Source organism: Macaca thibetana, chromosome 14 (genome assembly GCF_024542745.1).
Source record: "Macaca thibetana thibetana isolate TM-01 chromosome 14, ASM2454274v1, whole genome shotgun sequence".
In the NCBI taxonomy this organism is placed as follows: Eukaryota; Metazoa; Chordata; class Mammalia; order Primates; family Cercopithecidae; genus Macaca; species Macaca thibetana.
This window is the reverse complement of record NC_065591.1, coordinates 30,776,465-30,833,967: the sequence shown is the minus strand read 5'-3', so window position 1 is coordinate 30,833,967 and position 57,503 is coordinate 30,776,465. Positions and strand designations below refer to the sequence as shown.

Here is a 57,503-nt window from a genome sequence, read left to right as displayed (position 1 = left end):
ATAAGATTCCCTTTTCTTGCCAGAAATGTGAGCTCTGTGGTTAGCCAATCTAGTTTACTTATGGTGTATTTACAGGAGGGTATACTTTGTTCATTGACAAATGTGGCCATGTCTAAAAAGGGCTTTGGGGAAAAAGCTATCATGGGGGCTGTAACAATTACAAGTCTGCTTCATATTTCCTTGGTTTAGGAGTCTATGGATTGCCTTAATGGACAAGTAATCATGGGTTCTTATAGTTTGCCAAGCATGAGTTTCTCTAGAAATATACATTTCTTAAAACAAAATAAATTTCAACCTATTTCTGTTTACTGAACTCCAATACCAAATAACCAATGACTAGTCAATCACTGACTCTATAATCCAACCTGAACATTTCTCTCTCCTAAAAGTAGGATAGAGCTTTGTCCATTGTCCAGCCCTCAGCTGAACTTGGATTCTGCCTCCATGTTCTATTACATGCTGAAAAGGGTGAGCTTTCTGAGGCAAAGATGTATCTTCTTCAGTCTCTACTTTCACAAGGACCAGTTCCAACTTAAACTTTTCTATTTCTTACTGAAATTTTACCAAACGTTGGATGATACATTCTAACATCCTGCATGTTTACTATCAAAAATAGTAGTGTTGTAGTTTAGGTGGGTTTAATGTATTCCATATCACCTCAGTTCTGCTAATTCTACATCTTAGAACCTGTCATTTGAAAATGCCCTACTTCTGGGCATTTCTGTATTACCTGAGACTTTTACAGTTGCAAGTGACCAGAAGTCCCAGCTCAAATTAGCTTAAAGAAGAAAATGCAGTGGATAATATAAATAATAAATCCAGGCTGAATACCTAGGTAGATAGGATGAAACTAGACTGAGGACCTTCAAACACATCATCAGCATGTCTTGGTTTCTTCCCAGCTCTTGGCTTTATTTTGCATTTCCCCATGTGTTAGTTTTATTCTCAGATTCTATGTGGCAATAAGATAGCTACAGCTGTTCTGGCCTTGCATCCTCTCAGATTCAAGTCTGCTGAGAAAGAAAGTGGGTTTTCCTTTTTTCTTGTTTTCTTTCTTGCTTGCCTTCCTGTCTTTCTTTCTTTCTTTCTTTCTTTCTTTCTTTCTCTCTCTCTCTCTCTCTCTTTCTTTCTTTCTTTCTTTCTTTCTTTCTTTCTTTCTTTCTCTCTCTCTCTCTTCTTTCTTTCTTTCCTTTCTTGCTTTCTTTTTCTTTCTGTCTTTCTTTTTCTCCTTCCTTCCTTCCTTCTCTTTTTCTCTTTTTTTTTTTTGAGATGGAGTCTGTCTCACTCTGTCGCCCTGCCTGGAGTGCAGTGGTGCAATCTTGACTCACTGCAACCTCCACCTCCCCGGTTCAAGCGATTCTCCCACCTCAGCCTCCCAAGTAGCTGGGATTACAGGTGCCCGCCACTATGCCCAGCTAATTTTTGTATTTTTAGTAGAGATGGAGTTTCACCATGTTAGCCATGCTGCTTTCGAACTCCTGATCTCAGGTGATCCGCCTGCCTCAGCCTCCCAAAGTGCTGAGATTACAGGGTTGAGCCACCGCGCCCAGCCAGAAAGTCTATTTTCTCATGAAAAGTTACACAAAAGTCCTGTAATTGAGCCTCTTCGTTTCTGATTGGACTGGGTTAGATCACGTGTCTATCTGTAAATGTATTGCTATGGCAGGAGCAACAGAATGCACCCACTGGCTTAGGTTTCATTCCGACTTGGTGCAGATAGACTTCAAGTGTAAATAAAAGGTAGAGTAGAGGAGGGAATAACTCCTACAAAGCAAAATTAGGATGATATTACAAAATGTAGAGTGCATAGAGTTGCAAAACCAGCAACTGTCTATTGCATCACTGGAAAGAGAGAACCTTAATGCCGGAACCAGTAAAGGGAATACATGTGGACATAAAAAATACCATTCTGTCTCAGATCAATCGTATTACCACTCAGTTTCTCCAAGAGGCACTTATAAGGGGAGGGAGCATATGGTAGTTGTTCTTTTTCTTGTCAGTCTCTGTTTATGTATAATAACCAAGAAATTCTTAATATCTTCCTTATAGTTCCTTGTTGGAGCTATCCTTCTTAAATATGTCTAAATCTTTCTGTATATACTTACATTTTGCCAGTATAAATGTTATGACTTTGTAGACTGTGAATCTGAACTCCTCTTATCTTCTATCCTTTTATCTGTCTATAGAGGGGATCTGAATTCCAACAGAAACAAATAAATGCCAATTCGTCTCTAGGGGGCTCTTTCTATGGCCAGTATGCTGTTTTTCTAGTAATTAGAGAAAACTGGTGCTAGGAATATTAAAAACTTAATCCCTAAATCTAGAGCAAACAACTTCAACATTCTCTTCCATTGTAATTTAAAATCAGCTAATTAGAAAACAAAAATAAAGAAGTCACCAACATTGTATCAGAGCAAATAAAATGTTGGGACAGTTAGCCACATGTGAGCAAGCTGAGGAAGAAAATACCATAGCAATGATGCAAAAATATGGCAACTGATTATTAGAAATAAATGCAAAAAACAGACCAAGAATCCAACTCAGAAATAAAATACCATTCTGTCTTTTGGTTCCTTCCTTATCCCGGGGAGGAGGTGCATTAGTAAAAGATTGTTTGATGACTTACCTGGAGAAAGTGGTCTAGGCTAAGACTATGACGCTTTTATCAAACAGTGAAAGAATCATGGGCTTTGGCATCGGGGTGACCTGCTTTAGAATCCTGAGACTCATTCAACAGCAGGCAAGGCACCTAATCATCGCTGAGCCTCAGTTACATCACCTACTCCTTCCCAGGAGTGTTTTGAGGATTAAATGAGGTATGGTGTCTATGGTGAATACCTGGTACCAGTCCATCTGTTTCTCCTGGTGAAAACACCAGGAACAAGTTGCTCAATTTAAAAAATTTATCACTTAGAAAAGATAATCTACCAAAACATCTAGAAATTCCTCCTTCTACCCAGTACTCAGCATTTGAAGCAATGAGGCAAAGAATCAAAACAGAGCTAATGGGGACTATATGAAGCCATTTAGTTTACTTTATGGTCTAAAGCTACCCATTTCATTGTCTATTATTTCTCAGTAGCCTATTTCTCGGATCATTGTTTTGAAAGCTGGTTCTATGTTTATGGCACCAATTCTTGCTTCTTTTTGCTCAGCCAGATCCCCTGCACATAAAACTAGTAGACTGTGAAACAAGCTGCCTCAAGCAGGACCAGCTAGTGGCAGCATGCTGAAGAAAGTAAGAGGTGGAGGGTGAGTGGGGAGAGAACTACTGGATGCCTGACATTTAAGGCTGGGACAATTGACATTTGGCCAGTATGGGATCCTGTGGATTAATCAGAATGGTGTCTTGTTCACAAGGGAGGAGAGTTTTGCAATTCAATTTCTAGGAATTTGTCTTACAGGAAGACTTACAGCAGTATACAAAGTTGTCCCTGCAAAGATGTTCAGGGAAGTATTGTTTGTAAAAGTGAAAACTGGAGAAAACCTAAATGTCTGTTAATAATGGAAAGGTTAAGTAAATAGGATGTGTTCACAGTGTAGTATGTTATGTGGAAACTCAAAAGAACAAGGTGGAGCTATATATATTAATAATAAACAGGCTGGGCATGGTGGCCCACACCTGTAATCTCAGCACTTTGGGAGGCTGAGGTGGGTGGCTTACAAGGTCAGGATATCGAGACCATCCTGGCCAACATGGTGAAACCCCGTCTCTACTAAAATTACAGAAATTAGCCAGGCATGGTGGTGGGTGCCTGTAGTCCCAGCTACTAGGGAGGCTGAGGAAGGAGAATTGCTTGAACCCGGGAGGTGGAAGTTGCAGCGAGCTGAGATCGTGCCACTGCACTCCAACCTGGGCGACAGAGTGAGACTCTGTCTCAAAAACAAAAACAAAAACAAACAAAAAAAAAAAAAAAAGAGAGAGAGAAGGAGAGAGAAAGAGAAAGGAGTTTGGGGGTGACAGTGGGTACTAAGAAGGAAGTTTTTGCACATTTGTATTTTGTTGTATTCTATTTTACAAGAAGCATATTTACCTATAAAAATAAAAGTAAATAAAAAGACCCTTAAAAGACACATTTATTTATAACTCTTAAAGCTCAAAGAAATTAGAAGAATTCCTTCTCCTCCAGTTTGTTACATAGCGGGTCTTCTCACCACGTCATAATCCTGGGACACAGGTTACAGGGATGCTGCCCAGCCAATGGGCATCAGCTATTCTGTTAATCTTTGGGAATGGCTTTCCAACAGGAGAGATGTACCCCTTGAATGGTGTAATTATTCAGTTTATTGGAGAGACTCCTTCCTTCATCTCCTTTTGGAATCACTTAATTGAAGAATGATTTATTCAATTGATGTATAAATCCCTTTTCTCTGAACTAGGGAAACTGTCATCTCGAAACAGAGCCAGTGGTCATCTTTCAGGAAGGTCTGAGGCTTGCCCTCACTCTCAGCCTATTCACAGGGCCCTAGGTCTAACAGCCAGTATATAAAACAATCTCATAGCCTATAATATCGTGAAATCCACAGTTCTTACCCCGAGATGTCTCATAAACGTGTAATTAGGGACCTATTTCAACTCCCACTCCAATCCCCAACACATAGAATCTGGAGAAATGACACTTGAGGTCCGACTTCCCAGATTCTTTAGAACAAGACGCCTGTATAGTTTTCAGATTTCTCTTCATATGACCAGTGTAGCAATCTGAAGGTCTGGAAAATGCCATATTTTCACCTCTCTTTTAAGGACATTTTTTTTTCCTTTTAAATAAATAAAAAGAAAAAAAAGTAGGACATATATAAAGAAAGTGTTTCTCTTTTAGGGCTTTCATACTCAAGTTATGACAACACTGAAGAATTTAATAGGTTCAGATTTTCCAGGTGTCATTATGGATTCAATTTCAATTGCATAAAATTGCAGAAAGTTTAATATATATTAGCATGTCACAGCATATCATTATTTGGAAACTTTTTTTTCATTGTGAATGAAATCAGTTATTTGCTCTTTATTTTTAAAAAATAATTTCAACTTTTATTTAAGATTCAGGGGGTACATGTGTAGGTTTGTTACATGGGTATATTATGTGATTGCAAACATTATTTAGTGATGTGTCTGATGTAATGCCAAGTCCTCATCAATTCTACTTCACAGTTGCTCTTGAATCAATTCCATAGCCACTGCCTTTATTTTGGCTGACCTGGACTCTTTTAGAGGTGGTTGAACTTGTTTTCTGATCTTCATTTGCTCTCTCCATTTTATGATCTTTTTTGATCTTGCTGGAAAATTAATCTTCCTAAAACACAGTTTTGAGCATGCCATTGTATGTTAAAACATTTTCAGCACTTCTCCTTTTCCTATTGAATAAGTCTTAAAAGTCCATACCCCTTAGCCTGGCCTTCCAGGTTGGTTGCATAACACCTTGAAGGAACCTATCTTTCATGCCAATAACTTCTCTAATAACTTCCATAGATCCTAAGTTTCAGGCAAACTGAATTAGCCCTGTTTTCCCCAAACAGCGCATTACTTTTTCTCTAGGTTACATTCTGACATATTATTGTTGTAACTTGAAATTTCCTCAGACCTCACCAGCCTCAAACCACATTGACATCAATACCCAAATTTCACTTCATCAGACACAGAAGTCCAAACCTCTAGCAAGTCTCCTCCCAGATATTCATGAGAATTCCAGCAAGGAAAGGTATTAAAGTGGTATCTAAACTGGCCAGGACTACTGCTACTTTGTTCTTCTGGGTCCCAGGGAGTCTCCCATTGTTTCTGGTCAGTGCCACTGGGCACCCTGTGCACCCCAGCTCCAACTGGTGCCATCATGGGCAGAGTGTGGAAGAATGGCTCTCTCCCTTTTATGTTGCTATCTGTTATGATGGCGTGTCATAGCAGTGTTGCCTGGGCTGCAGTGTGTTACAGAACATAGGAGAAGTCTTCCATCTTTTATTTTATAGCACCGTCTCTCCCTTGGAATTAAACTTGCACCCAACGGTTGCACAGCACAGAATCACCACTTCTCCTTCCTAACTCAGGCTTTATTCCTGGCTCCAGCAATTCATGCTCTTTCTAGAATGAGTCGTTTCATAAAAGGATTCTCAGGGCCCTACAAAGAGATTTGTGTTAAACCTTTCTACCAGTTTACTAGACATGCACAGATACATATATATTCAACTCCCAACAGGGCGCCCAGTTTATGTGGTTAATAGGAGACATCTTAGCCTTCAGGCAAGGGAACTTTCCTTTTGCCTCCCCCACCACTTATGACACATACTCAGACATTCTAAATCTTAAAGATGGACTCTGTTCAGGCAGGTTTCCTGTTTACAAAAGAACACATAACATTTATATACATTTATATAAAGTTTAAAAATAGGTCAACTCCCCCCCCATATATTATCTATAGAACACATTTTTTTTTAAATTATACTTTAAGCTCTAGGGTACATGTGCACAACCTGCAGGTTTGTTACATATGTACACATGTGCCATGTTGGTGTGCTGCACCCATTAACTCATCATTTACATTAGGTATATCTCCTAATGCTATCCCTCCCCCATCCCCCCTCCCCACAATAGGCCCTGACATGTGATGATCCCCTTCCTATGTCCAAGTGATCTCATTGTTCAATTCCCACCTATGAGTGAGAACATGCGGTGTTTGGTTTTCTGTTCTTGTGATAGTTTGCTCAGAATGATGGTTTCCAGTTGCATCCATGTCCCTACAAAGGACATGAACTCATCCTTTTTTATGGCTGCATAGTATTCCGTGGTGTATATTTGCCACATTTTCTTAATCCAGTCTGTCACTGATGAACATTTGGGTTGATTCCAAGTCTTTGCTATTGTGAATAGTGCCGCAATAAACATATGTGTGCATGTAGAACACATATGTTTGACTAAACCATAACGAAAGCAAGAGAGAGGAAGGGGAGTATCAGGGAAGGATATGTAAAAGGTTTTACCCATGTTGTTAAGGTTCTATTTAGGCTGAGTGGTGAATCACAGATGTTTGATTTTATTATTCTCTATAATATGTGTATGTATTGCATATATAAAAATTATATCATATTCACATTTTTAGTATGAAATATTTAACAACTAAAAGCCTTGACCGAAAAAGACATTTAAGTATTAGTCTGCACTCCTGCATTTGTTTCCTATACCTTTGTTTCTCTTTTTTCATGCATCTGCTTTGTATTTTTTTTTTGTTTTTTTGAGATGAAATCTCACTCTGTCACCCAGGCTGGAGTGCAGTGACGTGATCTCGGCTCACTGCAACCTCTGCCTCCCAAGTTCAAATGATTCTCCTGCCTCAGCCTTCTGAGTAGCTGGGATTACAGGCATGTGCCACCATGCCCGGCTAATTTTTGTATTTTTAGTAGAGATGGGTTTTCACCATGTTGCCCAGGCGGGTCTTGAACTCCTGACCTCAGGTAATCTGCCCACCTTGGCCTCCCAAAGTGCTGGGATTACAGGCATGAGTCACTGTGCTGGGCTGTGCTTCTGCTATTATCTACAGTGATTTCCAAGTTCTGAAGAACCCTTCTCATGTTTGCCTCGCTTTTCTTATCTCAAGGGCTGCTCTTCTGCTTTCTCTTGTGGTTTCCCCTGTGCTTCCTTCCTGATTGCTAATTTATTTATTCAGCTCTTGTGCATTTGCTTTTCACCTCTTTGGATTGCACTGCCAGTGTTTGGCAGTTCAGTTACTTTCCCGTCTTTGATTTTGTTTTCTGGAATAGTCTACTTACAAGAATCATGGCTATTAGACCAGAGTGCTTCTGGGTTTTCTATTTCCTCTTTTTGGTGATGTTTGATAAAGATGCTATTTCAGATATCTTATTTTATGGGCTACTCTGTAAACAACTGTGGGAATTGGAGTTATGGCAGGCTTTCAAGAGATGTCAACACTGCAGTGAAGTGGAGGCAGCCCTTAAGAAAAATGCTTTCTTAAAAGCTTCTCCTTGGGGAATTTCTGCTGCTATCTACCCCAACTAAGAAGGCCTAGAATAAACATCCATGGAATACTGTGGAATACATGGGATATCATGTAGCCATTAAAAATGATCACAGAGATTTTTATCAACATGGAAAGATGTTTATGACATATTAAGTGAGAAGCACAAGTTATATAGTATGTATATATGTCATATTTGTAAATAATATATATGATCTCATTTTATTTAAAGCCTTCTATATTTAAGTGCATAAACATTCATAGATAAAACTAGAAGAGTATACATCAAATTGTGAAAAAATATTAACAATGGTTATCTTGGGATGGTAAAATTTGTGAGCGATTTTGGGAGGTTAAATTTATACGGTTTTCTCTATTTTCTAAAGCACCTGAAGTGAATATATATGGCTTTATAAAAAACAGCATATTAATATCATTTCAATTTTTTTAAAAAGAGGGTTTTGGTGAGATTAAGAAATTTCTCTTTTAAAGATTTCATTTCTTTCTTTTGAAAAAAACTATCTGAAAGTATTATTTCTCCATCCTTTAGCATTTAGCATAACACTTGGGCAGATTTTACGGTTAAAAATAGCGAGTATTCTATGGATTGTATTGGTGCACACATATAAACAATTGCAGTAAGTTCTAAGTCCAGTTTGCCTTCCTCAGATTGTGTGGTGAAGGTCCTCCTCAGAGATAAGGGGGCGGGAGAGATGGGCAGATTCAGCCTGTAGCCAACATCACTGGGGTGACAGTGGGGTGGACACAGAGCTGTCACCGAGAAATGGCCTGAGGGAAGGCAGTGCAGCCTCCTAGGGTTGCATGATTCCATCCAAGGAAATGGAGATGTGTGAATTTCCCCTGAGGGCCTGGCAGGGCACTCAAGCTGGAAGTAAAAGTTGCCCTAGCACTTTTTCATAGGACAGAAGTATGCTCCACTGTTCCCACCTCGACTTCAAAGACACAGTCAGTGGCAGTGGCAGTTGTGGCAACTATGGTGGTAAGGTGACCAACTATCCTGATTTGCTGGGGACTTTTCCCGTTTTAACACTGAAAGTCCCACATCCTAGGAAACCCCTCTGTCCCAGATAAACCAGGATGGTTGGTCTCCCTGTACTGTGGGCACATCAACAGTGATTGGGAAAGGTACCTCACTGGGGCAGCGAAAGCTTGTGGAGGTGATGGCAAGTAAACAAGAGGAGGCAACAGTTGCCATGGCGACGATGGTGTGGCACTAGGAGAGATGCCAGGATGTGGTGGTGCCCCTGGTAGTAGAAACCTGGACTCCAAGTGAAGAGTCGAGCCAACAGCTCTTGCAAGAGTGACTTTTCAGGCCAACCATGCCTGTAATCCTAGCACTTTGGGAGGCCAAGGTGGGCAGATTACCTGAGGTCAGGAGTTGGAGACCAGCCTGGCTAACATGGTGAAGCCCTGTCTCCACTAAAAATACAAAAATTAGCTGGGCGTGGTGGAGGATGCCTGTAATCCCAGCTACATGGGACGCTGAGGCATGAAAATCGCTTGAATCTGGAGGTGGAGGTTGCAGTGAGCCAAGATGGTGTCACTGTATTCCAGCCTGGGCGACACAGCAAGACTCCATCTCAAAAAAAAAAAAAAAAAGAATGAATTTTCAGTTTTCCCACTGCTATTGTAACCAGGAAATCCAAAGCACTGGGACGGAGGTGGGGGCCAATAGTGGTGGCTGGGACTCCAGGAATTACATGCAAAGAGGCTCCATATCTCTTCGTGATCCCTTTCTACTCACATCCCTTCCATTGTCCTTGCCTCATGCCTGGGATGGGGAAGCATTAGCTGGCACTTTCCAAACTCTACCCTTCTTTATACAGCTTTTAGGGGCTAGAGTCACCTTTAGCTTTTTACACACAATATCCTTTATCTTTCTTGTTCACTTTCCTCTTTTTTTAAAAAAGATCTTTGATTAAGATCTTTAAATCTAAGACCTGAAACCATAAAAATTCTAGAAGAAAACCTTGAAAAAACATTGGTCTACATAAACATTGGTCTACATAAAACATTTATGACTATGACCCCAAAAGCAAATGCAACAAAAATGAAAATGCTTCTGTACAGCAATAATAATAATAACAATAATAGAGTAAACATACAATCCACAGAATGGGAGAAAATAGTTGCAAACTATGCATCCAACAAAGGATTTATATCCAGAATTGACAAGGAATTCAAACAAATCAGCAAGAAAAAAGCAAATAATCCCATCAAAAAGTGGACAAAGGACACGAATAGACATTTCTCAAAAGAAGATATACAAATGGTCAACAAACGTATTTTAAAAAAGCTCAACATTAGTAATCATCAGGGGAATGCAAATTAAAACCACAATGAGATATCACCTACCCCAGCCAAAATGTCTATTATTAAAAAGTCAAAAAACAGTAGATGTTGGTATGGATGTGGTGAAAAGGGAATGCTTAGATGCTACTGGTGGGAATGTAAATTAGTACAACCTCTATGGAAAACAGTATGGAAGTTTCTTGAAGAACTAAAAGTAGATCTACCATTCAATCTGGCAATCCCACTACTGGCTATTTACTCAAAGGAAAAAAAAAAGTCATTATATCAAAAAGATACGTGCATGTATATGTTTACCACAGCACAATTCACAATTGCAAAGATACGGAATCAACCTAAATGCTCGTCAATTGATGAATGGATAAAGAAAATGTGGTCTATATACACCGTTGGAATGCTACTCAGTCATAAAAAAGAAGAAAAGAAAGTCTTCTGCAGCAAACTGGATGAAACTGGAGGCCATTATTCTAAGTGAAGTAACTCAGGAATGGAAAACTAAACAGCACATGTTCTCATTCATAAGTAGAAGCTAAGCTATGTGTGTGCAAGGACATACAGAGTGGTATAATGAACACTTGAGACTTAGAAAGGGGAGGGTGGAAGTGAAGTGAGGGATGAAAAACTGCTTATTGGGTACAAAGAACACTACTTGGGTGATTGGTGCACTAAAAATTCAGACTTCACCACTGTACAATTCATCCATGAAACCACAAACCATTTGTACCCCTAAAGTTATTGAAAAAAAATATATTAAAATATATACATAAATATATATAAATATAAATATATATATATAAAGATCTTCAGTGCTTAAAAAAATTAAGTGTTTTTTTTAAAGTTGCTAGACAATGGAACATATTTTAGAGAAAAAAGTCGATTGAGTAGTTTTGCTGAGGGAGTACAAATCAGGGGTTGTTAAAGGCTACAAATTAAGGATGGAAAATTAGCACTGTGGATAGGGAGGAAAGAGTCCACAGGCCTGTATGTTGGTTAAAACAAGTCCTGTGGTTCATTGGTCAATAAACAGTTTTCAGTTAGATTCTTTGAGGGTCTGGCATACCTGAATCACTCAAAATGTATGGTCCTAAACAGCCACAGCAGGTTAGATCCAGTTATGATGAAACACAATGTTCAGTTTTACTGTTTCCTGAGTAAGTGTTGCTCTAAAAATACTTCCTTTTATACTTTACAATCAAAAGCTGAATTTGCCAGTTGAGCATGAAGGTTTCTTGTAGCCAGGACTTCCTCCCTCCACCTCTGGATAAATGTGCTTCTACTGAAGCTGCTATTTTTTGTTTATTTGTTGTTTTTGAGACACAGTCTCACTCTGTCACCCAGGCTGGAGTATAGTGGCACAATCACAGCTCACAGCAGGCTCAGCCTCGCAGGTTCAAGCAATCCTCCCACCTTAGCCTCTGGAGTAACTAGGACTACAGGCCTGTGCAATGATGCCTAGCTAATTTTTAATTTTTTTATGGAGAAGGGGTCTCACTATGTTGCCCAGGCTGGTCTCAAACTCCTGGGCTCAAGCGATCCTCTGGCTTCAGCCTCCCAAAGCGTTGGGACTATAGGAGCAAGCCACCGTGCCTGGCCTGAAGCTATTTTAATCCATGCCTTATCCACTGTTCTTTGGATTTTGCAAATTCCCTCCTTTCATTCTAGACAAATAGTACTTTCCTCAGAATTTCAGAGCTGAGATCTAGTCTTGATTAATATGAGTTTCCTCTAATACCTTTGTTTCTTCTTTTTTAAACTGATGAAGGCGGACTCTATCTCAATGCACCCTTATCTCTTTAGTTTCCTTCTAGGCCTTCCTTCGCAGCCAGGTCCCCACAGTGAGATCTGTCCTTAGCCTGACTGTGCCATTTGGGTCTCTCTCAGGGGGACACTGGTTTTGTGCTCCAGGTCATTGTTTCTTTTAGGTGCATAATAGTATAAAATGATAGCACATCTGCATTTAATTATGATTCCGTCTTCCTGGCTCCACGTTCACAAATTTCTAAGCCTTTGGAGAGAAGGAATATTTGCTACAAACATTGGCTGCAGTGATGATGTTGTCATCTGCTTTCAATTTCCTGGATGTAGCCGTAAACAGATGTAAAGTGTGGCTAAATGGTTGGGAGTGGAGTGTTTGGACCATCTGACAGGGTGTAGATAGGACTCTCCACATGTCTGCAGTCATAATTTTGTCCACTTTTTTTTGTTTTTATCTTTAAAAATATGCCTCCTCACTTCTTTTTCTTCCTACACTGAACTGGCACAGAACATTCACAACGTATGTGGTGGATTTCATAGACTTTTGTGTTTCATAATACATAAATTTTTGACCTTTACAAATGATTTCTTTTCATCTTTAGGTCACAGAGCTTTCGTGTTGATATGTTTGAGACAGGCAGAGAGTAATAACACAGGGGAATATGATGTATGGAGGACAAGTGCCTTTTCTGTTACAAACCACACACCTCCTCTGCCCCCAGCCAATGCAATGCTTTTGACCACAAATTTACGTTGAATCTGTCCATGTAGCCTAGGGTCAGCCACTGCTGAATCATTCTCCCAACTATAATGCTCCTTGGAGGGTTCATTACAGCACTGAAGAGTTTTGATGACTGGCACTTTTGGCGTCTTTTTCTTTTGTCGTGGGCTTCAGCTGCCCCAGCTCCTTTCCAACACCCTACTTTCCCTTGCTCAAAAGTTACTTTAGGGTTGATGATTACTGAGGACACTCAAATAACAGAAGCTCAGATGTTTGAGGAATGCAAGTTGTTATAAGATAGGGTGCTTCCTTGCACTTAATTAACTTCAGACATCAAAACTTGTGTTGTTAGGGTTCCTGCTAACAGAACAATACACAGAATAATCTGTAAACTTAACAGCACAAGAGACGGCGTGTTCCAGACATCACCAAAGGCAGTCATAAATCAGGGCCTATTTTGAAAATTGTGACCGGTATTTATTAAACTAATATCAACCAATTATACTGTCATAAAAAAGTCAGAAACGATGTTCATTGTCAAGTAATTCCTTATCTCAGGATAATAAAAGACAAGCTTAGAGTACTTTTTGTCAGATGATCTCAGGGTTTTATAAGTATTAACACATTAAATCTCATAATGTATAAGGGTTAAGAAAATAATTTGGTCATTTCTCTGTGTAGCCTGTCTGGTTAACTGTTTATATATTCCTACTTTTTAACTTATTTATTTATTGAGACAGGATCTTGCTGTCTTGCCCAGGTTGGAGTGCAGTGAGCTATCATTAGTGGACTGATCAACCTCCACCTCCTGGGCTCAACTGATCCTCCCATCTCAGCCTCCCGAGTAGCTGGCACTGTAGGTGTGTGTTGGGGTCCGTGCCGGGGGTGGTGGAGAATGAAAGAACACACAAAAGACAAAGACACACAGAGAACATGGCGGCCGCACTCAGAGCCTCCGCCTCACTTTATTTATACTCCATAAACCCCACGTCAGCAGAAAGAATGCAATGCAAAACAAACTTTCTTTTCCCACATGTAACCTTCTACTCACTTCCTTGTTTCTATGCTCCTCCTTATCTGCCCGCCTTCTTGGCGCCTATGGGAGTTCATTAAAAGTTCAATTGGAGATACTGTCCTTGAGCCCTATCTATTCTCAGCATACTGTTTTCAAAGGCCCCTGCAGGTGTGCACCACCAGGGCAGCTAATTTTTATTTTTTTTGGTAACGATGAGGTCTCACTATGTTGCCCAGGCTGGTCTTGAACTCCTGGGCTCAAGAGATGCTCCTGCTTCAATCTTCCAGAAGTCTGGACTTACAGGCATGAGTCACCACTCCAAGCTGTCTTTCTTTTCTTTTCTTCTCTGTTCTTTTCTTTTTTCTATTTGTTTTCTTCTTTCTTTCTTTCTTTCTTTCTCTTTCCTTCCTTCCTTCCTTCCTTCCTTCCTTCCTTCCTTCCTTCCTTCCTTCCTTCCTTCCTTCCTTCCTTCTTTCTTTCTTTTTTTTCTTTCTTTCTTTTTCTTTCTCTCTTTCTCTCTTTCTTTCTTTTTTTTGACAGAGTCTTGCTCTGTCACCCAAGCTGGAGTGCAGTGGCATGATCTTGGCTCACTGCAACCTCCGCCTCTCAGGTTCAAGAGATTCTCCTGCCTCAGCCTCCTGAGTAGCTGGGGTTACAGGTATGCACCACCATGCATGACTAATATTTTGTACTTTTAGTAGAGACGGGTTTCACCATGTTGCCCAGGCTGGTCTCGAACTCCTGAGCTCAGGCAATCCACCTGCCTTGGCCTCCCAAAATGCTAGGATTACACGTGTGAGCCACCGTGCCTGGCCTTAAGCCACATTTCTATCTTTTAATCTGTTTAACTTCTCTGTGTCTCAATTTGTTTCTGTAAAAGTCACTGGGTCCAAGGCAAAACGGTGATGTAGGTGAAGTTTGAATTTAATGTCTTCCACCTCTTCCTTATCTTCATATGGGGGTCCTCAGGTTGGGGTGAAGAAGTAACAAAAGCAAGAGTGCCCAATTCTTGCTCTCAGCTACTGAATAACTTGTAATGAAGGTATTACCTGAGATGCTTATGTATGACTCCTCCTAGGAATCTATGTATATTTATTTGTAAATTTTTATTTTGATATAATACTAATTTGCAGAAAGTTACAAAAATAGTATAATTAACTCCAGTTTACTGTTTACACAGATTCTGCTCTATTTATTTTGTCAGGTGCTTGCTATCTTTATTTACATGTGTATATGAATATACATGATGTATATTTTTTCTGGCCCATTTGAGAGTAAGTTGCAGACATCATTCCTCTTTACCACTAAATACTTCAATATGTATTTTCTAAGACACAAAAGAAATCTCTGATGTAAGAGATTACATAACTGTAGTCTAATGATTAAAACAAGGAAGTTTAACATTGATACAATATTCTTATTCATATTAAGTTTATGGCCCATATGAAATTTCGTAAATTGTCTCCGCAATATTTCTCAAGCCTTTTCTGTCTGTTCCAAGACCCAATCCAGGAACACTCTTTTTTTTTTTTTTTTTTGAGACGGAGTCTCGCTGTGTCCCCCAGGCTGGAGTGCAGTGGCGCGATCGCGGCTCACTGCAAGCTCCGCCTCCCGGATTCACGCCATTCTCCTGCCTCAGCCTCCTGAGTAGCTGGGACTACAGGCGCCCACTACCGCGCCCGGCTAATTTTTTGTAGTTTTAGTAGAGACGGTGTTTCACCGTGGTCTCAATCTCCTGACCTTGTGATCCGCCGGCCTCGGCCTCCCAAAGTGCTAGGATTACAGGCGTGAGCCACCGCGCCCGGCCTTGGCATGTCTCCTTAGTCTTCTTTAAACTGGAACAGTTCTTTTGTCCTTAACTTTCATGATCTTGGTATTTTGAAAAGGCCAGTTACAGACTGTTCCTCAGTTGGAGTTTGTCTCATGTTTCCTCAAGATTAGATTCAAGGTGGGAATACCACAGAAGCGACGTTGAGTCCTTCCTGGTGTACCATGTCAGAAGGTTCATAATGGGGTTAATAGATCTGTTTTTTTTTTTTTTTTTTTTTTTTTTTTTTTTTTTTTTTTTTGAGACAGAGTTTCACTTTTGTTGCCCAGGCTGGAATGCAATGGTGCGATCTTGGCTCACTGCAACCACTACCTCCCTGGTTCAAGCGATTCTCCTGCCTCAGTCTCCTGAGTAGCAGGGATTACAGGTGCATGTCACCATGCCTGGCTAATTTCGTACTTTTAGTAGAGACGAGGTTTCACCATGTTGCCCAGGCTGGTCTCGAACTCCTGAGCTCAGGCAATCCACCCGCCTCGGCCTCCCAAAGTGCTGGGGTTACAGGTGTGAACCACGGCATCTGGCAATATATCTATTTTTTAAAAGAGAACTCTTTTTGAGAATATGGGAAAGTACTCAAGTCCTAAAGGAAAATATATTTAAAAATGAAATGGGAGGGTATCTGTATTGGAGCCAGGGATCTGATCAAATTCTCTCTCAAATCCCTCAAGGCAAATCATCACTTACTCTGTTTATTTGTAATATGGTTTATCTTGGTGTTACCTCATCTATTAATTCACTTGCTTGTTCACTCATTTAGTCAAATATTGGTTTAACACCTCCTGGATGCCAGAAAACTGTTGCAGGTGCTAAGAATAAGCAGAAAATACAAAACCAGAAACAAAACCCACCAATCCTCATGGGCTTCTATTCTAGTAGGAGAAATACATAATAAACAAATTAAATCAGTTATATAGTATGTTAAAAGGGGGAAGGCTCATGGAGAAAACATAAAGCAGGGAAGGCATGACAGGAAGTGCCAGAGGAAGCTATCAGGTTAAAAGAGGTGGTCAAGGAAGGTCTTCCTGAGAAGACAACATGATAAACTACAGGCCCCCAAGCTGAGCCATGTGGCTTCTGGCTTCTTTTGAGGATGCAGTGTTTATTGCCTATTTGTCTATGTCCACCTCCTTTGCTGCTGTACTCCCAGAGCCCAATAGGCAGGGAGCCCAGGACGCAGCAGACATTCAGTGTATTGGATGACTCCCATGGGGTAGTGGTTATGGCTGAACATAACACGAGAGGCCTTCTCCCTCAGAAGAATGTGATGAAATACGCAATTGATGAACATCCAGAATCCAGATATTCACCTACTTGAAAATTGCACTTCCAATCCACACTCTCAGTGCCAGTGAGGGTATAAACTAGCTCGAGCATTGCAGAAAACAATCAACAACATGTCACAAGAACCTTAAAATGTTCAAATGACTTGAACCAAAAATGACCTCTGAAAATAGGTCCTAAGAAAATAAATACAAATGTAGAGGAAGGATGTCACTGTACTGTTATAGAAGAAAACAATTTAAATGTTCTCAGTAAAGGAGTATGTAAATAAATGAATAGTCCTTTGATTGTAAATTGTGTAGCCATAGGAGAAAAATATCATATTTTGGAAGATATAATGACTTGCAAAAAGTTTTGTCTGATAATGTTAGGTGGAAAAAGCAGGATGTAAGATTATGTATTCTGTAGGATCCATTGTAAAACTCTCTTCTCTCTCTCTCACACGCACACACACACACACACACTCCTTTACATACATATAAGAGATAAAATATTGGTAAAAATGTTACCTATTTATCATCATCTTTGAATGATTGTTTTTCTGATATTTTATCCTGCATTTTCCAAGCCTCCATTAGTAAGTATAAAAAAATAAGGTAAAAACAAATTCCCAATTCTTATTTCTATGTTTCCTGTTTTTTGTTTTGTTTTGTTTTTGAGATAGAGTCTTGCTCTGTCACCCGCGCTGGAGTGTAGTGGCATGACCCCGGCTCACTGCAACCTCTGCCTCCTGGGTCCAGCGATTCTCCTGCCTCAGCCTCATGAGTAGCTGGGACTATAGGCAAGCGTCACCACACCCAGCTAATTTTTGTATTTTTAGTAGAGACAGGGTTTCGCCATGTTGACTAGGCTGGTCTTGAACTCCTGACCTCAAGTGATCCACCCACTTTGGCCTCCCAAAGTGCTGGGATTACAGGCGTGAGCCACCAGGCCTGGCCTATGTTTCCTCTTTTTGTAAACACCAGATCAGTAGCATGGCACGTAAGGCCAAGGCGGAAAAAGTCACATCCATGTTCTTCCCCTCAGGATAGCTCATGCTATGGACATCACCAGACACCAGGGGACATCTGGGTTGCCTCCTCCCAAGTAGGTAATTATTCATATTAAAGCAGGAAAGATACGTGCAGCCAAATAGGCAGAGCAAAAGGTATGTGCTGCTACTGCATATACACCACTGCTACTTTTCAAAGCAAATCCCACCTTCTTCTCTTGCTTGCTCAAGCCTGTTCCACAGTGAATAGGAGTCATGGAGCTGTGGTGATGGTTACTCTCTTCTCTTAAAGCCAATAGCCAATACTGAATTGTAACTGTTTTTTTCTTGTTGTGTTCTTTTTCCTTCCTTTTTGCCTAACTCTGAATTTACCTCATGAGGCCACTGTGAAGAGAATGAAACTGAAATATGTAGAACATTCTCGGCCTCTCTGAGGATGGGTGGAATCAGAACAGAATAATTACCCCTAGTGCTGTTTTGTACGCCTGTCACCCAACAAAACATAATGTTCATTCTCTCCATTCTTTTCTTGCAATACTGATGAAATAAAATTTGTCTATAAAGATTCCTAGCTGAGTACTTAAACATTTTTCTTGAACATTTGTTATATGGTCTACTTTGTAAGCTTGTTTCAAATTTGGTGATATCAGGATTAATAACAGTATGTCTTGTGCCAGTACATTTTATTTTCATTGAGTTCTGAAAATCAGAGAACAGCATTTTTTAAACAACATTTTTATTCATACCAATAAAAATACCCATGAATTCAAATGACTGAAATATTAAAACCTAGAACCCAATTTGTTCACCTAACCAATCACTTGCAATTATCTTTAGGAGTCAAACAGGTTTGGTTTCAAGTATTTTTAAACTAGGGCTGATTTTTAGAAGTGTTTTTATTTAAACTGTAATTAAAATATAGTCGATAGAACTTCCACCTAATATGTGACTTTTTTTAATTTTTAATTTTTTTGAGATGGGGTCTCACTCTGTCACCCAGGCTCGAGTGCAGTGACACGATCTTGGCTCACTGCAACACTTGGCTCACTGCAACCTCCGCCTCTCGCGTTCAAGCGATTCTCTCGCCTCAGCCTCCTGAGTAGCTGAGATTCAAGATTTTCTACCTGCCCGATCCGTACTGCCAAGACTAAACTCCATGTGGGTCGGAATCCTCCCATCCATAATTTATTGAGCACTTACTATATACCAGGGACTATTCTAAGCTGTTTGTGTATTTGCTTAGTTAACCCTTTCAACAACCCTATGAGTTAGATACTAATATTATCTTCATTTTACAGATTAGGAAACAGAAGTATAGGGAGGTTAAATAACTTGCCCAAAGTTACACAGTTATTAAGGGATAGAGTATCTGGGATTACAGGTGCGTGCCACTACGCCCAGCTAATTTTTGTATTTTTAGTACAGGTGGGGTTTTGCCAGATTGGTCTCAAACTCCTGGCCACAAGTGATCTGCCTGCCTTGGCCTCCCAAAGAGATGGGATTACAGGCATGAGCCACCGCACCCAGCCTCCTATGTAACATTATAAATTTATTGTCATTACTTGTAAGCCTGCCCTTTATTTTAAAAAACAAGATATGACAAGATCAGAAACCAGTCTTGTTTCTCCAATTCTTTCTCTAGAAATACTTCTTTAGCAATCCAAACCCAGAGTAACAAAAACAAAGGGAAAAAAGCCACATATGCTGGATAGTGTTTATATAATGAACAAAGGTTAACATATGACTCCAGGTCTCTTCTTATTTATTTTGTTGATATTTGTGTTGGTTAGTTAAGAAGATGACTTGTCTGATTATCTCAACATTTATTTATTCAACAAACTGTGGACTTTGGAGACTTTGGAGCTGAAGCTAGAATCCTGACTCTATCCCTTAATAACTGTGTAACTTTGGGCAAGTTATTTAACCTCCCTATACTTCTGTTTCCTAATCTGTAGAAAAAGACATCAAATTACACAGCCAACAGCATCTTTACAATTGTTTTTAATACAGGAAAAGTATAGGGTGCTAAAGATCAATTTGTGGCTTTCTTTTCCAATGAACTGCTAAAGTTCCACTTTTATGCCCAAGATTCTTATCATACTTTTGTAAGATCAAGAACAACGTGAAGTTTCCACTATTATATATCCACCCATTACATCTAGTTGTACTGGAAAAAATCAAAAGCTGATAACTTTTAATTTGAAGAGGATGGTATATACTATTTATATATATTAAGGTGCTTAAAGATAAATCCTAGCACCTGAGGTGTAGAAATCATTCAAACTCTTTGATTACAATGACAAACTAGTCAGTAACTTACTAAATATTGTACTAAATGGGACTATTTTACTGTTCAACATAGCTTTTGAAAGACACAGAGCTTTTCTAAATTTCTGCCTACCTGGGAGTAAAATTTGGGGAAGCAGATTTCTCCGTGTTTAAAGAAGCCAATTTGGCAATGTACCGGAGTGGAATACATTTTTCCCATCACAAGGGAGTACATTTTTCCCATCTAAGTTAAGTTGTTATTCTCTGGTAAAGGAAGAAATCAACACCCATCTGTGCGGAGATAAACGTTTCAGAGTGTTTTTATATTAAATAATTAGTATACTAGTCTAGTAAGTGATAATCCACGAATAAGTTAAGAAAAGCTAAGAGAGAAAAAGAAAAGCATCCATCCATCCTTTGGTTGCAAATAATACTTACATTAGCGGATGGCAAAATTTAATTTCGTACAGAGTAATTTGACCCAAGATTGCTGACTTTTTAAGAGCAGAAAAAGCACAGTTAGAGTGCAAGGCCCCACTCAGCAGGGTCTAGTATTCCCTCTGCAAAACTGGCAGGCCACCAACGGCCGCGTCCTGGGGTGGCCTGAGGGATGCTGATACCGGCCTGAGGGATGCTGATACCTGGGTTCGGCTATTGCGGGCACCCGGGGCCGGCGGGGCGAGGCTCTCCAATCGCTGGACTAGCGCGGGACCCCTCCTTTCCGCACCCTCCCGGGTATCTCCGGGTTCTGGGGCACCGCCTCCCTCGGGGAGCCCTGCTCCACGCCCATTGGGCTTCCAATCTCGGCCTGCCTAGCGAGCAGCCAATCAGAAGGCAGTCCTCCCGAGGGGGCGGGACGAGGGGGGGCGGGACGAGGGGGCGGTGCTGATTGGCTGAGCCTGAAGTCGCCGCGGCCGCGGGGCAACAGGCACTTTTGCCTACTGAGGGTGGAAACCCACAAGCGGAGGCTTCCTGCAGTGTTGCGCACCGCCAACCGAACGCCATGGCTGACAGCCGGGATCCCGCCAGCGACCAGATGAAGCACTGGAAGGAGCAGCGGGCCGCGCAGGTACACCCTGTGCTCCCCGAACGGGCCCGAGGGTCCGTTTAGAAAGTAGGGGGGTCGGCGAGTAACGGCCCGGCTTCCCCTGGGACGGCGCTCGGAGGGACTGTACGGCGGCTCACTGGGCGGGGTGGGGGATCCCCTTCGGTGCAAACGGACTCTTACATTCGCCGGAGCAGAGGAGGGGGGTCTGGGTAGTGGGGCGCGGGCCTGCAGGCTTTGTTGTCCGCGACGGGCTCGGGTGGTTGCTTCAGAATTTTGCACTTTTGCCAACTGGGACAGAGGTCGCAGCTTGAGGACAGAATGAGGGCTCATGGGGAAAGAGGCAGAGAGCTGCAGCTGCAAGGAAGTCAGAGAGGGAAGTGGAACCAGGCTCTAACGCTGCCCTTCTTGAAATAGTGTTTACACGCTTTCATAGTTGTGGGGTCCCAGCGGGGCAGGGATTGTGTTTTATCATCTTGATGTCTCCAGCACCAATCACAGTGACTGGTACGTACTATGCACATTATTAAACGACTAAATAAAAGAATTTTTACATCCATTGTCTCATTTGCACTTCAAAATATCAGGCCTAGCGTTTTAGAGCTGGGGTGGGGGGACATTAGGGATTGGTTAATGCATTTATTCTATTCTTTGAGCGCCTGCAGGTGCTAGACACTGTTCGGGGCAAGGTGTATAAATTCCAATGAGGCAAGAACAACACCCTTGAGAAGCTAAGAGTCTAGTCTGGGAGACAAGACACTTAAACAGATGATTACACTCCAGCGTGGTGAGGGCTCTAATATAGGTATTCTGTAGAATGCAGAGGGAGTGACCAGGTGGGCTGGACAAAGCAGGTGACATTTGAACAGGAATTTTTTTAAATGAGTAGGATTTTAACTTGGTGGTGGGAGAGGCATTCCTGGCCTGTGCCCACGGGTGCAGAGGGCATCTATGAGGAGGTTGGATTAGATGAGACCGCATCTGGTCTGAGTCTTCTGTTGGCAGATTGGCCCAGGGAGTCTAAAGGTCTTGCCCTGTTCCCTGGCTGCTGGTTAATGGTAGAGAGAGGACTGCAGCCCTGTTTTCCCCATTCTGCCTAGTGCTGTTGCTCAAAACTCAGGTTCATGAACTGGGGTATTAATGCTAAGTGCTCATGGATTGCTTTAATGGTTCCCTGTTTGGGACAAGGCTGCCATTTTCCTCCAAGGGCCTGGAAAATCTCCCCTCTTGGCCCTGTTCTTTGTTATATACCATTAGGACGGTTCATGAGCTCTTAAAGTGAACCAGAGACACGTGGAGTCTTAGTAAAGGATGTGCCACTACTTAGTGGCAGAGACAAGGTTAGAATCCAGCTTCTTGGACCCAAGACTCTTTCCTTACCCAGTGGGTGCAAATCCTGGTTCACACTGAAGTTTTAATGAATACTTGGTGAATTGAGAAAAGTGTGGACAAAGTAGTGAGATTTTTACAAAACAAAATATTTTCTTTTCTTTTCTTTCTTTTTTTTTTTTTGAGATGAAGTCTCGCTCTGTTGCCCAGGCTGGAGTGCAGTGGTAAGATCTCCACTGACTGTGAACTCTGCCTCCCGGGTTCGAGCAATTCTCCTGCCTCAGCCTCCCAAGTAGCTGGGATTACAGGTCCCCGCCACTACACCCAGCTAATTTTTGTATTTTTAGTAGAGATGGGGTTTCTCCATGTTGGCCAGGCTGGTCTGGAACTCCTGACCTCAGGTGACCCACCCGCCTTGGCCGCTGAAAGTACTGAGATACAGGTGTGAGCTCCCGGGCATGGCCAATATTTTCATTTTTAAAGGACTCCCCTTTATTCTGAGATTAGCTGCCTTCTTCCTTGTTTGGGAGAATCATGAACTGTTGAAGTCCCTGCTGTTGATTTACCTTAACGTAGTTGCCCATGTGAGAAATGGCTGACTCAAAAAGCTCATCCATAGTTGGGAGGCTCTTAATTGAAATACGGCAGTCCCCTTTGTCCATGGCATCTTAGTGCACTGTGTACATCGTCCTGATTAGCAGTCACATTGATGTCTTATTGTTTGTTGATTTTAGCTGCTCTGAGTAAAAACCGCTTACTTCTTTGAGGCACTTCTCCCTCCCCCCAGGGCCCTCCAAAAGGAATTATGCATATGTCTTATAGCCTATATAATTTTCAAACACTTCTTTAAATGAAAAATTTCAAACATTCAGAAAAGTTGAAAAAAATTTGCAGTGTATACCTATATATCTGCCATCTAGATTCTACAAGGAACATTTTGCCTTGTGTCTTTTATTACGTTACTCTGTCTGTCCATCCTTTCATTCATTCAAGTTGTTTCATGTATTAGCAGTTTATTCTTTTCATTGCTGAGTAAGATTCCATTATATGAATGTAGCACCGTTTGAATATCCTGTTGCTGGACACCTGGGCTATTTAATTTTTTTTCTATTGTAAGTAAAGCTGCTGTGGCTGGGCATAAAGGCTCATGCCTGTAATCCTACCACTTTTGGAGGCTAAGTTGGGAGGATTGTTTGAGCTCAGGAGTTTGAGACCAGCCTGGGCAACATGGTGAAACCCCATCTCTACAACAAAAGAAGTAGCCAGACATGGTGACACATGCCTGTAGTCCCAGCTATTGGGGAAGTTGAGGTGGGAGGGTTGCTTGAGCTTGGGGTGTGGAGGCTGCAGTGAGCCATGATTAACACCACTGCACTCTAGCCTGGGCGACAGAGGGAGACTCTGTCTTAAAAATGAAAAATAAATAAAGCTGCTATAAAAATTCTTATATAAGTCTTTTTGTGCACAGATGCTTTTATTTCTCTTAGGAAATACCTAAGAGTAGGTCTAGGAGTAGGTTTATTGGGTCATAAGGTCAGTGAATGTGTTATGAGAAACTGCTGAACCTTTTTCCAAAATGGTTGTACCATTTTATACTTCATCAGCAGTGTATGGGAGTTCCAGTTGCTCCACATCCTATCAACTTTTGGTGCTGTCAGTCTTTTGCTTTTAGCTGTTGGACATGCAGTGGTATCTCACTATGGTTTTAATTTGCATTACTCTGATGACTAATGATGAAAAGCATCTTTTTACATGCTTATTGGCCATTGGTATATATTCCTTTGAAGTATATGTTCAAATTTTCTGTCCTTTTAAAAATTGAATTTCTTTTAAATTATTGATTCATAGCCCATATTTTAAGTTAAATCATGTGAAATCATGTATAGGCTAAGAGTTATAAAAATAAATCTCAACATGTATCATGGTATAAACATATTAGAAATTTATGGCCGGGTGCGGTGACTCACGCCTATAATCCAGCACTTTGGGAGGCTGAGGCGGGTGGATTACCTGAGGTCAGGAGTTCGAGACCAGCCTGACCAGTATGGAGAAACCCTGTCTCTACTAAAAATACAAAATTAGCTGGGCGTGGTGGTGCATGCCTGTAATCCCAACTACTGAGGAGGCTGAGGCAGGAGAATCGCTTGAACCCGGGAGGCGGAGGTGACCTGGGAGGCGGAGGTGGCAGTGAGCTGAGATCATGCCATTGCACTACAGCCTGGGCAACAAGAGTGAAACTCCATCTCAAAAAGAAAAAAAAGAAATGTATTCCTTTCCTACATGAATGGCCCAAAGTGGTTTGAAGTTGAAGAAGGCGGGTGGGTGCTCTGCTTCCCACAGTTATTGAGGGTACCAGGCTGAAGGAAGCTCCCCCTTGGTCAACACATGGCTTTTAAGGTTGCCCTGGGCATCACTGTCCAGCACAGAAGGCTCAAGAGCATGGAGAAGGGTATATGAGTGTGGTAAGGTTTGGGGTCCAGGGTTACTGCCACTTACATTCTATTGGCTAGAACTCTGTTACAGGCCACACCTGGGGTAGTGTACCCGTGTCCAGGAAGCTGACTCTACTACATTATCCAAAGCTTACGTTTCGTATTTGGTGAAAATCTGTCCATCCATTTTCTTGTGATGTGGCAATGGACACACAACATAATCTCTTTTTAAAGAATATGTCATTTTTACTTTCTGACATTAAGATATTCTGTTAGAAAATTAAGACAGTAACAGATGGCATTAAAAAAAAAAGTCTCCCTTTGCTTGGTAAATGCCTTTATCTAAGTGGGCAGCTTTGTGCTAATATGCTCTCTTCCACTTCCCAATTAGTTTTGACGCTTTATTCATCTGGGAGAGCTTTACGGTTTGGGACTACTATAGGAGAGCACTCTGTTGCCTCCTCTCTCAAGAATCAGAGTATCCTTTTTTGGAAACACAGTCAACCAATGTGAAAGCAATTTATTGGGCGTATCTTCTGTGGTCAGATTTGGTTTGCTGACAGCTGAATTGGGAGTTTTGTAAACTTTAATAAGTGAGCACTGAGTCAGATGTGTTCATGAGTATGACCTCGATCCACTTAAAAATTCTTATTTCTTTTTCTGTCTTGGCAGGAGGGAGGTGGTTCTGCAGGTATTCCCAGTGACTTTGAAGGGAACTTAAATGGGAACTTTATTGCTGGCTGCTCAGAAAGCCATGGGCTCTTCTTTTGGGATACTTACCTTAACCCATTTCCTGTTTTTTGTTGTTGTTGTTGTTATTGTTTTTCTTTCTTTTTTTTTCTTTTTTAAGTGCAGCTTGCTGCCAGTGCTCTTGGAGGTAAATGGGAAGTATTAATAAGTAACCTCTGATCCCTTTAAAATGGGAGAATTTAAACATTTCAAACCTTACCTTTTTATACAGTTCTCTTATTACCTGGCAGAGGTCTTAGACTGTCCATTTATGTCAGTGAGTTGCCTATGCATTATAGGCTGTGAGGGTCTATGTTTTTTAGGGTAACCCTGGTAATAACTGCATTGCTGTTATACTGCCAACATTTGGGATGGAGAAAGGGTGACTGAGTGACTTAACCCTTGGTTCACATGTGCTTTCATTTCTCCTGAAATACACCTAGGCATGGGATCGCTAAGTCTTAATGTGCAATGGGAGAGACTATGGGAGATGGGATAAAAGTTTTTAAGGTTTCGTTTCTTTTTCTTAGCTTTTCCATGGAGGGTAGGTCTATGCAAACTTACTCCCAAAGTCTGAGGAAGCTGAGAGGCCAAACAAAGAGGCTGACAAATCAAGTTTCTCAGAAAGAAATGTTTAATACACACTTATGACCAGAAACTATGTCAGTGTCTTGCATGTTGCTGAGACAAGATGGTGGATCCCACACCATTACCCCTCAGACCCAGGGCTTAATAAATACCATAGGGAAGGGTGATTCAGAAGGGAGGTATGGGATGACTGAAGTATGATAATGTCAAGGTTGTTTGACCTCAGGGCAGGATTTATAGTAAATAGGGGCTCTTTCACAAGGAATAATGGATAAACTGGAAATCTTAAAACTGGAGTTAATCAGAAGTCAGCATGGTGGATTAGTGTCTAAGATGGAGTTGCTTTAGCTTCCACAGCCGCCAATATCTAGACCGCCCTTATTATTTTCCCACAGAGTAAGAAATTTGAGGGTCAGGACAGTCTTTGGTTTCCTGTATTTGGGTATACACGTTGTAGGCACTTGAATCTTTGTTGAATAAATGGAGAATGTTAGGCAGTTACTCGCTAGAAAATGCTAGGCACATTCTTTATCATAGAATGAGAAGACATCATTATGACTCCTCTGGGACTGACAGGGGCAATTTGCATTACCAATCTTTTAATTAAAAGTGGAAGAACATGTTAAGTTCTTGAGACTTTTGTGAGTGAAGGGAACTAAGTGGAAAGTGTAATATACTGATAAAATATTTCACCAGATGAAGCCAACCTTACTCTTCCCAGGAAAATTTCCTCATTTATGTATTAGCTCTGGCCAAAAGAAGTCTATAAAAGCAGCAAAGTCAAAATGGAATTTTACTTTAAGTCCCTACCTCTAATAATTGTGCCAGTTTTTAGCCAAGCTAATTTCTGCGGCAGTTTTCATAACAAGTTTGTCTAAAGGTATTTGATCAGAATTTATAAATTAAAATATTTCTCTCATTTTTTGGAGGGGAGATGCAGGGAAAGGGATAGGCTGTTGCTGCTTCCTCCTTCTCCTTAGAAAGGCTCTTGGCCATATCATATTGGTCCATGGTTTAGTTTATTTGCATGCTGAATCCACACACATTTGTTTTGTGTTTGTTAGTATATTGAGCAGTGTATTAGGATCAGGGATATAGATGTAAAAGGAGTACACAGTCTAGAGAGGAAAAACAGTGACAGACTGGGCGCGGTGGCTCATGCCTGTAATCCCAGCACTTTGGGAGGCCAAGGCGGGCGGATCGCTTGAGGTCAGGAGTTCGAGACCAGCCTGGCCAAGATGATGGGACTCCGTCTCTACTAAAAATACAAAAATTAGCCGGGCATGGTGGCGGGTGCCTGTAATCCCAACTACTGAGTTGGGAGAATCACTTGAACCCAGGAGGCGGAGGGTACAGTGAGATGAAACCGCGCCACTGTACTCCAGCCTGGGCAACAGAGCGAGACTCCATCTCAGAAAGAAAAATAGTGATGTGAACAGGCAATTACAGTATTTTGTTATAAGGGGCACAAGAAGGTGCTTCCCTTGGCCCTGCTTCATGGGTGGTGTGGGGCAGGATAGAGAGAGCACTTCAGGAGAGAGACATGTGGATGTCATGGGAGCTAGCAGCCAGGAAGATGGAAACATGTTAACAAGAACCAATGCTACTTTCCCAGAGAGAGGTCTTGAAATTGTCCAGCCATAGAAAAGCTTTTCTGTCTTTAAAAATATTCTGGCTCTAAAGTCATTCATTGAGTTAAAAACAAGAATTGCAAGTTGGAGGAAATCTCTTTGCCTGTCCTTACTTGTTACATGTAACAAGTAAACCTGTGCCACAACACTGACATTTCTGCAAAGTTACTTAAGTTTTCTGAGTTTATAGTTGGGATTAATAACATCCATCTCTGGATTATTGGGAAGCTTAAGTGAGATAACTTGTGTGGTCCATTTTCTAGCCCCACCCTCTCATTTCATCTAGTAAATCTTCATTGCATGAATTATTTTCATCTTAAATACACTGCATCCTACTCCTCACCTTCTAATATTAATAAATGCTCTATCTTTCAGTTTAGATCAGTTCCTCTTACCCAATGTTGCTCTAAACATCCCCTGAAGTTGGGGGATCTTTTCCTTTCTAGTTTTTGCTCCCTGGCTTCCCTTTTCTATTGCTGACTGTTGAAGCTTTCCTGCCCCACTGGCTTTGAAGGTAAATTGTATATACAAGAGCTTGTGCAAGGAAAGCTGTTATATAAATGAGGACAATTGATCTAACTATTAGAGTGGGGAAATGGAAGAGATTCTGAAGCCTCCATTTGTAACTTAAAAACTCAGGTTTCATTTCTTAACAGGATTGATGTTAAGGAGGGGATTCCTTTGTTGGGCAGGAGGGAGGACTGCCATAATTCCAGCATTCTGACCCTTATTAGTCAGTGTCATCAGGAAAGACCACCTCAAGCTTTAGTACTTTATTCGTTTATCCAACTCTGCACCTGCTGCCTTTGGGTGTGGTATTTATTCTTGACTATATCACCCTAATTCAGTAACCAGAAGGGAACATGTGATGTGCTCTCATCTCTCCCTTAGGGGCAGCTCCCTCTCCACTTTAAGGATGCTGGCATGTAAATAACACTCTTGCCTGTTTAGCATTCCTTTTACTGAGCTTCTTGGTATCTTTTCTCATACTTTTATCTTTTATTATGGGATGTCCTTTTTTTTTTTTTTTTTTTGAGACGGAGTTTCTCTCCTGTTGCCCAGGCTGCAGTGCAATGGCATGATCTCGGCTCACTGCAACCTCCACCTCCTGGGTTCAAGCAATTCTCCTGCCTCAGCCTCCCGAGTAGCTGGGACTACAGGCACCCCCCACTGTACCTGGCTAATTTTGTATTTTTAGTAGAGACAGGGTTGCTCCATGTTGGTCAGGCTGGTCTCAAACTCCCGATCTCAGGTGATCCACTCACCTCAGCCTCCCAAAGTGTTGGGATTACAGGTGTGAGCCACCGCGCCCAGCCTGGATGTCCCTTTATTTTTTAAAGGCTTCCTTAAATACCTTGTTTATATGTTGAAAAGAGCATTTAAAGGACAGATTTGGTTTGCTCTGGCTCTCTAATTATTTTAATTTTGTTATCACTCAGTAGTTCTAGGTCAGTGGTTTTCAATCCTAGCTTCAACAGGAATCATTTAAAAATAGCCCAGGCCTCAGCCAGGGTACTTCTATCAGACATATCTAGTGGGAATGACCCGCGCATCAGGAGGCTTTAAAAAGCTCCCCAGGTGATTTCAGTGCATTGCCAAGGTTGAAAACCAAGGCTTTAGGTTTAAACTAAAGGTGAAGTTGCTCTTTTTCTGGTTCATTTTCTACTTTAGAAAGTAGAATTTTTTTTTTTTTTCCTGGTTCATTTTCTACTTTAAAAATAAACCTGCAGAGGGTCACACGTATTAGCAACATACGTATCTTCAAAAGAGTGGTGTGATTGGGTGGTAAGTGTTGATTGGACCCTTAAACTGTGACAGTTTAGAAGGGGCTTTGCTAGATGGGTTTAGGGACAGAGATGGTAGAGTGAGAGAGTGTGGATGGAGGAGTAGGCATCTGTCATGATTACTAGAAAAATAAAACTTCAGATGCTTTGCTCCTTCTGCTGTGAGGTCATGTTCTCACAGTCAGTGAAGTGACAGCATGTATGTGCTGAATGTATGGCTTGCATTTTACATTTAACTCTTTTAATTCATGTGTTAACCCTAGGAGGTGGTTATTATTCTGTTTTGCAGATGAAAATGGAGACTCATAAATAAGTAACTTGCCAGCAGCTCCATAGGTGGTAATTGGCAGAACTGGAAGTTGGACCCAGGCTCTAATGCTGGCACTCTTGGTTTCTCCCTGGTGCCATGTTGGCCTCTTCCCACTTGGATGAAGATAGAACTCTAGTGGCAAGGGCATTTCCTAGTGTGTGAGACAGTCTGGTTTATTAGTTTTGCAAATTGCATGGTCTCCTTTATTCAGTGTCTTTTTTCAGACAGCTCACAGATCTTTTGTGGTTTTTTAAGTGCCTACTCCCCACCCTATTGCCTTCTAGAGAAGAGGCAGGAATTTGTTTTAATATGCAGGACAGACATGCATGGGGAGTAAAACTACATACTCCAGGTGTGTGGAAATACTAAAAATAGTGCTTTTCTCTGTGTGTGAAGTTGGTCTTTGGGGTTTGTCATAGACACCGTTGAGTTCCTCTCCCAGGTGGGGGTGGCGTAGCTTTGCATCACCTCCATGTCTCTCCTGATTTCCAGTGACCGGGGGAAGACACTGCAGAGGCACTTATCTGTGGTCAAAAGTATTCTCTGACCATGGAACTAGATGAAGCTGAGAGCTTCCAGGATCACGTGGGGCTAGAAGAAGGCCGCTCTCACTCTAGAGGAGGGACAGCTGAGTGTCTTCTAATGTAACTGAAATTGGAGAATCAGGTGGATTAAAATTAATTCTTTATTACAGTAAAGTAACCTATCCCATTTCAGAGACATTTGCTATCTTTAAAACATTAATACTGTAATCCACCTTACCAGTAACAGTTTACTTTTAGTGACAGTAAAAGCCATTGACTTTTTTTTTTTTTTAATTGAAAAGAGATGTTGCAAATAGCTGGTGTACATTGTTTGAGATGCACTAAACAGGGTAGCGTACTTGAACATCGTGGCAGTAATAAAGCATCTGTAAGTTCTGAGTAAAGTATTGACCAGCACAGCTTCCCTGGAGACCATCTTCTCATTGTTGGGTGGGACATTTCACTGTTAAATTTGTAGGATGCTTTTAGGCACCTCTCTGGGAGCTTTGCAGAACCCAGTGGCTTTCTCTGGAGCAGGTGCTGGGCACATTTTCAGGCTCCAAAATCATCTTTCTGCTCTTCAGAGCAAGTTTCTTAGCAGATTGGTGTTGAGATTTGTCAAAGGTTTCTGAGGCATGACTGAAAGTTTCAGGCAATGGCCCATCTTGTCGGATTTTAGTACTTTGGACACAGGAAATGTAAAAAGAGGGCAGATGGTATAAACATTGCAAAGCTATGTATCCGTGACAGTGTAAATGAAAGGTTTGCTTGTGCTAACTCTCCTGCACTTTCTTTCTGTGTTCATGTAGAAAGCTGATGTCCTGACCACTGGAGCTGGTAACCCAGTAGGAGACAAACTTAATGTGATTACTGTGGGGCCCCGTGGGCCCCTTCTTGTTCAGGATGTGGTTTTCACTGATGAAATGGCTCACTTTGACCGAGAGAGAATTCCCGAGCGAGTCGTGCATGCTAAAGGAGCAGGTAAGTGCTGTGTTTATTTGCTGTAAAAAGATTGTTTCCCAGCACCTGGGTCAAGTGTTATTTCCCAAAGGATTGGAGGACCTTTAACACAAGTGCCAAATCTCCATTTGTGGGAAAAAGGAGAAATGTCCTGCAGTAGGGAAATTAGTAAATAAATGATGGTTATTTCCTCAGATTAAACATTATGTATAAAATAGTTTCTTTTAAAAATAGCAGTCTTCCATTTTTCCTATCATGCAGTTCATTGAAGGAATAAAAATACAGTAAGTCCTCACTTAATGTCAATAGGTTCTTGGAAACTTTGACTTTAAGCTAAACGACATGTAATGAAACGAATTTTACGATAGGCTAATTGACATAAGCAAGAGTTAAGTTCCTATGGCATATTTCGGACTGATAAAATATCACCAAACTTCTAAATAGAGACTCAAAATACATCTAATATTAAACATTGAAATAAATGTGAGCCATACATACCTTTAAGAAACATTAGTAAAATAAGATTGTTATTTACCAGTTTATTCCAGTTCAAGGTGGTGGGAGGCCAGAGCCTGTCCTGACAGGTTGGGGTACAAGGCAAGAGCCAACCGTGGACAGGATGCTGTCCATTGCAGAGTGGACTCACACTGGGACCATTTAGACATGCCAGTTCAGCTAATGTGCACATCTGTAGGATGTGGGGGGAAGCTGGAGTACCAGGAGAAAACCTATCTAGACATGGGGAGAACATGCAGACTCCACACAGATAGTGACCTCAGCTAGGAATAGATTTTTTTCTCATCAATGTTATAATGAAACAATGTTGAACCAAACAATGTTACATGAGGACCCGCTGTACACAAATACAGACACAGACACGACTGCAAATTGCGACTAAGTTTAAATGGTGTACTTATTGGGCAATTACCGGAATGAACTGCAAAATTTGGGATAGTTGTGTTAGGGTGGTGGGTCTGTGATGATTTTTCCTTTCCTTTTTTCCAACAATTTCTGTAAAACTTACTTTATTGCTTTTATGTCAGACCCAAAAGATGGGGGTGGTGTTTGAAAGAAAGTGAAATACTCAGTTGGAAAAAGAGCTCCACAGAAAGGGAGTGTTTCTCTTAGCTTGCTGACTGGGACTTCCAGTTAGGACTTCTGCATTTCTTCATCTCTTCTTCCTGGATAAGGTTTCTTCCCATCTTCCCCAGTGGTTTTTGTGTGTTTTTCCATCTTGACTTGTTTAGTGTGTTGCTTGCTTTGTATCTTCCTTGCTAGGTGTTGAAGAGATTCTCTCTTTCTCTGTGGTTTCATCTCCTCTTCTCTCTGTTCTTCTCTTTCTCTCATAGGTCCTACCTGTACTTCAGGCCCGTCTGAGGTCCTGTGTCCTTGAGCCAACCTTGACTACTTCTAGCCCCACTCACCTCCTTCTCTCGGCTCCAGCTATGTGGCATTCAACTTAGCACTGAGTGATAGAATAGGGCTTTGCTTTTCACCCTCTTTATTTTGTGTTTGGACATTTCCCCTTCCCCCATTACACTGGAAGCCCCCAGAAGGCTGGTGCTAACCATCATTTTCTCTTGTTACTCACATGCCTGTTAAGGACCTGAATGTCTGAGTAATGGTCTCATGGTAAGGATTTCTGTGTCTTTCTCGTTAGGGGCCTTTGGCTACTTTGAGGTCACACATGACATTACCAAATATTCCAAGGCAAAGGTATTTGAGCATATTGGAAAGAGGACTCCCATCGCAGTTCGGTTCTCCACTGTTGGTAAGTTGGTTTATTGGCGTGATTGGTGTGGCTTAACTCAACTTCACCTTTTTGGGGACGTTTATAACTTAAAGAAAAAGTTATTAGAAAATAGGAAACAGGCCGGGCGCGGTGGCTCAAGCCTGTAATCCCAGCACTTTGGGAGGCCGAGGCGGGTGGATCACGAGGTCAGGAGATCGAGACTATCCTGGCTAACATGGTGAAACCCCGTCTCTACTAAAAATACAAAAAACTAGCCGGGCGTGGTGGCGGGCGCCTGTAGTCTCAGCTACTTGGGAGGCTGAGGCGGGAGAATGGCGTGAACCCGGGAGGTGGAGCTTGCAGTGAGCCGAGATCACGCCACTGCACTCCAGCCTGGGAGACACAGCGAGACTCCGGCTCAAAAAAAAAAAAAAAAAAAATAGGAAACAAGCACTTCTCCAAATTATGGCAAGGCTTTACAGTAGAAGACATATTTGGAGACACACAGGAAGTTACTTATATTTCTGTTTGTTGAGGTCTTAGGAAATCACACTTACACAGAGGCTACCTCTGCAATTCTGTGACATTTGGAAAGAGCTTTCCTCAAAGTGGTTGCCTCTAACAGAAGAATAGAGTGGAAATCTTATTTAATAACCATGCCTACAGTGACCTTTATTGAGAATTAACTCTATGCCAACCATGGTTAGGTGCTTTACAGATACAGTCTCTAATTGTAGATCTACTTTGCAGAATGGGATTCTTTTCGTTTTTGAGAGGCTAAGTGATGTTTCTCACGTTACAGAGATAGTATTAGATCTATCATACTATATTTCATCATGCCTACTGCTTGACTAGTTCCGTTTCTGTGTCAGTCTCTGCATTTTAGAAATACTGTGGAATGTAAAAGTAAATTAAGAACTAAGAACCAGTATTTTAACTCATTTTCTTAATGTTAACCTCATCATTTTGGCAACTCACTTACTCTCTTTGTCACTACTTTAAGCCTCATAATTATTCTCTTCCCTTATTTTAATTAAAAGCTTAATTACCTATTTGAACAAAGTTATCTTATTATGTTAAATGAATAACCTTGTCAGCTGTTATTACATATGTTCTCTTATTGCTCTCAATTAATTCTTTTGTTTGATTTGTGGACTGAATTAGCTGGTGGGTAGAAATAATAACCCGGGCACTTAAATGCCTAATTTAGTTCTTGGAAGTAGATTAGAAAGGATGGATCTAGGTGCTTCTTTATGTCTCCAGGCTTCTTGGATGTAAAGTGCTGTGGCTTATGCTTCCTGTTTCCATTTGAATATTGTAGCTGGAGAATCAGGTTCAGCTGACACAGTTCGGGACCCTCGTGGGTTTGCAGTGAAATTTTACACAGAAGATGGTAACTGGGATCTCGTTGGAAATAACACCCCCATTTTCTTCATCAGGGATCCCATATTGGTAGGTAATAGAGTATTTTGCACTCAGCAAATGTTTGTTGATTTAAATTGATTTCAAATAGGTTGGCATTTGAGGAGAAACCATGGGAAAGGCAGAAAGAAAAGAATATGAGTTGTCTGGATTACTTTTTTTCAACACATTTTTCTGTATTTGATAAGATCAAGTAGCAACAGTTACCACTGGCCTTAGATTTGTCATTTTAAGATACATTGACTTAATGGGAAGTGAGTTTAGTTTTCCTTGCAGAACACTGAAGATTAGTAAAAAGAGGGACTTTACTTTGGAAACAAGCAGAGGGTGTCTCTACATGCTCTGAGTCAGCAGGAGGGTGTGTGTGTGTGTGTGTGTGTGTGTATGCATGCGGGAGGGTGGGTATATTTCTTCCAGGAAGAAATACTATAAATCCCAGCACTTTGAGAGGCCAAGGCAGGCAGATCACTTGAGTCCATGAGTTCAAGACCAGCCTGGGCAACATGGCAAAACCATGTCTCTACAAAAAAATACAAAAATTAGCCAGGTGTGGTGGCTCATGCCTGTAGTCCCAGCCACTTGGGAGGCTGAGTTGGGAGGTCTGCTTGAGCCTAGGAGGTCAACGCTGCAGTGAGCTGTGATCGTGCCACTGCAGTCCAGTCTGGGTGAAAGAGTGAGACCCTGTCTCAAAAAAAAAAAAAAAAAAGACTAGTTTTGAGTATATTTGAAATACTTTAGGGTATCTTAGATGCCAGTTTTCTATGTTGAGTATATTTCATTTTATGGTTTGGCAGTTTAAAATTCCAGGATTGTATTTAGAGTTATAATCCATAAACCTAGTAATAGGCATGTATAATGCAAGACACCATAATTCCTGTAAACTTAGTTTTTGAATTTTTTTCTCTCTTTTTTCTATTTAGTTTCCATCTTTTATCCACAGCCAAAAGAGAAATCCTCAGACGCATCTGAAGGATCCAGATATGGTCTGGGACTTCTGGAGCCTACGTCCTGAGTCTCTGCATCAGGTAGGAACCCTTTTTTTCCATTGTCTTCTATCACCTGGGATGCAGTGTTTAATTATGCCTCCTCATAAAGTGTCTCTCCAGTTTTGGCTGTTTTATTGGAATAAGCTTCCTCAGATTTCTTGATCGTGAAGAGTTTTGTAGTAACTGGCTTTAATAATCATCCCCCATTCATCAACCTTAAATGGTGATGATAGATAGATAGCAACATTGTCAGTTGATATTTAGCAATAGTAAGGATGAAAGTCTTTAGTACAAGATAAAGCTCTGTATTAGGGAAGTGAGGGGAAAGTAGTACCAAATTTGCTATGAAAATAAATTTTGAATAACAAATTAGGCCAGTTTTCAGGTTGTTTCAGCTTTTTCCTTCATAGAATTTTGAGTCATAGTATTAGTGATTTGCATATCATTTTGGTTTAAAATTTTTCTGTTTGTTATTTTCTACAGGTGAAATAATGGTAACCCTTCCCATGGGAAATAGGCTCGTATGTTTTATGTCATTAAGGGACTTTCTGGAACCTAAGGAATATCTTAAAAATCTAGGATGTTTTGATTTAAATGAAAACATTTTAGGCTTTATATTTCTGTTCCTTAGGTTTCTTTCTTGTTCAGTGATCGGGGGATTCCAGATGGCCATCGCCACATGAATGGATATGGATCACATACTTTCAAGCTGGTTAACGCAGAAGGAAAGGCGGTTTATTGCAAATTCCATTATAAGGTACGTGTTATACCTTTGGGGCAGAATGTACAAGGCTCCTACCACACACCTCCTTATTTTTCCTGAAGAATTGAGCAAAGATTAAGGCTTCTCCCACTTTTCCCTCACCTCCCTCCCCAAACATGGGAAGTATTGATCTCGCTGATCAGTACTGTGAGTATTTTGTTGGCTTCCACCTGAGGACATAACTTCACACTGTCCTATTAGAACTGTGTGTGGTTCCTCTTTAGTCTCTCTTTTACATGTGGCCAGAGGTAAGGCACATGGCTGCGATCAACAGTTTAAGCTTCCTTTTTCTGGATCCTGTGTCCCTTGTCATAAATATTTAGAAAATGTGCTTCTTTTGTGCTGCTTCTGGTTTAATGTTTCTGGGCTGGCAGCTTCATGTTGAGTACAGCTTTCTCCCTGAAGTGGGAATATCTAAGCTTTTGGTTTGGGCTCAGAGAAGATAGTATAGACCTCTAGGCTAGGCAGAAGGAAATAATTTCCACCTAGTTTAGCCTAGTTAGTTTTTTTTTTTTTTTTTTTTTTTTTAAAGATAGGCTCTCGCTCTGTTACTGAGGCTGGAGTGCAGTGGTATGATCGTATCTCACAGTAACTCCTGGGTTGCAGTGAACTCCTGGGCTCAAGGAATCCCCCTGTCTCAGAGGAGCTGAGGCTATAGGCACACACCACCATGCCTGGCTGATTTTAAAATTTCTTTTATAGAGATGGGGTCTTGCTGTGTTGCCCAGGCTGGTCTCAAACTCCTGGCCTCAAGTGCATCCCCAACTTTGGCTTTCCATAGTGTTGGCCTTCCATAGTGTGAGCCACTGTGCCTGGCCCTAGCCTGGCTTTTCTAGAGTTCTTGTTGGAGTTTGGAGTTCAGCTCTAGAAAATAATAAAGTGCCTAGCCCTGAGTCATTATCCTGAGCATAGATACCTTTTAGGGCCCAGAAGAGGGCTAACACCGCTTGGAGCATATCCAAGTCTCACTATCACTTCCAACATCCAATGGCATCTTTCCAATATCATTTCTTCTAACTTTTTAAGTCATCCATCTATTCACTTAGCATTTATTGAGGTTGTATTATGAACAACGCATATAAGTAAAATCAATTACAAATGTCAGAAAACAAAATTGTACTGTTTTTAAAAATTTGCGTTCATATAGCCAGATCAAATGCGTTACATCTGGGGAGGGTTTTGAGAATGTTTTAATCAACTGAAATATTTTAAAGGGTTCTCTTTTGGTTTAAGCATGGCATTCGTTACAATGAGCAATATTACCAGTGAACCCTGGTGTGTTAGTGATATTCCCAGAGAACTCCCGAGGGCTAGGTAAAAACAAGCCTGAGAACCTCTGTTTCCAAATACTGCTGCTAAGATAAGCAGAAAGAAGTGGGCTCATGACCAGTACTGGACAGTCTCTCTCTTAATGACATCCAAAAGCCCTGTTTTCTTCTATCCTGTTTTCTTCTGTCCTGTTTCCTTCTTTATCTGAACAACTTAATGTAGGCATATCAAACAGGAGAACTATCACCTCTTTTTATCATCATAACTTGAATCTATAATATTTGACAAGGAAACATTTTATGGAACATAAAATTGGCTTGTAATTGCCAAAAGGATCAATGTAGTGTTACTTAGAGTAAGACTAAATGGTTGTCTCTGGGACAGCCAGTCTAGTTGGTAGCTTTGGAGTTATGCCAGCCTGAACTCAGATTTTTACTCTTCTAGATAATTGTGGCCTTGGGCATAGTATTAAAAGTTCTTTGAGCTCCAATTCTTTTCACTATAAAGTTGGCATAATATTACCAGCTATACAAGTCCTGGAAAGATTGGATTGCTTGTGGGTCTTTTATCCTAGGGCCCTAAGGTAGCCTGAGATCTACGTGGATTCATCAGTCTGGATTATTCTGACCTAAGATGATTATTTTCTAAACCTAAAGGATTCAGTTAAAATCAGAAAAGTATTGCAATATTATTGCACAAGTTAATATATTAGCTCTTTGGGTGATCTGTACATCGTGACCTTCATTTTTTTTTTAATACTGAAGGTGGCTTTACTTCTGGTTCAGTAGTAAGAGTTCAGACCTTTTCACTGACGAGAGAGTTGGGATTTCTGTGGTAGAAATAGACCAGCGTTCAGAGTTGATTTTTGCTAAGGAAATCTTTCTGCGGCACTTGGCTTGTTGGGAGGTCTTTCAGAATAAGATCACATGGTCAGTCCATTAAAGAACAGTATGATAGGATGACAGGAGCACTTATGAAGTGACACAGCTTCTCTGGGTTTTAATGGCTTGCTTGGAAAGTCAGAATATTAATTTTGCCTGCTCATAGTCAGAGAACTAGTTCCAGGTAGTTGTACTGAAGTTCTTTTCAGCTCTATGAGCTATGATTCTATAATTTATTTAAAAAAAAAAAAGGAATAGGACAGGGGTGAAGGTATACTAGCCGAGCACAGTCTCAGTAATTGATTTGAGCTATCATGAAGTGGAATTAAAACATTACTTCATGATAAAAGGGAAGTAGTCCTTTAATTTTATTAATCCTTTGCCTACTTTTAAGATATATTTTGATTTTTCTGATTTGGAAAGTAACATGAGTGTAAAAATTCAAATAATAGAATACATAAACAGAAAGATAGGACTGATTTTAAATATGAAATGTGTAGCTGGGATTTCCTTGACATTTAAAAGTATTGGGATAATCAAATAGAATTTCTTGTTGATAAATTCATTAGTATCAGATTTGAACAATGGAAGTATTTTTGTAAAGAAAGTTCATTCTTTGGGTGGTGTTACTCATAATCCTTCAATGAATTACTGATTACATTTTGATAACTTTGCCAATAAGTTTCCATTGGAGCTTCTTTCTCTCATTTTGTAGACTGACCAGGGCATCAAAAACCTTTCTGTTGAAGATGCGGCGAGACTTTCCCAGGAAGATCCTGACTATGGCATCCGGGATCTTTTTAATGCCATTGCCACAGGAAACTACCCCTCCTGGACTTTTTACATCCAGGTCATGACATTTAATCAGGCAGAAACTTTTCCATTTAATCCATTTGATCTCACCAAGGTGAGTCAGTAACAGCTATATTGTTTTCTTTTTTAAGTCTCTTCTTACCTAATTAGAAAAAAAATCTAGTCAAACAATTATAATGATGGGGAAGTCATATACAAAATACAGAGGGTACCACTTCAGAGTGTCCTTTACCAGCATCTTGCTTCCACATTCCTGTTCGTCATTTCATTGAGTATGTGTATGTGGCTTCATATATTGTTATTAACAGGGAACAGAGTATGAAAAGCTGATGTACTTTTTCCTAGGGAAACTGTCAGTACTTACCACTTCCTACTGTGAAAGATTTAACTAAGGCACTCATCTTAAATTCTTATGTTGTATTGGATTTAAAAATTATTTTCATTGGCTTGATTGTATTTGAAATCTGGTATTTTTGTGGGTAGGTTTAATTTCCTTTGGTTGATTGCCTGTTAATTATGAATGTGACATCATTTTCAGGTTTGGCCTCACAAGGACTACCCTCTCATCCCAGTTGGTAAACTGGTCTTAAACCGGAATCCAGTTAATTACTTTGCTGAGGTTGAACAGATAGCCTTCGACCCAAGCAACATGCCCCCTGGCATTGAGAGCAGCCCTGACAAAATGCTTCAGGTGAGCCTGGTGGATTGAGATGTTTGAGGCCGGTGTCCGTGTGAGTGTGCACACACAAAATGTGCAGCTTGGCATGATCCTTATATGAGGAATTAACGAGAACATTACTTAAACTTTAATCTAGGTGCTTGGTTACCTTGTGGGACTCACTGAGGTAAACTATCCTTCAGTGAGCATTCCTTGAAAAAACGAAGTATAAACAAAATTCCATGGTAAAGTCCCTACATATGTGAAGACAAGAATACTTAGTCTCCTAATTAAAAAAAAAGAAAAAGACATAATAGAAATACCTTAAGTATTGATAGAGTGAAACATCATTTTTTCGGCCTGTAACTGAAGTATGGTTAATTAATTATAATACCTTGGTAAGCCTAACTTTATTCATTTTCTTTTTTCTTTTTTTTTTTTTTTTTGAGATGGGATCTTGCTCCATTGCCCAGGCTGAAGTGCAGTGGTGTGATCTAGGCTCACTGCAACCTCCGCCTCGCAGGTTCAAGCAATCCTCCTGCCTCAGCCTCTTGATTAGCTGCCATTACAGGCACCCGCCACCATGCCCAGCTAATTTTTGTATTTTTAGTAGAGACGGGGTTTTGCCATGTTGGCCAGGCTGGTCTCAAACTCTTGACCTCAAGTGATCTGCCTGCTTCGGCCTCCCAAAGTGCTGGGATTACAGGCGTGAGCCACTGCTGCCGGCCTCATTTTCTTTTTCACGGTGATGCTTGAATTTTTCCATTTGTAAAAAGAGATCTAGGGATGATTTTTATGAACTACATGTATGCTGCCAGTGATAAAGGCAGTGGATTAACCATTCACCTTGCTAATGTTGTTAAGCTATCAGTATGTTTTACTTTTTAATATGCTCTTTCAAGAGTACCAAGAGTGAAAAATTCTACTTTGGATCAGAATCAGGAGGAAAATAATTGGCTTAATAATTACTGTGTAAATCGATCTCTTGTGGTTTTGGACTGTGACCTTGAAACAAAGGTTAAAGATTGTACCCCAAATCAGACCACAGCGACTGAAGGTTACTTCTTATGTAAAGTATCTGATTCCAGTTCAGGTCTCAGTCTGCATGGAGGACAAGCTTAAGTTTTTTTAAAAGTAATTTTTTTGCTTATGATATTGGGAAGCATCTGAGACTTTTATAGAAAGTAAGTTTTTCATTAGTTTTTAGTTTAGTTCAACTATTATAAATTGAGTGCCTGTCTGCTGTGTATGGTGGACTGTCTTGGGTGCCATAACGTAAGTTAGAGTGCCGTGGTGATCCAGGAGGCAAAATTTTGTCTGATAGGAGGTCGGCCACAGAGTTTCATGAATGAGGTAGCATTTGAGATTGTTTTGAAGAATAGATAGGATTTTGATTTTTAGTAGGTAAAATGGGGCAGGAGAAGGACTTGAGTATAGGCACAAAGGTGGAGCATGTTAGGTGTGTTGAAACTATAAACAGTCACTCTTTCCTGAATGAGAAGAATAGAATTTGGATAGGTTCGTTGAGTATATGTCAGAGGGGACCTTAAATGCTTGAGTAGGAGTGAAGAACTTCTTCAGTTTTGAGAAATGTGGTCTGGGATGTATTGAGTAGAAGCACTCCTCTTGGTGATAAATAGAAAAAGCGGGAACTAGGGGTTGGGAATAGAAAAAGGAAAGTCAGGCAATTCTCAGAGGAAAAGCAGAAGTTGCATTGAAACCAGGGAGTAGAGGAAGCTAAAACAATGTGACCCTGGGCCCTGAAACTCCCTGCCTGGTGGCTGAACTGTGTGAGGGTGAAGCTAATGGGATTTGCCAAGGCATGAAATTGTCATGGGCAGAGCTAAGGCTGCATAACTCTGGTTAGACAGGGAGGGAATGGGTTGAGGAATACAAGGTTACCTAAACTCTTTTCACAAGAATCCAAGTCACCATGGGTCTTTGGAACCACAGTGGGACCGTGAGGCAGTCAGCAGCACTGAGTTATATAATTTGAAGAACAGTGAAGATTTGAATGGAGAACTAGGCCCCCTAGAAAAGGACTGCAAAGCAAATACATATTCTCTACATCCTAAGAAAGCAAATGTCTAAGGCAGCTATTGAAACAGTGGGGAAGAGAGTCCTGAAAAAGGATGACAAGTAGAAATTAATATAATTTCTATTAGTGTTAATTTCAGTTCGGGCAAATATATCTATTTTAAATTCAGTGTACTCTTTATAGGTTTTTTTTTTAAGATGAGTTTTAGAAAGTGTTTGAAAGAGCTTTCGTAAGTTTGTTGAGTTACTGTTTCTAGCCTAGCTTTTCCCCACCCTTCTTAGGTCATTTAGCTATGAGTTCCAATACCATGGAGCCTGTGAGGAGCCATACAGTTGGGGAAGGACTGTTGTACTCATTTAGCCATTTGGTGACCATTAAGGAATGATTTGAGATTTTTTGAGGGGTGAGTAGGGAACATGTAGATTGTCTTGTTGGACCGGAAGTGGAAAGCCAGTTAGGAGGGCTTTGGGGTTATTCTTGCTGAGAGCTCATGAGTATTGTAGCCTAGGCAGTGGCAGTTGGTGTTATTAATGGGCAGTGTTTACAGGTGTCTTTTAACAAGGTCATGTTAATAAGTTTTATAACTTTATCCAAAGTGGTGAGCCACACCATGATGAAATGGACAAATAATATAATACAAGTCATGGAGTGATTGTCCCCGGAATACCTGAGGACACAGGTGCAGCTTTTCTTGCTCTCATTCTCTGTATTTTGCCAAGAGTTGGAGAAGTTGAGCCGGTTGCTTGAGTGGGAAAGGCTTTCCCACTCATGCAGGTCCAGCAAGGGAGTTCAGGCACAGGGCCTTGGGGAAGGCCTAGATTCAAGCTGGGGTCAGGGTATGACCTCACTGTGCCCATTTCCCAACCTTTGCTGGTCTCCACCTATAGGTGGGGTAAGGTTGCCTGATAAACACAGGGTGACACAAAATCAGGATTATGTGATAGAGGCTACATTCAGGAGCTGCCCACGGCAGGATTGTATCTCCTATCCTGTTGATGGAGTCAAGAGCACAACTTTTTGAGCCAGAGGAGACAACCAGCTTCCAACCTATAGCTGAGTTTTGGTTATGACTGCATGGCTGGTCATCTAAATATGACCTTAGGCTATTTGAAATGATGATAAGAGGGAGTCATTCAGCCAAAAGCAAAATATTGACAGAACCCTGGGACTGGATTAAGTCTGTTGGTATCAGTGATTTGGCACAAGGTTATTGCTTAAGTTGCCCTATTCAATTTGGTTTTTATTTTGCCTCATAGAATTAGGGATCTAAAAATACTTTTAAGATTCAAGGCCAGTGATAAATTCAGTGGAAGAAAAATTGCTTATAGAAAAGAAGTATGAATAATGAGAATAGTTCAATCATTAGATGTTAAGATTAATGTGGAATTTATCTTAAAGCTTTTGTTTGAGCATTAACTGGAAGAAATTTCAGAATGCTTGCCATCCTTGCCTTGGTTAATATGGAACATAATTTAATCTTAGATTCATGACTTTTGGCATTGTAGAGCTTTCATTTTGAACCATAGATTTTTTGTTGTTGTTGTTTATATCTAGAGAGTCTCAGAGCTCAAAGTGTATCTGAGATAATTCAGAAGGCAGCATGGGAGGTACTTTTTTTTTCCTGATCTTGCTCTGTTGTCCAGGCTGGAGTACAGTGACACGATTGCAGCTCACTGCTGCCTCAACCCCCTGGGCCAAGCAGTCCTACCACTTCAGCCTCTTGGAGTAGCTGGGACTATAGGCACATGCCACCATGCTTGGCTAATGTTTTAATTTTTTATTTTTTTTTGTAGAGACAGGTCTCGCTGTGTTGCCCAGGCTGGTCTCAAACAACTGGGCCCAAGTGATCCTCCCACCTTGGCCTCCCAGAGTGCTGAGATTATAATAGGCATGAGCCACTGTGCCCAGTTGAAAGTGCTTATTTGAAGAATTTCCCATACTATTGGTTTTGTAGAAATTTGTTGCTTTTTGTTAAGAGCAAATGATTGGTGCCTCCCCTGGAGTGAGGGAATGAGGAGGAATAGAATTAATTCAATATTTCAGTTAGTTAATGTTCTAGCACATTTGTTTTATAATGTGATACTTCCTTGGGAATAGCAAGTAATACAGTATAAGACAAGACACTAACTTGTTATGCAGAAGGGAAAAAAAAAGGTATTATTGCCTAAAACAGACGGGAAGATTTATGGTTGGTCATAGGGCCTGGGGAATTAAGAACTGTTCAGTTAGGGAGAACTCGTAAGAGTAGAGGCTTCACTCTTAAGTAGGAGGAAAGGCAGAATTTTATGGTAACCATGTACAGAGTGCTTTGTACTTCAAATTTCAGAATGAAGTTTACAGCCCATTCCTATGTTATATGTTACTGCCCCTAGTCAGTATCTATTGTATTTATTACTGCAGGGCCGCCTTTTTGCCTATCCTGACACTCACCGCCACCGCCTGGGACCCAATTATCTTCAGATACCTGTGAACTGTCCCTACCGTGCTCGAGTGGCCAACTACCAGCGTGACGGCCCCATGTGCATGCAGGACAATCAGGGTAGGCCTTAAGACATTGGGCTACCCCTGCGCGGGCAGAGGGCATGTGGAGCAGATGGGCGGGAGGCCAGGCCAGTGGCTCTTAAGGTGGCCCCGCAGGACCTCCTGCTTGGCGAAGGTGCTCTCCAGGTGCTGCTAACTGGGCGTTTTTTTGCCCAGCAGTGAAGATTTAGGCTGCCTGAGGACTCTCCATGCTTTTAATCTATTTTATATATTTTATTGGGAGTTTCCACTTCAGATGTTACTTGTATCCAGTGGTTAAAAGCAGGGAGTAAGATCTTTCACACTGGCTAGAGTATGGTAGCATCCAGCTTGGGAGTTAGGTTTTGAAGACACTTCACCAAAATGGACAGTTCCAGAAATCACTGTGAAATCACCAAGACTTAGACCCTTAGAAGTGCGAAAGCCAAGAGTTGGAGTCTTTTGTTTCTCTCTGCAGTTCTGTTGTGGCCCCAGAGGAGCAGGTCTAGCCCTAGCTAGAATTTGGAAGGGAGCTAGAATTAGCGGGGAAGGCTGGGGAGAAGAGAGTAGGGGAGGCAGAGCAAGTCAAAGGATTCCCCTCCCTTCATTTTTCGCTAAGTGAATAAAGTCATGTGAATCAACTGTACCACTTTTTGTTTTTTTGGAACTCATTTATCAAACTTATAATCTTTTTCTTTTAACTACTTTTTTTTTTGGTGTCGTATACAAACAGCCTCTAGTTCTAATTACTTATTCTAATAAGTCAAGCAGAATGCTTGATTGAAGTTTTTTCCTTTTGCTATTCCACAGTTTAATATAGATGTTAGTTATTTTCTTTTCCCATTTAGGACACGTGTTTTAGTAATATGGACTGCATGCCTTGATTGATCTCTTTAGAAATTTTACTGATGATTTATGTTTATAGCCACAGATGTCTATATTTGAAGAAAGTTTATTTTTCTGTAATAAAAATAATACATGTGTCCTAAAGAAAATTTGGGAAACAGGAAAAAGAAGAAAAAAGAAAAATACCCATATAGTCCCAACACCCAAAGGCCACAGCTGTTACATTTTGCTATGTTTATTTATCTATTTATTTATTTTTGAGACAGAGTCTCACTCTGTTGCCCAGGCTGGAGTGCAGTGGCATGATCTTGGCTCACTGCAGCCTCCCCCTCTGGGTTCAAGCGATTCTCATGCCTTAGCCTCCTGAGTAGCTGGAACTATAGGAGTGTGCCACCACGCCAGCTAGTTTTTATATTTTTAGTAGAGACAGGGTTTCATTGGCCAGGCTGGTCCTGAACTCTTGACCTCAGGTGATCCACCCACTTCGGCCCCCCAAAGTGCTGGGATTACAGGCATGAGCCGCTGCACCTGGCCTGATTTTAAAAGTAGAGCATTTGGACTATGACCTTGAAGCTCCGTGAAAGAGCTTATTTGTTCTTGTGGTCAGTGCCTTAAAGACAACTCCCACTTTGAGTAAAGGTCAGAGCTCATTTGGAAGCAGGATTTTAAAAATTAACTAGGCACATTTCAAAGAGCTAATTCTTAATGAAGAAAGCACTGTGATGGCTGGTTGTTGGATCATTTTGCTTTTCATGTAGATGTGGCTGATCTGTTGAATTTCTTGAGCTAATAATTGGGCTCCATAATAATATGGTGTTCTTCCTTCCCCTACACACACACTTGGCGTCTTGATGAATGTCATACATAGGCATCTCTTGATTATCTACTGTGGATGATCTGTTATGGCAGTGAGCTGGCTAAAATTCCGATCCCAGATTGGTTTGCTCAAACCACTTAATATGTTTCTGGGCCACTCCTGTTTAGGCAGTGTGTGCTCATGTAGTGAAAGCTTCTGCTAATGTCAGCCAAAGCAAAGTATAGTTGAGAAAATAAATATGCCAAAATGAAAAAAAAGCCTAATAATTTATTTCAAAAGTCAAAATATTTTGATTGTATTTGTCACTGTTTCTTATAAGTCCAGATAAGTAAGTGCTGATATACAATTACCACATTTTTTAAAAAATTCCTTTTTTATTGATCTGTGGAGGGTGTGAAAGTGAAGCTACAATGGAACAAAGTCATCATCGTCAGTAAAGGAGAGATACCCTGAGAATCCTAAAAACACTTCAAGGAATAGCAAAGTAGAGTTCTGTAATGGAAATACTGTATATGCTGGGCTGGAGGAGACAAAGAACCCAGAGTTCCAACCCCACATCTACCACTGGCTTCTGTGTGACCTTGCAGCAGTCAGGTCACATCACAGAGCCCCATGCTTGTGTCTGTAGATTCAAGGAGCAGAACCAGAACTTTCAGATTTCCGTCAAGAATTTTGTGATGCAGTGTTTGAATTGAACCCGAGTCCAAATGACACAATTTTTCAAGTCAATTTTGAAATGTGTCTTTGAACCTCATCCCTGTATGGTGGCCAAATCAAGCACATGTGTATAAACTTCTACATGTGCTGTAAGCCTCAGAGGACTTGATAGATGAGACCCTTTGAAGTGTCAAAAGGGACTTTGAGATTCATTCATAAAGTGCGGCAGCCTGTGCAAGCATTTAGCAGATGGCAACGTTCCCTTAGAATCTTCATACTACCTGTAGCTAAATGCAGGAAATTAAAAATAACATGTGTGTGTTGTGTTTATATCCGTGTATGTGTACATGTGTATTTGATTACCACTTAAATTTATTTCTCATCACAGTGATTATTTGCAGACTTACTTGACTTTTCTTGTTCCTGAGTGCATCTGGGTGGTTTTCTTTTGAAGGTGGTGCTCCAAATTACTACCCTAACAGCTTTGGTGCTCCAGAACAACAGCCTTCTGTCCTGGAGCATAGCACCCAATATTCTGGAGAAGTGCGGAGATTCAACACTGCCAATGATGATAATGTTACTCAGGTAATGACTTCTTTGTCTGCTATGGAAGTCACCTGCTAATTCTCCTTGTCAATGCCTGCATAATCCGCACCCCCCACCCCCGCAACGACCAAACTGTCTGATGTATCTTAAATTGAATTCAGGGAAGACTCATCTGTGATAGTAAATTGGGCCCCTAACTGGCTGGAGTTGAAGGGTTTTATTCCTCTGGTCTTTTGCCTCAAGGTATGGAGACTCCGTCTCAGTTTCTTCAAACTTTATTGAAGGGATATGGGGAGGGGGACATCGGGGAAACAGTGATTTCGTGGGAATTTAAGAAATGAGCATATGCAGCGTATGTGGAGACAAATCTAAGAATCTGGGCAGGACAGCCCAGGGGTTCAAGGACTAGAACTAGAGATCCAAAATAGCTCCAGGAGCCTCGACCACAAGAGTGTGGGCGTTTCCACTGCAGAGCTCGCCCTTCACGTGGCTTATTCTCCATCTGTCTGCTTCTGCTTGCTGGTGCTAATTGATTATTTTTACCACAGCTTCCTGTTTTCTCCTGTCTGTGTCAGAGCTTCTGTTTTATCATTGTTGTGGCTTTTTCACAACAATGGTTTTTCCTTTAAGACATCTTTCTCCACGTATTACTCTTTTTTTTTGGACCACCTTTTACTCCTTCTCTCAACATATCTCAGATTCTAGAGAGATGGAATCCTATTGACTTGGCTAATCTTTTCACCCCTGGTTGCACCATTGGCCTTGATCAGCCTCTAGTTAACTGCCCCAGGTCAAGTGCTCATCCTCTTTCCAGTCGCTTATAGCTGCCCTAAGGGCTGTTTCAGCACATGCTATGAAGGAGGCCCTCAGACTTGAAAGGGCCTGTGGGTGGGCAGCTGCCTCCTTAATGTGTCCAGTGCAACTTATATCACACACAATAAAATAATAAAGTTAAAAGTATAGTTGTTCTAGAGCTCTGTTTGAGCAGTTAGTGTTAAACTTAGTATTTAAATTAGATTAGAACCTATTTCTAGTTTCTCAGTTTGTGAGTGTGGGTTCCAAGTAAAAGATACTTAAATACATGAATTAATTCACTGTGAGGATATCTTTGCTTGAAAAGCATTTGCGTATATACATATATATGTATATATAAAAAAGAAATTACATTATTGTAGGATATAAACCATTTTTAGATGAGCTTAAAACATTTCCTGCAAACCTTTTATGTAACTGCATTATTTTTGGTGATGCAGATGACACCAAGTATGTTACAGTACATTCCCTGCCTCTCAAAGAATTTTGCCTATGTAAGGTCAATACAGGTATTAAACCAGCTGATACAACCCTTGCAAAACTTAATTAATGAGGCTATTGCTTACACATGAAAATTTATTATGTGCTCATCCTTATTTTATTGAGAGAGTTTCTTATCACTATATAGGATATAGTATGGTTTTTAAGTAATCACAGTACTATTGTTATAGATTCATAGCATAATTCTGTGACGATGTATCACATGGGAAATACATAAGAAGGTCCAGATTTATTCTCTTAAAAATGATTCACTTGGGCTTGCCTCTGTCTATGGCAGACTAGCTTGTATCATACTTACCATTTCATGGAGAACATTGAAAAGGTGGGTAAAATACATAAAGCATTTGTTTGAAGGCTTTGGAGAGCTAACAAAGCAACAAAGATTTAAAGGATCAAGATCAAAGATAGAAAAGAAGTGCAGAAAAAAAAGTGCAGAGAAGTAAATTTGACATTTGGTTTCCTTTCCTCTTGAGGTATTTGTTAATTTGTAAGCACTGGTCCAGAAGCTGAGTGGTGTTTACAGCAGTCTTATGAGTCTGAAGGGACAAAAATTGGAATTCAAGGTCTGCAAAGAAGCAGAGCCTCTAGTTACACTCAGGGCTTTCAGTTGAAATCCCTGAAGGGCCATGCCTAGGAATAAGGGCAAACTTGAAATAAACTTGCTCTCACAAAACATGAAACACAACTTTGCCTCTGCTCAGTCTCAGATTGGATTAAGGTGATCTCTCTGTATGCCATCTGTCAGAAGCAAACAAAATTTTCTTTGGTGGAAAATAGAACCTCAAATGATTCTAGACCTTTTTATATGCAAATGTTCAACATTCAACAATAAATGGCCAGGCACCTAACACATTAAGACCTTATGACCGAAAATCAAGAGGGAGAGAAAACCCCCTACAAACTGACAGTACAAACAAACCTACTGGAGGCTTAAATAATGGAACTGTCAGATACAGGTTTTAAAATGACTAATTAATAGGTTTAAGAAAATAGATGACAGCATGAAGAATTTAGTAAGAGAACTTTAAGCTATAGAAAAAGAGTTGAATGGACATAACTAGAAAATGTAACAACTGAAATTAGAATTTAGTAGATGGCTTTTAAAGGAGGTTAACATGGCTGAAGAGAAGATTAGTGAATTGGAAGATAGAACAATAAGATATTATCAAGGCTACTTCATCCGAGGAGTTCGAGGCCGTAGTGAGCTATGATTGCTCTACTGCATTCCACCCCGGGTGACGGAATATGTACACATACTTTTTTTTTGTTGTTTAATCCTTAAATCTGTAGGCTGGGTATGGTGGCTCACACCTGTAACCCCAGCACTTTGGCAGGCCAAGGCAAGTGGATCGCCTGAGGTCAGGAGTTTGAAACCAGCCTGGCCAACGTGGTGAAACCCCATCTCTACAAAAAATACAAAAAAATTAGCTGGGCATGGTGGCGGGTGCCTGTAATCCCAGCTACTTGGGAGGCTGAGGCAGGAGAATCACTTGAACTCGGGAGGTAGAGGTTGCAGCAAGCTGAGACTGTGCCATTGCACTCCAACCTGGGCAACAAGAACAAAACTGTGTCTCAAAACAATAACAACAACAAAAACCAAAACTAAAACAACAACAACAAAAAATGTTATTTGGTTCTTTTTCAAATCTACCTGTTTTTCTCCTCATATCCTATTTAATAATACTCCTTTTTTGCATCCCTTTAAATATGTATGTTTATTTAAAAGCCTCTTTCCAATGATCATGTCTATGATTCTTCCATCTATTATTGCATGTGTAATTTCTCATTGGGTTTCCTTGTATGTATTATAATTTTTCACTATGACTCATCTTCAACAGGAGTTATTTTCTGCAAAAGTACCAAATGTATCCTAGTTGTAAAAGTGATTAACTAAATCTCTGAGACAGCAAGGTTTTTTTTTTAAATGGATTTTATTCAGTGGTGTGTTGATAAATATTTAACAGCTGGCTACCTGGGGAGAAAGCCCTGGTTTGTAGTGTTTACCCATTTTCATGGTGGAAATATTTCATAGGGCTGATTTCAGGCTACTAACGTGATGTCACTAAACCTGTGGCATTGCAAAATGATGTACTATATCACTGTTATGTAGTATTTCCCCCATAGTGATACAGTAGACACAAATGACTTCAAAAACATAGGTAATATTTATTAATTAGGAAATGATGTTTTGAGTATTACTTTTGTTTGTACTATACTTAATTATAAGTTTATGTAATTTAATCTTTATAATGGCTGTGTTTCTACTGTCATAAGCAAGCTGGCTGTAGCATTCCACTGGAATTGCAGGAACAAATTCTTCCACTTCAAGATGTTCAAGATTGTAGATTGAGGTGACAGACTGAGGTGTAGATTGAGGTTCAAGATGGCAAATTGAGCTGACACGGGAGGCCTTTCTTCTACTTCTCACATATAGACATGCTAAATTAAGTTTTTTTATTTGTTTTATTTTTTACTGTCCCAGTTTTCCCATAGAAAGATTAATTTTTTTTTTAATAATGTAGCTGGGCTAAAAAAACAAGGAAGTTTTAATTTCCAAGTCCCACAAATGAAAAAGGAATCAGAGTAGTGCATGAACATTGAAAGTATATATTGTGTAATGGTAACCAGACCTGATTTGTACCTTATGAAGATTTTATGCCTCTAAGGGGTTAGGAGTTGAGGCCACGGGCTTCACATTTTTCACAGAACTAGAGCTCAGCTCTTGGCATAATGGTGAGAACCAGGAAAGGGCACCTCAACTACCCATCAGACTGAGGATGCAGCTTGGAAGCATGTGGGCTCTGAATGGAAGCAGTCAACTCCAAGAAATTGGGAGTCCTTCCCCTATGCTTTGCTCAAATGAGGTCCCTGCATTCTTACTCCAGTTGGAACCATGAAAGACCTTAACTGAGAAACAAGTGAATCGGTGAACCCTGTTAGGTCTTTGCAGAGATGAGAAAATCACCACAGGAAGACACTTTTACAACTAGGATACATTTGGTACTTCTGCAGAAGATAACTCCTGTTGAAGATGAGTTATAGTGAAAAATTATAATACATACAAGGAAATCTAATGAGAAATTACACATGCAATAATAGATGGAAGAATCATAGACATGATCATTGGAAAGAGGCTTTAAAATAAACATACATATTTAAAGAGATGCAAAAAGGGAATATTATTAAGACAATAGTATATGAGGAGAAAAACAGGTAAATTTGAAAAAGAACCAAATAATATTTTCTAGAAACAAAAATTACTATCCATGAAATAAAAACTCAACAGATATTTCACGTTTGAAATAGAAACTCAAATGTGACCCAGTTGACATTTTCACAAAATATGTCAAATACAGCTGAAGAGAGAATTAGTGAATTGGAGATAGGCCTGAGAAAATCCCCAGGATATAGTACTTTGATTAGATTGTGTTATGTCTGTTTAACTTCGGTAGCAGGTTTAAACTTTACTCAAAAATTTAAAAACATAATTATAGCCTGATATTTGATGACTTAGGGAAATGATGCATCTCTTAATATGTTATGAAGGTGATACTTTGGATAATTGGATATTATTGGACTTTATAAACATTAATAGAACAGCACATAGAACAGAGTCTGGCACATTATAGATACTCAATATTTGTTGAATGAGTGGAATGAATGAATGAAATGTAAGAATAAAATCATAGCTACAACGTGTTTCAGAATTGGGCAGAGGCTGCTTGGATTCACATACCTGATACTAAGCTCCTATTTTTCATTTTAATTTATGGATATTTATTTTAGAGGCAAACCCAATAATCTAGCAAAATATCACTATTCATATGTTTTGCCTAAGAAATATTGGCTTCTGAATAACTATAGATGCACATGTATAAATGAAGTAGTTTTTAGATATATTATCTCTCTATATATATAATTACATATCTATATATCAAATTATATCTCTAGCTAAATTGGTTTTTATTTTCCTCCATGGTTCTGGGTGAATTGAACAAAGGTTGTATTGTGCTAACTTTACATTCAAAGGCAGCTTGCACATTTTAGACTTGTCAGTATTAAGCATGTGGTGAGGTTTTAAATTGTAGATCTATTTATAAGAGATTTATAGCAGTTACTATAAAGGATATTATTAGAAAGCAGTTAAGAGCTATTAATAAATGAATTTTACTTATTTTGCTTAAAACAAAAAATGAACACAACCCAAATGACAGTTTTAGTTAGTAATTTAAAATTATTCTTAAATTCTAACTTTTTTTATCATTGATTTCATAAGTGTTGTAGTAGGTGAACTTTGTTGGTGATAAACTGGTGATTCGAGTCTCTGCACTTGCTCTTTTCCCTGAGCAGGTGCGGGCATTCTATGTGAACGTGCTGAATGAGGAACAGAGGAAACGTCTGTGTGAGAACATTGCAGGCCACCTGAAAGATGCACAAGTTTTCATCCAAAAGAAAGCGGTGAGTCTTTGTAAGCTGAAGGGTGCCCTCTGCTGGCATGGGAAGACAGTGCAGCTGTGTGGGAGAACCCTGAAAAGAAAGTGCCATTTCTATTGTACTTGACCTAGGAGGACTTAAAAAAAACAAAAAAAAACAAAAAAAACAAAAAACACTAGTAATCCCCAACCAACTTCTGATTATTTTCTTTCCGTGTTTTATCTGGTCTGGCATATCCATTGGTCCTTTGCTGTTTGTCCAATGTGTACTAATTTAGTTGTGTTCAGAGTGAATTTTATCCTATGCTGTTTAATTCGGCTGCAGCCAAGTTCTGTGCAAGATAGTAAATGTCCAATATCAAAATTTGAGTCCTGCTGCAATTCTACTTAAACTTTGGATGATAATAAATATATCAGCTGGTGTGATGGCGTGTACCTGTAGTCCTAACTACTTGGGAGCTTGAGGTGGGAGGATCGCTTGAGCCCAGGAGTACAGGGCCAGCCTGGACAACATGGGGAGACCCTGTCTCTAAAATCAGTCAATCAGTCAATCTGTCTGTCTCTTTCTTTTTTGCATTTTTATGGTTTGAAACCTGCCTAAAGGCTTAATGTCATGATACCTCGATCCTCCTTCAGATGCAAACTAGAAATTTGCATGATTTCTGGAATAAGAACTGCAGTGCTTCCAAAAGGCAGGCTGGACTTTCGTGCTAAGGTGCTGGGGTATTTCTGATGGTCGCTCATCGAGCTGCATGAAGCCCTCTCACTTCTGGTTTCCTGGCCTGTCCCAGAGCTAAGCTTTTTGCAAATCTAGAAATCCCCCTTTTTCCTTGGCCCCTAGTTGCTTCTTCTCTGTTCCTAGGGGCAGCTGGGCTAGCAGCTGTCTGGGCTGTGTCCAAGGGCCTGGGTTCAAGTATCAGCAGAGAGCCTGACGGGCTCTCTGTGCAGTAGGCAGGGTGGGATTTATCTTCTTTTACTGGAGAGAATGGATAAGACAGCTTGCAAGTAGCAGAACTGAGCTGGAACCCTTGGCATTCTGCTTTCACATATGCTGAAACTGTAAGGCTTTTATGGGTTCCCAGTGCCATGCCTCCTCTTGCTGTCTGCTGGGGAATTCCTGCCTGAAGTATGTGGAGTGGCGCTGCCATGTACCAGTGTTCTTGTATCCTTCACATTAACTTTAGGCTGTGTCTGGGCCCGTTTCTCAATATAAATCGCTGTAACTTGTTAAGCGCTTACTCTGAGGTCAGCTGTTTCCATGCAGTAAATGCAGCTCACCTCTCGGCATTTTTCTCACAGCATCCTGTGAGGTAGGTTGTGTGGGTTTTTTGTTTTTTTTTTTTTTAAAGATGAAGTCTTGTTCTGTCACCCAGGCTGGAGTGCAGTGGCATGATCTCGGCTCACTGCAACCTCTGCCTCCTGGGTTCAAGAGATTTTCCTGCCTCAGCCTCCCCAGTAGCTTGGACTACAGGCATGCCCCACCGTGCCCGACTAATTTTTGTGTTTTTAGTAGAGATGGGGTTTTGCCATGTTAGCCAGACTGGTCTTGAACTCCTGACCTCAGGTGATCCGCCCACCTCGGCCTCCCAAAGTGCTGGGATTACAGGTGTGAGCCACTGCGCCTGGCCTAGGTTGTATGCGCATTTTTCCCCAACAATAAGCAATTCTCTAATTCTTTGATAGCAACTGTGTGTCCTATAACTCAATTCAATTCTAACAGTAACTCCTGGAGCTAGAGTCAGAACCCAGAGATTTAGGGGTCAGTTGCCACTTTAGATGACAAATGAGGTACCCTGGCTATACACACTTCTGCAGATTCTGACTGCAAATTAGGGGTTCTCACGCACTTTCCTCAGGTTTGATAATTTGCTGGAAAGACTCATAAAACTCGGGAAAATGATTTACTTATGATTACCGATTTATTATAAAGAATATAGCCAAATGGAAGGGGGCACGGGGGAAGGCCTCAGAGCTTCTCTGCCTCCCTGGGTGGACCGCCCTTCCAGCTCCTGGAGTGTGCACCAATCCAGACGCTCGCTGACCTTGCCAGTTGCAGGTTTTTCTGGAGGTTTTATGACATAGGCATGATTGATGAAATTATTGGCTATGGGTGATTGAACACAATCTCCAGCCCCTCTCGCCTCCCTGGAGGTTTGGGGGTGGGGCTGGAAGTTCTAACCTTCAGATCGCATGCTTGTTCTTCCTGGTGCCAGCCTCCATCAGGAAGCTATCTAGGCCCCCATGGATCATCTTAGTAGTATATAAAAGACAGTAAATTCGAAGGGTTTTAGATCTGTGTCGGGAATGGGGGACAAAGACCAAATAGTATTTTTTAAATTATACTGGTTAGGTGTCATTTTCTTGTGCATTTCGGCAGAGGGACATAAGCTCAGATAAGTTAAGTGACCTGTCCGAGGTTGCTCAGCCAGTATATGTCAGAGCGTTCACTGGACCTGCGTCTTAACTCTGAGGCTGGCATTGTTAAACACCTGTAGTACTGCCTCCTGCTGAAACATCTTTCCTCCCCTGTAGAGTAAACACTGGGAAACCACAGTCACTGGGGAGTGATATAGTAGGGAGTTAGAGTAATGCTTGCATTTATTTTCTTTTGGCCTTAGGTCAAGAACTTCACTGAGGTCCACCCTGAATACGGGTCCCGCATCCAGACTCTTCTGGACAAGTACAATGCTGAGAAGCCTAAGGTAAGCTGGGAGCAGCCTGGCCACGCAGAGGCCGTGTGTGCTAGGTTGGAGTAGGCGCGGCTTAGTTACCACTCAGCATTACAGTCTGCAGGGGCCATTACCTGTCACTGTTAGATTTCTTAAGCAGCTGTGCAGAAATTCATTTGAGAGATGAAAGAAGTCACCAGCAAAACACATACTCTTCATTTTAGCCCTGGGCAATTTAAGACAGTTAAAGTGAATGAATTCTGAATTATTATTTTCATTTGCATACATATTAAAACTAAGTAAATATCACGTTGCTTCATATGACGTGATTAACCTGCCCATCTTGTTCTCTTAAAACAGAATGCGATTCACACCTTTGTGCAGTCTGAGTCTCACTTGGCTGCAAGGGAGAAGGCAAATCTGTGAGGCCGGGGCCCTGTGCCTGTGCAGCGAAGCTTAGCGTTCACCTGTGTAACCCGCTCATCACTGGATGAAGATTCTCCGGTGCTAGATGCGCAAATGCAAGCTAGTGGCTTCAAAATAGAGAATCCCGCTTTCCATAGCAGATCGTGTAACAATTTTAATGCTCTTTCCCCAGGGGAAAATGAAGGTTAGGATTTAACAGTCATTTAAAAAAAATTTTGTTTTGATAGTTGGTTGGATTATTCATTTAAAATGATTAGAAGGAAAGTTTCTAGCTAGAAATATGATTTTATTTGATAAAATTTTTTGAAATTATGTATGTTTACATATCACCTCATGGCCTATTATATTAAAATATGGCTATAATTATATAAAAAGGAAAGATAAAGATGATCCACTCAGAAGTTTTTATTTTTCTAAGGTTCTCATAGGAAAAGCACATTTAATACACCAGTGTTGTCAGAAAATAACTTGAGCACCATCATGGTTTAATGTTTATTCCTGATTATAATTGATCAAATTCATTTTTTTCACTTGAAATTACATTAATGTTAATTTGCACTGATTTCACAACAGATCAATTTGTAATTGCTTACATTTTTACAATAAATAATCCGTATATAAGAATAGAGATGGTATTTGATTTCTTTCGACTCCATGTATAACTGTAAACTGCCACCAGACTCTTAATTTGAACATCATCATTTTCAGATATTTACCCTTAAAAATGGAAATGCCAGTATCTCGAGGACACCATGTTATTTGTTTAAATCTATAGCCTTTGGACAGCCTTCTGAGCCACTGATAAAATAGCAAATGCCCTAACTTTGAAAATTACTTAAATCTCTTGTCCATTCGCTCACTTACCTATGATTGAGTTTTTAAAATATGGGCTCAGAACCACTAGTTACTTTCCTCTTCCTTCTTTTTAAAACCCATATTTGCCTATCATGGTTGAAAATCACATGGAAGACTTTAAAGATGAGTTCTGAATACTAAGTGAAAATTTGTTTTCCTTGAAAATCTTTATTCCATTCATATTCAAAACCAGTTTGTGCCGGGTGTGGTGGCTCATGCCTGTAATCCCAGCACTTTGGGAAGCCAAGACAGAAGGATCACTTGAACTCAGGAGTTTGAGACCAGCCTGGGCAACATGGCAAAGCCCTGTCTGTACAAAAAATAGAAAAATTAGCCGAGTGTGGTAGCTCATGCCTGTAGTCCCAGCTACTAGGGAGGCTGAGGCGGGAGGATCTCTTG

General features: G+C 40.6%; 1 protein-coding gene across 1 annotated transcript; it reads left to right on the top strand.

The window, feature by feature from the left end:
- The first annotated feature begins 21,031 nt into the window (after positions 1-21,031).
- CAT (catalase) lies at positions 21,032-56,873 on the top strand. Its single transcript, XM_050758772.1, has 13 exons — positions 21,032-21,217; positions 31,330-31,501; positions 33,141-33,251; positions 34,534-34,664; positions 35,555-35,659; positions 36,252-36,377; positions 39,249-39,440; positions 39,885-40,037; positions 44,443-44,581; positions 47,316-47,446; positions 53,072-53,179; positions 55,773-55,856; positions 56,184-56,873. The coding sequence occupies exons 1-13, from the start codon at positions 21,152-21,154 to the stop codon at positions 56,247-56,249; spliced, it is 1,584 nt and encodes a 527-aa protein (XP_050614729.1). The 5' UTR covers positions 21,032-21,151; the 3' UTR covers positions 56,250-56,873.
- The last annotated feature ends 630 nt before the right edge of the window (positions 56,874-57,503 follow it).

Coding starts and splice junctions, on each gene's coding strand:
- CAT (XM_050758772.1), top strand. CDS start 21,152: ATGGCTGACAGCCGGGATCCCGCCAGCGACCAGATGAAGCACTGGAAG. Junction 31,502..33,140: donor CGTGCATGCTAAAGGAGCAG/GTAAGTGCTGTG, acceptor CTTTCTCGTTAG/GGGCCTTTGGCTACTTTGAG. Junction 39,441..39,884: donor ATCCATTTGATCTCACCAAG/GTGAGTCAGTAA, acceptor CATCATTTTCAG/GTTTGGCCTCACAAGGACTA.